The sequence below is a fragment of the Tasmannia lanceolata genome, unplaced genomic scaffold, assembly GCF_043159265.1.
Source record: "Tasmannia lanceolata isolate RefF3 unplaced genomic scaffold, GAP_Taslan_0.1 ptg000019l, whole genome shotgun sequence".
Lineage (NCBI taxonomy): Eukaryota > Viridiplantae > Streptophyta > Magnoliopsida > Canellales > Winteraceae > Tasmannia > Tasmannia lanceolata.
Window position 1 is genome coordinate 20,614,938 of NW_027518696.1, and position 72,089 is coordinate 20,687,026.

Below are 72,089 nucleotides of genomic sequence, written 5' to 3' on the forward strand. Positions count from 1 at the left end.
ACTCCCTCTCTTATTTTCTTTCTCCCCTTCTCTTTTTTTTTTCTCCTTCTCTCCTCCTTATTTTCTTTCTCCCCTTCTCTCCTTTTTTTTCTCCTCTCCTTTTTTTCTTCTCATCACCTCTCTTTATATAGTCAAAAACTTAGTGGAGAGGTGGAAATAAATAATGAGAATGGTGGGTGTGGTGGAGAATAATGGAATATATAATGGTAATGGTGGGAATGGTGGTGGGAATAATGGAATATATAATGGTAATGGTGGGAATGGTGGTGGGGATAATGGAATATATAATGGTAATGGTGGGAATGGTGGTGGGAATAATGGAATATATAATGGTAATGGTGAGAATGGTGGTGGGGATAATGGAATATATAATGGTAATGGTGGGAATGGTGGTGGGGATAATGGAATGTATAATGGTAATGGTGGGAATGGTGGTGGGGATAATGGAATATATAATGGTAATGGTGGGAATGGTGGTGGGAATAATGGAATATATAATGGTAATGGTGGGAATGGTGGTGGGAATAATGGAATATATAATGGTAATGGAGATAATGGTGTTATTTTAAAGGGAAAAATGAAGTTGGTGGAAATGGTAGAGAAAGTTAAGTCATGCTAATGGTGAGTCCCACTTTGTGGGTTCCGCACAAGCGGGTCCCACATCAGCGGGTCCCACACAAACGGGTCCCACACAAACGGGTCCCACATCAGCGGGTCCCACACAAACGGGTCCCACACTAGCGGGTCCCACACAAACGGGTCCCACACCAGCGGGTCCCACATTCTCTTTTGCTCGGATTCTCATGAATAACCCTTCTCAATACTCAACAGAAAAATACGAAACATGGCGGAAACGACCAAAAATATTTAGAAATGTAACAAACGGACGCGGGAAGGAAAGACATTGGAAAACCGATGGAAAAAAAACCCTAATTTCTTAAGGCAGAGCAAAATGGGGTGTCTACATGCCAAGCATAGCGAACTTGGGTCCGGTCAAAATGGGGTGTCTACAATACTTTACCAATGAAATTCCACGGATCAATATATTAGGTTATTGTTGGTTAAAGTGTAGCAAAATGAGGGTGTCTACAGTACCGTACCATTAGGAATTTGAATCTTTGAAATAACTATTATGAATATCTGTTCTGAACTTCGAACCATTGAAACTATCAGTTTGAACTTTGACTACTTAGAGCTATTTGAACATGAACTCTGGACACCTTCTGAACACTTCTGTGGAGGCTTGGGTATTTCCGAAATCCTGCCATATGGGGGTAGTACAATTGGCAAATTCTGAAACCCACCGTGGGGGTAGTACACTGGAACTTCTGGCTCGTCAGTTGGATAAAACGCTGGCCTTGTCGACTTGTATCTGAACTTTGAGGAACTAGTTCCAACACCGTGGACTGTCGGTGTATAAGCAATAATATGTCTTCTGGACCATGCCGATGACTCTGAAGTGTATTTGAATTTTGAACAACTTTGACTTTGACCAGAACTTAGATATTGAATTGTTTTATTGCACCTTTAATTCAAAACCTTGTTTGACATGTACTTGTATCTACTTTGTGCCTATTGATTTAGTTGAGACCTCAGTATTCAGCTTTGATTCTGTTATCTGAACCATATTGAGCCTTGGCGTGCTTAGACTGTACTTAGAGTAGTGCTTTATTATGCACTGAGCTTTTCAGCTGACTGTGGTTATATAACATTTTCAGGTCTTGTCCCTCGTGAGGTTAACGAGGAAAAGGACGCTTAGCGTTAGAACTGGAATTTGGCTTGGAGATTAGATCAGTTATTTTCGATTTATTAGGAAGTGGGTACTTTGAATAAGATGTAAAGACTTTAATATTTTATTTTTTCTTTGACTCATGGGGAGAGATGAGATTTGATTTGACTTTGATGGGTTCGCATTATTGAAAATTTAATATTTTAGTTATGAAATGCCAGGTTTATTTCTGTTATTGCTTGTAGCCTTGTACATTTGTGAGACTTGTCTTGCAAGTGTACGTCGTTGTCATGTCCTACGCCCAGGTGGGGGTTTAGGTCCTAGGTAGAATTCTTTGAATAAAGGACTTTGATTGTGAGAATTAGGAATTTAGATAAGAAGCAATTAGGAAGCGCTCGATGGGTTTGTGTGTTTCGGGGACGCCTGATAACACATAAATCAGTCGCGCAATCAGGGACCAATTATGAATTCAAATGCACCTAGGGACGCTTGCGAGGCATGCGTGTTTGCAATTGCGTAAGGAATCATGAGAATATAAGTGATAGATACTAGCTCCAAAATGGGAATGTTTTGTATTACTATATGAATACAATATATGTATGTAACTATGTTGTAGACAGTATTCTGATTAAGTGTTTTATTGGATTTAGGAATATGTCAACTCGAGGAGGACGTGGTAGTTGTAGAGCTCGAGTAAACCGTACTAGAGCCCTCCATGACATTATTGGAGGAGATCAGAATGTGGCTCAAGAAGAGCCACAGATTCAGGAAAATCATAACCAAGGGGTTCAGGAAGAGCAAGTGGTTCAAGATCCTCCAGTTCAGGGAGGTCAAGCACCGAAGGATAATCCTGAGGTACCTCCGCCTCAAGATGATATTGAACAAGAAAGGATTGAGATGAGAAATCTAATGAGAGCCATGAATGGATTGGCAAATCAACAGCGTCAGCAACCTCCTCAACAACAACCACAAGTTCAAGGACTACCAGTGGCAAGACAGGCACACCAAGTGTTTGGGATTTCAAAATTTATGAGACTTTCACCAAAAGTTTTCAAGGAATCGACTACAGCAGATGATGCCGAGTCCTGATTGGAGAATGCTGAAAAGGACTTTGAGGTAATGAACTGCAATAGAAATGAAGATAGGGTGAAATATGCTACTTATGTGTTGGAAGGGGAGAGCCCTTCATTGGTGGAAGGGAATCCAAAGAAAATATGAGCACCATCAGGGACCTTTCACTTGGGTGATGTTTCGCACCGAGTTTCTTGCGAGATTCTTTCCTCGTAGTACTCTGTACCGCATGCATCATGAATTTACCCAGTTGGTGCAAGAAGATATAACTGTGGAAGATTATGAAGCGGAATTTGATAGGCTATCTCGCTTTGTATCTTCTTTGGTACCTGTCGATGAAGCAAAGAGGAATAAATTTGAATTTGGATTGGCCACGTATCTGAAGAAGGGAATAGCAGGATCTACTGCCCCAGAATTGTATGAAGATTTGGTGGAAAGGGCAAAGAAACTTGAGGCAGTTCATCAGGAAGCAAGAGCCTATGCTCAAGCTAATCAGAAGAAAAGAAATAGAGAAAGTGAAATCAAAGGAGGACAAGCTCCTAGGGGATCAGCCCCGAATCAACAAGCGCCCAAACCTCCTGCTTTTAAAGAGCCTAGGGGAAAGCAAGGAAATCGTGGGGGCTATCAGAATAAGTCAGTATTGAACCCTAAATGTGAACGTTGTGGAAAGAACCACCATACTGAGACTTGTAGATGGAATACTGGGGCTTGTTTTCGATGTGGTGAGGTAGGCCACAGAATTGCAGAGTGTCCTCATCCAGCGAGCGATGCCCAATCAGTTCAGGCGACACCTACTGTTTGAGCTCAGACAGTTCAGACTCAGACTATTCAGAGCATAGCTGCACCAGTTAATTCTCAATGGCTGCAAAGGACCGACATGCCTCATGTTCCGGCACGGGCTTATGCTCTCACTCATCAGGACGCTCAAGTCGCTAGCACAGTAGTATCAACTACTCTGCCTATAGTATCCTCTTATGGTCATGCATTATTTGATTCTGGTGTGACACACTCGTTTGTTTCATCTACTTTTCCTGCACTACACTGTTTGCCTACTTCACCTCTTGATTATGATATGTGTGTTAGCACTCCAGTAGGAAATTTTTTTTTGACTAATTGAATTAGTAAGATGTGCCCTATTAGAATTGGAAATAGAGAAATGTTAGTAGATCTTATTTTGCTTGAGTTGTCTGACTTCAAAGTGATTTTGGGAATGGACTGATTGTTAACCCATTATGCTTTGTAGATTGTAATAAGAAGGTAGTAAATTTTGAGATCCCTGGAGAAGAGAAGTTTTGTTTTGAAGGGAGTGGAGCTCACTCGACTCCTATGGTTTTGTCTGCAATGCAAGCTTGTCGACTTCTCAAACAAGGTTGCGAAGCTTTATTGGTGTCAGTAGTAGAAGTGAATGAGAATGATATGAAGATTGAGAATATCCCTATAGTTAGGGAGTTTGCAGATGTATTTCCTGAAGACCTTCTAGGTCTACCTCCTAACAGAGAAGTTGAATTTACTGTTGATTTAGCTCCTGGAACGACGCTTATCTCTAAGGCCCCGTATCATATGGCACCTTTGGAAATGAAAGAATTGAAAAGTCAGTTGGAGGAACTGTTAGAGAAAGGTTTTGTGCGACCCAGTGTTTCACCTTGGGGAGCACCAGTTCTATTCGTTAAGAAGAAAGATGAAGTATGAGATTATGTATAGCTTACAGAGAATTGAACAAGGTTACTATAAAGAACAAATATCCGCTTCAGTGGATAGATGACTTGTTTGATCAATTGCAAGGGGCATGTGTGTTTTCCAAGATCGACCTTCGATCGGGTTATCATCAGTTGAGAATCAAATCAGAAGATGTTCCAAAGACGGCCTTCGGAACTCGGTATGACCATTATGAGTTTTTTGTTATGCCATTTGGATTAACCAATGCCCCGACATCTTTTATGGACCTGATGAACAGGATATTCAGACCATTATTAGATCAGTTTGTGGTTGTATTCATTGACGACATTCTGGTATACTCTAAAAGTCGGTAAGACCATGAGCATCATCTGAGAGTTGTCTTAGAGACCTTAAGAAAAGAGAAGCTATATGGGAAACTAAAGAAATGTGAATTCTGGATCGACTCAATCTCCTTTTTGGGTCATGTGGTCTCTAAAGATGGGGTATCTGTAAACCCAAAGAAGATTGAGGCAGTAATGTTGTGGAATAGACCGAATAATGTTCTTGAAATTCATAGTTTTTTGAGTTTGGCGGGATACTACCATCGTTTTGTTGAGGACTTTTCACGTATAGCTGCCCCTTTGACACGGAAGGAGACAAAATTTGTTTGGTTTGAGGATTGCGAAAAGAGCTTTCAGGAATTGAAACAAAGGCTGGTTTCTGCTCCCATCCTAACTCTGCCTGTTAGTGGAATGGGATTTACAATTTACAGTGATGCTTCAAAGAAAGGCTTAGGTTGTGTGTTAATGCAGAATGGCAAAGTGATCACGTATGCATCACGCCAGTTGAGACCTTATGAAGAGAACTATCCGACCCATGATTTGGAATTGGCAGCTGTTGTGTTTGCTCTGAAAATTTGGAGGCATTATTTGTATGGAGAACCATGTGAAATCTTTGCTGATCATAAGAGTCTGTAACGACCCGATTCCGTCAAGTCGCTACGAGCAAAAGAACAACGCAAAAATTATGGAAATATTTATTTTATTTTATTTTTATAATCAACAATCACGATAAAAATCTTATTACAAAATAAATAAGTCTACCATAACAAGAGGTTCTTTCAATACTCAAACTCCAATTGAAAAGTAAGGTTTTAGATCACTAAAGTTCAAACTAAAGAAAGTCTTGACAATATAAAAATAGAAAATGACGCAAGACGTCAAAATGCAAAATCCATGAAGCGAACTCTCTGATCACACAGTCCCTTATCCCATGGTTCCTTCACTTGCAAACGCTCCGCCATCTAACGCCTCAACCCCTGTGGTGGAGGAAACAACGTTAGAGCAGGGTCCTCCGGAGACCGAGCAGAGTAAGAGAGACAATATAAAAAGTGCATACAATATAATCCAAATCCTTAGCAATATCTAGAAACAATAATAAAGACTGAAATGAAACTATCCATGGCAATATAAATAAAAAGAGTGACAATGATTCAAATTTATACTATGTATGCAACGATTATGTAAATTGAGACAGCACATTCCCCAGGTACATCCGGCTTTTCCCCAGTTTATTTTTCTGTCAGTTCTTTTCTGACTTTTTCCTTTTTGCCGGTGCCCTTGCCGCACGACTACCCACTACCCCTGTCCAAAGGTAGTGGCGTTATGGACTCGGATTTCGGTCTCGCATTTAATGCCGAGGCGTTTCGGGGATACTATCCCTTTGGATGGTTTGCCAACGAAAGGCTGTATACGCTTCCCGCGTTAGCCTTTGGACCTTAGGTCCCAGGATGATACCACCACACCCTTAACTTTCCCCTTCACTCTCCCCCATGTATGATATGAAATTAGGGATTTTTAAATACATTACCTCTGTCTTCTTTCCTGCATTCTTTCACATAAGGTTTAGAACAATTTATTTTTCAGTTCATTTCATTCTAGGAAATCAAGTATAATTAAGCTAAGTAGGTATTAATAAGACAAAATTTTATAAACAGAACTACATTGCATATAACAAATTATATTGGAAACCATTACAAAGCAAGGTCTAGCTGTCACCTGCCTTTTCAAATTCTGAGTGAAGATAGAAACCGAAACACCAATTAAAATTAGCATATATGACTCGTATGACCATGTTTGCTGAAACGTAAGAAATCAAAGTATCTTGGTCCTCTTTCCTAAACAGATCCAGAGGTAAATTGATTCTAAGAGCCTCGGCACAAAATAAGAAACGGTCTCTCCAACGCATAAATGGTTGGGAGTTCACGTTCTCATCATCCTTGGTAAAATCAAGTCCACCGCGGAGACATTCATAAACCCTTCTGAATCTCGGTTAATTGAATCTCCCGCTCCTGGTAGATATAGATATCCGCCGATCTATTTTAAAAGAATAGGGAGTGATCAACCTGGAAGTAAGGCCACACACATACCATTATTCTGAGTTCCTCATAAGCTTACCATTTTATCTTAAGATTGCTTTGTGAAGCCTTTCATTATTTTCCTTACTTCTATAAAATGATCCTTTTAAGAGTGTTTAGTATACGAATAGACCTTTTGTGGAGAACATGCCTAAATACATTTATTTCTCGAGTGAAGGTCTATTCATGAGGTGAAATATATCAAAACACAATTGTGACTACCTTGCTTGTGAAGGTCTTCACATGAAAATAGGACAAGACGATCTTAATTTGTGCAGTTATCAAAACATGTAGTATTTAAAATCGACCACCTGTTATACAAGAATAGACAAATTGTTGGTGTGCATTTATCAAACTTGGGTGTGTTCAAAACCGGCAGGTTTGTTCGATGGGAATAGGAAAAGACAGGTTGATGATGTGCGGTTATCAAAACATTAAATTGATAAATCTGCTGCATAAAAAATACACGGCTGCTAAACATGGGAACCCCCACATCAGCAGCCTCCTTGTTCTTTTCTTTTTGGGAAAAATATATTACTCCCCCCCATAAGTTACTCGAGGCAGCCCCCTGCAGTAAAATAGATAAACTTGTTATTTCTTTAAAGGGTTGCCCAAGGAGGAAAAATGGCTGGATATATCACTGTCCCTAAGTATATTCCATTATCTTTTTCCCTGAATGCTCATTCTATTTGTCTTCCATCTTAAATATTTCCTTGATTTACAGGTGGGATTGGCATGAAGGTGAGGATAGAAGAGATTTGAATAGGTCTGATTCATGGTGATGTGGGGTTTTGGGTATTTTATTGTATGTACCTTGGGCACAAAATCAGAGGAAGATAAATTTGGGGTTTATTTTCTTATTTGATTTGGGGTGGTGTATGTGTAAAACGAATTTGATTAAGCATAAATCTGGGTATGGCAGAAATCTTGGAAATGGAATGGGTAATGTATAGATCACTTTATTTATGTATTTATTTTTCCTTTTTGCATTTTACTTCCTTGGTTTGCAGAAACCCTATATTCATTTTAACGTAGATGTGGGTTTTGCAGGTTTTGGAACGTGGGATTGGGCACGGGAAAAATCGTGGAAATGAAGTGGGTTTTGAAGAATAAATAAAGAGGGTTTCGATGCATACAAGGTTGGGGATGAAATTCCATGGCTTCCAAAAGGTAGAAATTGCCGTGGAATTGAGGGTAGTTATTGATCAAGGGTTTCAAGTAAAATTCAAAAGAAGCATACCTCTCGGCTGTGGTGAATGGGGAAGACGAAGAAGCAAGATGGGTTTCCCGGCCAAGAACCGTCCGAGCCTCTCTCTTTCTTCCTCTCTCACTGTACTCCTTCCCCTTTTCTTTTCTTGTTTTTGTTTTTGATCTTAACAATACGGTGGTGTAAATGATTTGGTGGGATTTTTAAGATTTTCAAAGCAAGGATGGTGTTCCCCCAAAATAAATACGATCCATAAAGAAATCTTCCGTTTTGCCCATTCTTCTCTGAAATTTTGAGATCGTGATTTCCCTCTTTAAAATTTCCAACCGTTTTTCCTTTTTAACGTTACTAGCTTTCTTAATTTAGCCATCAAATGACCCTAATTACTTCCTTTAATTATGTATATTGAATAGCTTTTTAAACGTTAGATAAATTTTACAGCAAGACCCACCATAACATTGGATTTTAAAAAAAAAAAGAAAAGAAAGATTTTCAATTGAGTTCACACTCCTTAAGGAAAGTGCACGCGTTTTTCCCACAAGAGGGAAAACGATGGACTCTCCACTTGCTACAATAATCTCGACTCTAAATTTTTGATTCAATGGTTTAGAATTTACAGTTTTAAAAATAACTTTATAGATTTAACGAGGGTAGTCGTTACAGAGTCTGAAGTACATTTTTACTTAGAAAGAACTTAACATGAGACAGAGGCGTTAGTTAGAACTGTTGAAGGACTACGACTTAATCATAAGTTATCACCCTGGAAAGGCTAACGTGGTAGTTGATGCTTTCAGTCAGAAGTCGTATGTAAATCTGGCAACTTTGATTACTTCTCAAAAGTACATTTTGGAAGACCTCCGAAGAGCAGAAATAGAAATTCGTGATCCAGACTTTGGGGTACTAATGGCAGCACTCCAAGTTCGGCCCACATTGTAAGAAAGAATCAGGATAGCTCAGGAATCCGACCCAGAACTTTGTAAAGTCAGGAATAAGTTAGAAGAAGGATTTGAATCTGAATTTCGAATTCACAATGATGGTACCTTAATGTTTGGTAACCGCATATGTGTTCCGAATGACTTTGTTTTGAAAATTAAATTTTGAAAGAAGCTCACAGCTCTTGTTACTCTGTGTACCCTGGAGGTACTAAAATGTATAAGGACTTGAAAGGAAATTTCTGGTGAAACAACATGAAGAGGGAAATAGCTCAATATGTATCTCAGTGCCTAACGTGTCAGGTGATTAAGGCAGAACATCAGAGACTACCCGGAACACTGCAACCACTTCCCATCCTAGAATGGAAGTGAGAAGAGATTACGATGGACTTTGTGTTAGCTTTACCTCCTACTCCCTCAGGCAATAATTCTTCGTGGGTAATTGTGGACAGATTGACAAAGACAGCTCATTTTATACCCATTAGGACCGGCCTGACACCCGAAATGTTGGCCAGACTGTATGTTGATCAGATAGTTAAGTATCATGGTGTGCCTAAAGTCATTGTATCTGATAGAGACACCCGATTTATATCTCAATTCTGGAATAGCTTACATTCAGCAATGGGATCTTCCCTTAAGTTCAGTACATCTTTTCATCCTCAAATAGATGGACAATCTGAATGAACCATTCAAATTTTAGAAGATATGCTCAGGGCTTGTGTTACGAATTTAAAAGGATCTTGGGATGATCATCTTCTCTTGATTGAATTTTCTTACAATAACAGTTATCAGGCCAGTATTCAGATGGCACCTTTTGAGGCCCTCTATGGGAAGAGATGTAGATCACCTATATGTTGGGATGAAGTAGGTGAGAGGAGCTCTTAGGCCCGGATTTGGTTCAGCATGCAGTGGACAAAATCCAATTGATTAGAGAGCATCTTCGCGCGGCACAAAGCCGACAGAAGAGCTATGCAGATGTCAGACGAATAGAAATGGAATTTCAGATTGGAGATAAGGTGGTTTTGAAAGTATCACCCACCAAGGGAGTGATGCGGTTTGGGGTTAGAGGAAAACTCAGCCCGAGATTTGTTGGACCTTATGAAATAATAGAAAAGATTGGAAAAGTGGCTTATCGATTGGCCTTACCTCCGTTGTTATCTGGAGTGCACAATGTGTTTCATGTGTCTATGTTATGAAAGTACATATCAGATCCGAACCATATGATTGAATTGTAACCTCTGAATCTGAGAGAAGATCTGTCATTTGAAGAACAACCTGTCCGTATTGTGAATCGTAAGGACCAGGTTCTCAGGCGAAGGACTATTCCATATGTGAAAGTTTAGTGGCGGAATCACTCTGAACATGAAGCCACCTGGGAGCTGGAGGAGAAAATGCAAGAAAAATATTCATTTCTGTTTGAAAATTCAGATACACGATAAGTAAATTTTGAGGACGAAATTTTTGTAAGGAGGGTAGAATGTAAATACCCTTTACAAAATTCTGTTCCCCTTTATTTAAAAGGGGCATTTTTGTCATTTGAATTTGGCTTTGATTATGGCTTCTTAAGAAAGCCGAAAAATATATCACTTTGTGACTAAAACAAACCCTAAAAGTTTTGTTCAGCCTTAGAAAAAGAAATCAGGGAAAGAGAAGGAGAGGAGCAAGGAGATCGCGATTTCGGAGTCGAAGCCGCGAATGAAGGTAAGATCTATGAACCACGAAGAAGTTGGATATTTAGAAACCATAAAATAAGGGTTTAAAAGAAGGAAATTGTATTTAATATGGGTTAGAAATAAGAATCTTTGGGTTGATCTTGAGTTTCTTGGATCCGATATTGTTCTACGATTCCAACGAACTCAAAATCAATTGTTAAGAAATTCGAATTCAGAAATTAGAGATTTTGACCTAGATTTTGATTATTTTATCGGTTTTCTTTCTTGTGAATTTGAAGCATGGAATCGATTTTGATGAATTCCTCTCGTCGATACGACTCCAATGGATCCGACCACGCTTGAATCAGAGCTAAAACGAAAGAGTTATGGTCTGTTGAAGTTTTGGAAAAATCGGGACGAAACTGGAATTTTCGTAAAAACCAATCGATGAATAGTGTTGGGCGTCCGATGAATAGTGTTGGGCGTAAGATGAATAGTAAACCGAGAACTCGAGAGTGTGATTTTTCCTTCGGAAGTCTCAGAGACGCCCGAATGAATAGTGTCGGGCGTCCGATGAATAGTGTCGGACTTCCGAACCGAGTGAAAATTTTGAACTATATTTTTATTTTGAGAGGTTTAAACCATTGTTTTGGCCACCATCCTAGGCCTATTTATTGATATGTATGCCATTGTTTGGGATAGGTATTGTATCCTAGAAATTTTTAAAGGGATATTGAAACCTAATCAGAATTAAGGAAGGAAACAAACATCTTTGAGGTACGTAATAACGTACTACTTTGGGTATTCTATGAACCTTATATACTTTGAATTGATATTGACTTCGGAATCCTATATTGATGCTTTGAACTTCTGAAATAGCCTTGGGCCTAGCATGCCTAATTCTGTTTTTACCTATTCAGTACCGTACAATTAGGAATCTGAACCTTTGAAATAACTGTTATAAATATCTGTTCTGAACTTTGAACCATTGAAACTATCAGTTTGAACTTTGAATACTTAGAACTATTTGAACATGAACTCTTGACACCTTCTGAACACTTATGTGGAGGCTTGGGTATTTCTGAAACCCTGCCATATGGGGTCAAGGTGGCAAACGGGCCCAAGAAATTTTACGGTGCACATGGCCCGCGGGCCAAGCATGGCACGATTTGGCCACGGGCCGTGCCGGCACGAATGTGCCGAAGGTTAGGCACGGCACAGCCCACGGCACAGCCCGCGGCCCGCGTCGTTCCGTGCCACTTTTCTTGCCGTGCCGGGCGTTCCGTGCCGTTTCGTGCCGTGTGCCTAAACCCTCAGCCCGGCACGGTCCTACCTCACTCTAGCAAGAGTGTCGTGCCGTTCCGGGCGTGCTGCGGGCTGGCACAGCCCAATTGCTACCTTGACATATGGGGGTAGTACACTAGAACTTCTGGCCCGTCAGTGGAATAAAACGCTGGCCCTGTCGACTTGTATCTGAACTTTGAGGAACTAGTTCCAACTCCGTGGACTGTCGGTGTATAAGCAATAACATATCTTCTGGACCATGCCGATGACTCTGAAGTGTATTTGAATTCTGAACACCTTTGACTTTGACCAGAACTTAGATATTGAATTGTTTTATTACACATTTAATTCAAAACCTTATTTGACATATACTTGTATCTACTTTGTGCCTATTGATTTAGTTGAGACCTCAGTATTAAGCTTTTATTATGTTATCTGAACCATATTGAGCCTTGGCATGTTTAGACTGTACTTAGAGTAGTGTTTTATTATGTACTGAGCTTTTCAGCTGACTGTGGTTATATAACATTTTCAGGTCTTGACTCTCGTGAGGTTAACGAGGAAAATGACGCTTAGCGTTGGAACTGGAATTTGGTTTAGAGATTAGATTAGTTATTTTCGATTTATTAGGAAGTGAGTACTTTGAATAAGATGTAAAGACTTTAATATTTTATTTTTGCTTTGATGGGTCCGCATTATTGAAACTTTAATATTTTAGTTATGAAATGCCAGGTTTATTTCTGTTATTGCTTGTAGTCTTGTACATTTGTGAGACTTGTCTTGCAAGTGTACGGTGCTTGCATGTCCTACGCCCAGGTTGGGGGTTTGGGGCGTGACATAAATAAAGTGGCCCTACTATAGTACAGTGCGTCCCACCTTTGATTGATATAGAGCGTACGTATCAGACTGTCCAATGTGCCCTATTCAGCAAATTTACGTAGATGATTTTTTCACCACCCACAGGTTTATAATGGGGCGCATGCGTAATTGGGGAATATCATCGCCCCAAATTTATTCTGGTAATACTTTATTCTAGAACAAAGATCGATTTGAACAGTGGACAGCAATGGCAAGTCTATCCATTGATAAAATAATAAACCCCACATTTGTGCAAGAATCACAATGTCCTTGTCAAAGGTTCCCTTTTCAGGGCAATTTTGTTATTTCTGTATTTCGTAATCTCATCTCAAACAAACGACCACCACCACTCTCTCAAGCCCGTACAACTCTCTCCCCCCCTCCCTCTCTCTCTAATGGCTTCCAGGCTCCCCTTCAATTCAACCTGCGATTTTCCTATCTCAATTGAAAGAACCCAAAAGAATGCTCTTAGAAACCCTCCTTTTCCCCTTCCATATTTGAATTTCTCTGCTTTTTGGCCTTCAAACACGATGACCCTTTCAACTGCAAAAAGAGAAGTAGTTGTTCATGCAGTGAAGGAAGAAGAGATTCAATCCTCAACGGTGGATACCCTCATTCCTGAAACCAATCCTTCTTCTTCTAAACTTGTTCTCGTTGTTGGTGGTACAGGCGGCGTTGGTACGCATTACTAGTCTTCCTCTGTTATGTTTCTTTTATTTGTTTCCCAGCTGTCATTCTGTATTTCAAGTTTCACTTTTGGGTATTAAGGCTGATTGATTATACCTTATTATGATAAAATTTGTGAATTTCATGAAAAAATAAGATGCAATGGGTATGGCAATTACGTTCTTAGTTCTGCATAGGAAGGAGACAAGCACCCATTTTGTTTTTAAACTATGACACATTTATTGGGGATGATGTGAATTGTTTATACCTTATTATGATAAATTTATGTATTCTATGAAAAGATAAGATGCAATGTTTATGAGAATTACATTATTGGTTCTGCATAGGAAGGAGAAATGTACCTTTTTTTTTTTAGACTATGACAATTTTTTGGGGATGAAGTGATGGATCATGGATACTATTCAAAAGTTTAATTGTTCAACTCTGGACATCTTCTTGATCCCAAAGACCAAGAACCCAGAGTAGACATTCCATTTCCATCTTTTCACCTTGAGAAACACCATCTATTAGTTTTTTTTTTTTTTTTTTTTTAAACTTTTCGGGTAGGTAAGCTGGGATTGAACATACGAATTCAACAATGAGGTACAAAGTCTCAATGAATGGAGCTACAAGCTCAATCCCATCTATAGGATTCTTGTTAAAAGTGTTGGTAACCAGACTTAGGCCTTTGCTATTGAAAATCATATTGCCATCTCAATCTGCTTTTGTTCCTGGCTCCACCACATTCAAGATAAGATTCCCTTTGCTCAAGAGTTATTCTACAATATGGAGCAAATAATTGCAAGGCATGACTATTTTTGCATTCTGTTTAGAGAAAGCTTTGAATGGGACTTTCTGCATTTAACTTCACTGAAGGTTGGGCTCTGCTCAGCATGGTTGGATAGGATGGGAGGTGTCATGTCTGCCACCTCCTTTGTCAACTTTCATAGAGACCTTCAGCAGGGAGACCCACTATCACCATTTGCATTCATATTAACTGTTGAAGTGCTTCTCAGGAACTTATTGATGTTACATAGCACCAATCAAATATATGGTATTCCAAGAACACATGATGGATCTTTGTGTAAAATATGATGTTTGCAGATGACTGCTTCTTATTCTTCAAGATGGTCAGTTGTGGGCAAGCATATTGTGCCAGGTGTCATGAGAAATCCCTACTTTTAGTGAGGAAAAGGTCTTTCTCTTTCCGCTCTCACGGGCAAGTGGATCAAAGAATCTCTCCTAGCTTTTATGTCAAACAGAATAGATGGTCAGGGAAAGTTGAGTTTTCTAAAAGGATCCCTTTTCTAGAATAGCATAAAGTGTCTTTAGAAATTATGGAGCATTGTGCTGTACAACGTCACAAAGAAAATGAAAACTCAGTATATGGTAGAATGGTTCAATAGAACTATATGACAGAGTGATCATATCGTCATAGAATTATACTGCCCTAGATTGTGCCTAGACAATTGCAATGTTCAAGCCACTTTTGAGAGTTAGTTGCCCAGTTACCTAGAATCTTACTTAACTACGATCACGAGTTTTTACAATGACAGACATAACACCCAAGTTCTATTCTCTGCACTGCCTTGTACTGGTTTATAATTGAAGTATGTAATTGGACTTACCTATGCTATTCAGTTCTTATATGGATATAAGCAATATCTCGACATTCCACAATAATAACATGCTAACAAATTCAAGTATTATCATACGTTCTTAAGTTTTTATTTCTATCAAATGCTAGTTTAACATTCTGAGTTACTATAGTAGATCATTTTCACCATTCCTTTCTCCTTGATAGATGGTTTACAGGTCTAGTTTCTTTTCAGGGCAGTTGGTAGTAGCATCGTTGCTCACTCGAAATATCAAATCACGCCTATTACTAAGGGATCCTGAAAAAGCAACATCTCTGTTTGGTAAACAAGATGAAGCCACTTTAAAGGTGCCGACTTGCCTTTTGCACCACTATTTTCTGTTTCTTGCGTGCTTGTTTTTTCATCCACTCATTCTTCTGCACAACTTCTAATGTTAGACATTTATTCTTGCTGTGAAATATATGATTTTCTCATCTTGAAAATTTTTATGCTTCCTTGAGGCATGGATTGGGAACAGCTAAATATCTTTTGAGTTTTGACTTGATAGGTTTGGAAAGGAGACACGAGGAATCCAGATGACTTGAATCCAGCTATATTTGAGGTTCATACATTTTATTTTTTGAGCTATCCGGAGTGTGATTATAAATGACATTTTAATTTTTTTTTTGGAATTATAGCTATTTATGATTTCTGTATTAAATGAAAATATAGGAATCTTGTTTCATAGGGAGTCACACATGTAATTTGCTGCACTGGAACTACAGCATTTCCTTCAAGGCGCTGGGATGGAGATAACACGCCAGAAAGAGTAGGTAGGAATGCCTTGTAGGGATGGACTTACTGTTAATTTTTGCCCAAGACTTCCATCCATCTGCCAATAAATTTATTTTTGATTGCAAGTGGAGAACCTCTTAAGCATGGGTGCAAATCTAAAACAATTACGGGAAAGCCTTGCCATATTAGCTATGGATAGTCATTTTCTCAAAGTCACACTTTGCACTACTGATTCGTGACCTTGCATCCTAAATCTCCTACCTCTTTCCTTCCATAATCTTATTTCATTGATTCTTTTTGGGAGTTACTCATCATGGCATTTTTTTTCGAGATTATATTTCCTTATTTGTATCAATATGATTTGTATCCAATCAATTCCTTTTCTTTACCATTTAAAATCCTTTTTTTTTCTCTTGGGCTTTCACTATGCAAGCCATAAACACCATTATAGAAATGCCTAATCTTCATAACAAGTGAGCTGAAAGGTTGGGACTTCTAACCATCACTACAATTTGCTGCTAGTGTCTTAACTATTTTTTAATGATTGAAGATTGGGAGGGAGTTCGGAATCTTGTATCTTCTCTACCTCCAACATTGAAGAGATTTGTTCTTGTTTCATCCGTTGGTGTTACAAAATGCAATGAACTACCATGGAGGTATGCAAACCACTTGATTGGAGAGTTACATTTGCACTGTGAGGTATCGGTGAAATTGTAGTTTCGGCTCATACCTCACGATGCCAAAAATGCTAATGAATGGAACCAACATTTTGTATGATAACACTTCCTTTTCTTTAATTACCTTATTTCATGATAAAAGAATGAACATATGCTATTTGAATCTTTTATAAATTATGGCTAGTATGTACCTGTTTGATTTCTGTTCCATGAAATCATACTATCTTATATAATGTCCAATAAATTATGGCTAGCATGTACCCCTTTGATTTCTATTCCATGAAACCATAATATCTTATATAATGTCCCTCACTCTTGGTGAGAGGGGATGAACTTTTGAGGTTGTCCCACATGGATAGTGATCCACAGCCCAGCACATGATTCATTGGGCTTTTGTGAGATCTGTTTTGGTCAAGTTCTACAAAAGGAAAAGAAACAAAACTGCTCCATTCTCCTCCTCTTAGATATAATCTACATTCTTTCTTTTCTTATCTTCCCTTAAATCTCTTTCCTGTCTTCCCATAAATTCCTTGACCATGCATACCCTTCCTTGATCCCGATTTCGAACAAAATATGGCTTCTTCATTTTTCTGTTCACATTTTCTCCCATCGATGCTATATCATATGGTTAAGGTTAAATGTGAGTCATCCAATTTCTTCCTTGAAAATTCAAGTATTTACTTTTGTGAATGTCCAAATGATGATGGGACATCTCAATGGGACTGATCCAGCCCACCCTCACGTCATGGAGTGAAAAGACAAAACATATTGCCAGGAAAAACCATTAAGATGTTTCTAATCCTGCATATCTGATGTGATTCAGCAGTCTTAGTCATTAGACTCGGTTGTTAGTCATTAGACATGGGTTATTTTTTCCTTTTAGTTAGGATTTTCTTTGCATTTAGTGACATTTATCTAGTCTATATGTGCGGGATGTCCATATCCTTTTTACTCAATAGGCTTTTGTGAGATCTTTAGGGTGTTTTGAATTTAAATCCCCTTATTTAGCTCTAGTACTTGAGAGAAAATCTACATTGTTTCATGAACTTGAAATGTGTATATTAACTGTAGTAAGGTTCCCTCATAAATACGCTATCACAAAATGAAAATGACAAATACACCCACCGCTCCTTGTGCAAAATATCATGTCAAAGATACATTTATGCAATATCTAACATGAAAAATAAGATGAGTATGATTGATCTCGTTGATAGTCCAGGCCATGTGGCTTGTTTTAAACTTTATATGGCCCTATTGAGTCAACAAACATATGGATGCTCAAATGTCCACATGAATTTGCATCGAACCACACATTTTACATTCACTATTTGTATTGCTGATCCACTTGAACATGAATCTGTTCAGGATTCATGGTCACTTGGACCATAATCTTTGTTTAGATGAATGGATTATTGTGACAAGCCACCCAAACTTGAGCTGTCCATTGTCCAACTCAAAGGAGACAAGGAAACAAGAACTCACTTTTGTACTACATCATTGAACTACTTTGGTCTTAATCTCAAAGTTGACCACTCAATGTCTCTGTTGTCTCCTTTTTTAAGTCTTCCAAATATATTTTTAAGTCCTTCAAAATATTTGAAAATAAAATACACGGGGAAAATTGCTGTTTGTTTTCCCCCTCTTTAAGTTATAAGTCCTCTGAAGTGAGATGATTACCTGTAGTAAGGTTGTTATACTATATTGTAAGCATATACTTTCAGAAGTAGAAAAATTTCTCCTGTCTACCCAGTAGGGTGACCAACATAAACTGAATAGAGCATCTGACTCGGTGGTAATATATTTTCAACAGCATTATGAATCTCTTTGGTGTTCTGAAGTTTAAGAAGATGGGGGAGGATTTTGTTTGCACTTCTGGTCTTCCATTCACCATAATCAGGTCTTTCCTCTGATTTATATGCTCTCTCATTAATTTTAACACCATGCAGGAGCCAGAATTATTTTCCCATAATTTTATCTGAAAGTGAATAGTTCATTCTGTGTGCCAGGGCTGGAAGATTGACAGATGGACCGTACACTTCATATGATCTTAATACCCTACTTAAAGCTACTGCAGGGCAACGTCGTGCAGTTCTTGTAGGTCAAGGTATACTACACTTATCCTCTCAAATGAGAATAATTAGTGAGGTTTTTCATGATTTCTATCTTTTGTCTCCCTGCTTGGGATAGCCAACGGTGCTATCCAATTCAGTTGCCTGGATTCCTCAACAGAAAAATCAATTCATTGACAACCACATCCAAAATCAATAGATCAAATTGTAACTATTAAAAAGAGGTCATAAATCGATAAACGTGCTTCTCAATAGATAAAAGTCATAAAACAGTAGAGACTATAGTAAACCAGAGAAGTTCATAATAATGACAAAATCCCTAATAGAACGTTAAATACTGATTGAAACTCCTCTAAGACCTAGGGTTGATCATAATCATTGATTCAAACATTTTCCCTACAATGTGACCTGAATAAAAGTAGCAATCATACTCTCCAAACCCACTACAATTCAAAATAGAAAGAAACTCAACCTGATATGCCATATGGTTTCGGCAGAAAAGAGGTTTCGGAAACCCATCCTCATAAATCGAGCCTTTGCGTGGAGTACAGGTTCCATACTTGTTGTCAGTCAAAAACCCTTTACCTTATTACTCTTTCTATGGTATTGAGGCTTTGTTAAAAAACTCTTTGATTCAATCATCAATTCTCCCTTGTGAACTCCCTTTATCCGAGCTCTTGTCCGAGTCTGAGTTTTTTCCTACCAAAAGCAAAACTTCTTAAACTCACCTGATTTAATGAAAAATTGACCGTGTCAAACATTGACTCACCTGGTCGAGTCCCTTTTACCTTGGCCGAGTTCTCATTCGAGTCCGAGTTTTGAAACATTGCATTGAAGCAATCTGGGTGTCTTTATAAATTTCTCTTTTCAACAGCACACGGTCCTTGTATTTGTAGATTATAGTAGCATATTGCATCTAAACGGAACTCCTCATTTTTAGTAGCTTCTATTTTGGATCTTTTTTTAACCAGTAGAAAGAAATACAATTATCTCTTGAGCTAGATGTGGAAATTTTCTTCATCACATATGGTGTGAAGATTTATTAGAAGTGCCATACCTCATGGGAAACAAGGTTGCCGTGTGTCCATGTTGGAATTTACATAATTATATTTGCAAGAAGTGTGAAATGGATAAAACCACTTCCTAAGGGTTGGGAATATGTCCTGTATTTTGAATATGAGAACGTCTGTTTCCCTAGCATCTGAACATGATTAAGGGAATATCCAATTTTTCTTGTCCCAAGCATAATTTCTCTGGATATATTTATCAGTTGCTTTCGATTCCCCAAATCTCTTCAATGTTTCCACATTATCACCTTTTGCACATGGGATAAAAAAGGCAAAACTTTGGAGTGAAAAAACTTGATTCCTTTGAGAATACCTTTGCGATGAAACAATATAATAATCAATTGATGAATTATGCGTAATTAGAATGAGACAAAATATGAAGATATAGCTAAAATAAAAAATTGCAATAGCAATTTACGAACATCTTAATAAATAACAGAAGTCCCTACTGTTAAGCTTTACATGCGTTCCTTCCGCGAACTTTTGCTGTGTAAGTCGGCCTGTTGAGCTTTACATGACAAGAGGTTTTCGATGATGCATTTGGCCACTCATTGACAAACAAAATGTCACCTATGCAGTGTGCCACCACCCAATGAAGTGCCAATTTTTAGGACCGTAAATTGTTTTGTACAAGAAGTTTTTCCATGAAGGATGTGTTCCACTGATCAACAGTTTTCATTATTCTCTGCACTCTTATTTTGTGATACTTTAAAACACCCAGTATGTGGACTACTTAACGCTATTTATTTCTTATAGAAACTTAACCACCCAAAAACATGTTGTTTAGAGAATGTTTACATTTCTAAACCATTGCTGACGGAAAGAATTTTCATTCATTTCTTGTAATTTTCTCTTAGCCTAGTATTTAGTTCCTGTATCCTACCAAATATCCCACCTAACATGATCTTTAGTGCACATTATTAGACAAGTAATATTTGTTGAAGGAGAGAAGATATGGAGAGAAAGTGGGTGAGTTGGAGAGTATCTTCCCCCCCCCGCCCGGTTGTCTCTCTCTCTCTCTCTCTCTCACACACACACACACACACACACACACACACACATATATATATATATATATAAAGATGAGTACAATGACTAAACTACCTTTATGCAAATATATCTTCTAACACCCCCAAGTTGGAATGTATATATCATACATTCCTAGCTTGTTACAATTATCACTTAGCTTTGCTTTATTCAATGACTTGGTGTTGGACTCGGAATTTTATAAAAAAGGGTATAATATTGAAATCTCTTTGTAAAATGAGAAGAGAGAGAAAAGGGGTGGCTACACATTACGTTATTCCCTAAAGTGGAAATGATAAATATAAAGTCAAAGTACATTAATAAAGAGGACAAAAAAAAAAAATGGAGCCTACGACTAAGGGAAGAATAATCCCTATTTTTTAGGGGATAAAGTAACCCTTGCAAAGGAAGAAGTGAGAAAACAGAAGTTACGTAACTCCCTACAAAACGGGAAGTTGAGATCGTGAAGTTGAGAGATAAGGGGTGAGGTGGCAATGACCAGCCACTTCAAGAGAGTTCTATAAATAGAGATCCAATCCTTTAGAAAATTAGATCCAATCATTGAGAGAAAAAATGTTACGCAAAGGAAGGAAGCAGAGAAAGAAAGGAAAGGTAAATATTTCCAGAACTAACAATTCTCTTTCCATTTTTTCGAACTTCATCTAAAAAGGAGAGGAGTACTTTTGAGTCTCTTCGGGGAGACTCAAAAGGAAGAAGACCTTTCTCTAACCGAGGTTCGGGAAGAAAGACGATAAAGGAACTCTTTTAAATCTCTTCCAGGAGGCTAAAAAGGTATATAAGACCTTTCTCTACTGGGGCCCGGGGAGAAAGATAATAGAGAAAATCTTGTAAGTCTCTTCCAGGAGACTAAAAAGGTAAAGAAGACCTTTTCTACTGGGATCTGGGAGAAAGATGATAAAGAAACTCTTTTAAGTCTCTTCCAGAAGGCTAAAAAGGCAAAGAAGGCCTTTCTCTACCCTGATCCGGGAGAAAGATGATAAAGAAAATCTTTTAAGACTCTTCCAGAAGGCTAAAAAGGAAAAGAAGACCTTTCTCCGCCACAAAAGATGAAATGACTCAAGAGAGTTCTTCTGGAGAACTTTCTTAACAAAGAGTCAAAAAAATATTTGAGATGGATCAAAGGTTTCTCTCTTCCGGGAGAATCCTTTACAAAAGAGTCGAAAATAACTCAGAAACAAAAATCATCATCGAATCAAATTCACTCTCTCTCCAGGAATAAAAGAAACTCGCATTCATCAAGAGTTTCCACAAAGCTTCTCTTTTGGGATGATAATCAAAACTTGTTCTTAGATAGGGAACCTCTTGATGGATAAGCAGAGGCATTTTCTCCTTCAGGAAATGTAATTAACAGCCGATAGAGCCGGAAGTGTACGATTCCTACCAAAATTAATAAAACCTCTTCTCACAAGGGGGAAATTTGATCTCAATGTATTTTATATGTGTAATTCTCTTTTTCATGCTTGTAAAATTTGTTGAGAACACTTGGTAAACACATCGGCTAGTTGGTCCACTGATCGAGTTAATGTTGTGCATATCTTGTCCTTCTGGATCCTTTGACGGATGAAATGACAGTCCACCTCGATGTGCTTGGTTCTCTCATGAAAAATTGGATTAGTAGCAATGTGGATAACAGCCTTATTGTTACAATAAAGCTGAGCTGGGGATGATGATGAGAAACCAATCTCAGAGAGGAGAGAGCGCAACCTGATAAGCTCTCCACCTGTATGTGAAATGGCTCGGTATTCGGCTTCCTCACTTTATTTGGCTACTATGTCTTGCTTCTTACTTCACCACGACACTAAGTTACCCCAAACAAAGGTACAATATCCAATTGTGGATCTCCTACATGCTGGTGACCCTGCGAGTCTGCATCACAAAATCCTTCCAATGACCATCTCTCTTGGACACCAGACCTTTCTCTGAGCGCTTTTTAGGTAGCGAAGAATCTGAATAACGGCTGCTTAGTGGTTGGTATGTGGTGCCCTCATGAACTGGCTAACTAGCCTTGCTGCATATAAAATATCTGGGCGATTGACTGTGAGGTATATAAGTTTCTCAACTAGCCGTCCATACCTGCCAAGGTCATCGAACAAGTCTCCCTCTTCTGGAAGCAGCTTTGTATTTGAGTCCATGGGAACAACAGCTGGTTTAGACCCAGAGAACCTGTCTCATTCAATAGATCTAGAACATATTTTCTCTGTGATAGGGAGATACTGCTATGAGAATAAGCTAGCTCAATCCCCAGAAAATATCTTAGACGCCTTTTGGTGGAAAACGCTTTCTGCAAGAAGGCCTTCAACTTCTGTATTCCCACTGAGTCACTCCTAGTAATGATAATATCATCCACGTATACTATAAGAAGGAATTATCCGGCATCAGACTGATGGCTAAAGACTGAGTGATCAACTGCACATTGTTCAAGCCAAACCGCATAACCACATCACTGAATCTCCCAAACCATGCTCTACGAGATTGTTTGAGGCCATAAAGAGATTTCTGCAAGAGACACACTGAGGAGGACATCTCCCCCCGAGCAACATAGCCAGGAGGTTGCTCCATGTACACTTCCTCAGTGAGGTCACCATGAAGAAAGACATTCTTCACATCTAACTGATATAGGGGCCAGCCACGGTTAACAGCCAAAGAAAGCAACACACGAATTGACGGAATTTTGGCAACTGGGGAGAGAGTCTTATTATAGTCAACCCCAAATGTATGTGTGTACCCTTTCGCAACTAAGCGCGCCTCTGCGCACTCAACTGTCCCATGTGGCAAGTATTTGATAGAGAAAACCCAACGACAGCCCACAGGAATACCCTGAGGAAGAGAGACAAAATCCCATGTCTGATTGGCCTGAAGGGCACCCATCTCAAGGTTTATAGCATCACACATCCTGGATGAGCAAGGGCCTCAGCTACTGACTGCGGCAAAGAAACAGAAGACAAAAAAGAGACAAAGCTACGTAATACAGGGGTGAGATTATCATAGGACACAAAATTAGAAATAGGATGGGCATTAGAATGGGAAGTGGCGGGATAGTAGGAGATGGAAGAAGAGGTATATGAGAAGTAGAATGATGCATGTCTGGCTGAGAAGACGACTCCTTAGGTGTAGTGTGTGGGACCTCTAGTCGCTGACGATGCTGATATACCTTCAGACGAGTAGGAGGAAGAGCTGACAAAGTCACTAGCAAAGGAGAAGAACTGGACTGTAGAGGAGGATCCGACTGCACCTACAAGGGATGTTCTAGACTCAAGAGGGACAGGGAGAATGGGAAGAGGAAGGGGAACCCGAGAGTCTGGGACAACCCCCTTAGTGGGAAGGGTAAAGAAAGACACAGACTCGAAGAAGGTGACATCGGTGGAAACAAATAAGCGGTGCAACCGAGGGATGTAACATCGATAACCCTTCTGGGTATGAGAGTACCCCAGGAGACACATTTCTCCGTCTGAGGATCCAATTTATCGAGGCCAACGGAGAGGTTGGGGACAAAGCAAACGCAACCAAGGATTCGTGGAGCGAGGGGAAATGGATCACGGTGAGGATGTAAGATTGAAAAGGGAGATTTACCTCCAAGGACAGAGGAGGGAAGCCGGTTAGCCAAGAAACAGGAGGTAAGGATTGCATCGCTCCAATAGGCTCTTGGACCCGCATTTGAAAGGGAAGAGTGCGGGCCATATCAATCAAATAACGTAGTTTCCTCTCGGCGACACCATTTTGTTGTGAGGTGTAGGCACAAGAGGACTGATAGACAATGCCATGAGTGGATAAGAAATCCTGAAATCCATTAGAGGAAGAAAAGTATTCCCTAGTAGTATTCCCTAGCATTATCGGCACGGAAAGTACAAAAAACAGTAAACACCTGAGAGCGGTCCTTAAGAAGAAAGAGCCAGGTCATATGGGAGAAATCATCAACAAAAATGATGAAATATCTATAACCAAGAAGTGACATAGTACGGGAGGGACCCCAGATATCAAAATGGACTAGCTCAAATGGACTCAAGACTCAACTAAGAACCCTAGAGGGGAAGGACACACGATGGTGCTTCCCTAGCTCACAGGACTCGCACTGAAATGACTGAAGAGGACTAGAAAGAATAGAGGACTACTGAAGTCTCTGAATGAAGGGATGGCCGAGATGGCAACACCATTGATATGCATCGACGGAGCTATGCAAAACGGCATGAGGAGGGCCAGAGTCAAGGCGATTAAGACCATCCACCTCGTGACCCGTACCAATCGTCTTCCTAGTTGATAGTTCCTGAAAAACACAATAAGAACGAAAGAAAGAAACAGAACAGTTAAGACTCTTTGTAATTTGGCTAACAGAAAATAAATTAAAGGGGGACTTAGGAGAACAAAACACCGAGGACAAGGTAAGACTAGATTGAGAGGAAATAGTACCAATACCAGAAATGGGTGCAGTGGTTCCATTGGCCAGAGTAACAATATGAGAGGCTGAATGAAGAGGCTTGAACGAACTAAGGGAAGCAGAATTACCCGTCATATGGTTAATGGACCCTGAATCAATAACCCAAGAGCTGGAGGTAGTAAGCAGAGAAGCAGGCGAACTACCTTGCTAGGCAAAAGTCGCAGCAGGTGGTCGGCTATGTTGACGCAGACACAAAAGCGCATCATTCTCGGCCCTAGGACCAGTAAAGAATCATGCCGTACAACTGGGCTGTAGGAGGATGATGTAGCAACTGCGGGGAGTACCAGAGGTGAGACATAGCAAGTGTCGGCAGTATGCCCTGCTGCCTGACAACGAATGCAACAAGGGCGCCCACGTCTACCGGTGCACAGCTATAAGGATTAGCACCAACATACGCGATGAGAACAAAACTATGCAAAGAAGGGTCACGGGACCCAACACGCCGCATATACTGCTGCGCACGAGAGACGACCTCAGTGAGAGAGGGGATGGAGCCGGAGCCAACAATTTGCTGTCGAAGGGGAAGAAAGTCAAGGCCCAAGGCATCAAGGAAGTGAACAACACAGAGGTCTTTCTGATGCTGAGCAAGGACAGCCGGATAGACTGTGAACGGCTTATACAAGTCTAGCTGCTGACAGAGGGTAACATACTGACTACAGAAGGCAGGGAGAGACTGGGCCCACGCTAGAGGCGCATCCATGCAGAGAAGGTATCACAAATATGGGTGAGGTGATCAACCCTAGGGGTCGTAATGACCGCATGATTCATGATGACAGGAGGATCCAGAAGGATAGAGATAATGAAAGAACTCTCAACGACAATGATAGCCAAGGAACAATAGAGAAGGGAGAAATCACAAGGCGGAGCCAAACACTATGCTGTGGCTTCGAAGAGGACACGTAGTAGAAGCAAACACAGGGCGACGAGCCATAGTGAGAATAGAAGCTAATTGAGGAGATCGGAGCCGTGGAGAGGAAATAAGTAATGACAGAGATGATTTAGTGCATGACGGAGAGGATGGAAAGGAAGGAACCCTCGTGTTGCTCGAAAAGGATGTGAGAGAGGGACACTAGGGTTGCTTTAAAGGGATTAGATAGTAAGAGGAGATTTGAGGGAAATAAAGAAGAAAAGGGAACCCTAGATCATAGGGAACACTAGAGGAGATTTAGGGTTTGACGAGGGTGGAGGTGGGGTGAGGGGTGGAGGCGTCGGGTGGTGGAAAGGGGTTCACGACAAGGGTGGGGGCTGTCGGAAATCAACGAGGAAGAGAGGAGGTGGGGGCTGCTGGAAATTGGGAGGGGGGGAGGGGTGAGGAAGAGGGAAGGTGGGGGCTGCCAGAAATGTAGGTGAGGGGCGAGAGTGGCGCGGATGAAAGGTTAGAGTTTGGGTTTAGCGTGGAGGAGGGGGAAGAAGAAGAAGAAGATTCTTCAATGATGGTCCCTAGGGTACCACAACCCTCGGGCTCTAATACCATGTTGAAGGAGAGGAGATGGAGAGAAAATGAGTAAGTTGGAGAGTGTCTCCCCTCCCCATCTCTCTCTCTCTCTCTCTCTCTCTTTCTCAAACACACACACACACACACACACATATATATATATTTAAAGATGAGTACAATGACTAAACTACCCTTAGGTACATATATCTTCTAACATTATTAATAACAAACTTGTTCTACAAAGGACTAGAGGCCGTGTTGTTTATGAGCTGGAAATGCCTTCAGCGCTACTCAGATAATGTTATTGCAATCCTGGCCATTAATTCACTGCCCTCAAGCACCAAGCAAGGCTGGCCACATCATTATATAGGATGTGAATGCGAATTCATTTGTGATTTATTGTTATTGCCTGGAATTTACTTTTTTTTTCACAATTCCTTTTCTTCTGGGTCATGTACTCTCTTCTGTTTCATCCAATAGTTATTTTCATTATTTCGTAGGAGACAAACTTGTGGGCGAGGTTAGCAGACTTGTAGTGGCTGAAGCTTGCATACAGGCATTGGACATAGAATTTACTGAGGGCCAAATATATGAAATCAACTCAGTTAAGGTACTTATCTTCATCAAACTTGAAGTGCAGAAAATTCATTTAATACTTTTGAAATTGGTTGTATATTCTTCAGGATACATTATAACTTTGTAAAGGAAATAGCACTCACTGATGACCAATTCACCAGCTTTTACATCCGAAGATTTTTGTTATGTAGGTTGATGGTCTTAACTAATGCATCACATCTTTTAATTTTGATACTGTTTTCATTTATAACAAAAGCTCTATGTACTAAATCTAGTTCATATTGGAGATTGATGGGGTTCTAAATTATTTTCTAATACAATATACTTGTGGGTAGAAATGTTTAACAAAAAAGTACCGAACCTAAACTGGATTCTAGATTCGAATTAAATATATCCACTATTATATAAAAATCTTAACAGGGTAGGTATGCATATGGTCACACCTCAATTCATATTTCACTTGCCAGAGAAAAGGGTTATACTATTACTTGATTTCATAGTTTTTAGATTGTTTTCTTCTAAAAGTTTGTAGCTGGTGAGATGAATAATATCTTGAAGCATCTCATATCTTCTGTGAATGTTTTTTTTTTTTTTTTTGAGTCAGTCGGGAAAGATGTTTGTTCTGTGCTTTTTTGTCCTTATTTTGATAACTATTTTGTTATATGCTTTAACTTATATATTATTCTATTGTGGAGATTGCCATCTTAAGAAAATCTTGAAGTAAGCATTTACCTTTTGGCTTCACATACTTGGTCCCTCACAAAGTGATTGAGGAATGCTGGAATATTTGATGTACCCATGGTCTCTTAATTGGAATACCCTGTTAGAAGTGATCGTATTTTTTTCCTAGGTTATTTTGGTCATTTTGACTAGCCCCATATAAATATGTGATGTGATCCTACCATGATTACATGCCATTTTGGAGACTTTATATTTGTTTACTTGCTATTTTTGTATCTAGGACCTTCTACTTTAGTATATTGTTATTTTGGAGCCTAGATGTGGGGGTTTTCCGCAACATCTAGGGCCCACACCACCTTACACACTACATCACATGCTTTACCCCATAGTTGGACAATTTTGCCCTTAAGTTAGTAGTTTTCTCTTTGTTTTTAAGTGAGAGCATTTAGGTTATTGTGTAATGACTTAAGTGAGGATAAAACCTAGTCACAAGAGGGAGCTTTCTCCCTAGTCGCAAGGGGGAGAAAACCCCAAGGGTTTATTTAGTTGTGCGGCACTGACTCAGAGAGTAATGGAATAAGTAGTCAATAGGGAGGAGACAAGCATTGGATTTGCCTGGAATTACCTTGTAGAATAGTGGTAAGTAGTGTTTGGTTGCACGTCATAGACACAGAGAGTAAGGGAATAAGTAGGGGGTGTCATTACCAATATAGAGAGAGAAGAGAGAGGGAAGAGAGAATGAGAAAGAGAGAAAAAGCACCATTCCCAAGAAATTTCAAGCAAAATTCCACCTTTTTTTTGGATTTTGGCTTGGATGTTTTCAGGAGGGGACAAGAATGCCACATCATCATCAGACATATAATAATTACTCATGAGACATTTCCATGGAATTCAATGCTATATTGGCAACCAAATGAGGAATTGTGATGACGTGATACCCAAATGCCAAGCAAAATCCCTAAGCCTCCCTGGCTTTTGTGCAACCAAACACACCATATGGATCTCTCTATAGTTCAATGCTATATTGGCAACCATACGAGGAATTTTGTTGACGTGATACCCAAATGCCAAGCAAAATCCCTAAGCCTCACTGGCTTTTGTGCAACCAAACACACCCTACTCTCTCTCTCTCTCTCATATTCTCCCTTCCCTTTCTCTTCAACTCCTCTCTTTCTTATTCTGTTCTCCCTCTCCTCTTCTTATTCTTTTCCCTCTCCTCCCTTTCTTTTTTCTACCCATTCCCATGGTTTCCTTCTACTCCAACCGTGCGCATGTTGCTGCCCGCTATTGAACAACCCACGATCTCATTTTTTCCCTTCATCTTTTCTCCCTTTACCCGTCCCTACTCTCCTCTCCCTTTCTCCCCTCTTGTTTCTTTCCTCTTGATTGTTCATATAGTCCATAAAACTGTTTTTTGTGTGAGTAGGGGCTGTTCGGCTTAAAACACTCCCCTCCTAACGCCTTACATTTCTTCTTGTTGATGCGTCCTATCTTGCTGATTTTCCCTTCACCGTGGGAATCTTTTCATCACCCTGCTAGCCTTGATAGTACTTTTTGGCGATCCTACTGTTTGGGGGTGGCTCGTGCCGATCGTCTTATTATTCTCCTCTCCGGACATGACGCGGTGTTGATTGTTGCTGCCTTGGGCTGTCGGACCTTCCGGGCTTCTCCAACTTCAATAGTTCTAGTCAGATTGGAAATTTCTAAGCAACGCATTACTCAAATCCTATATGAAGTTTCCTTCCAAGGCTCACCTAGAAAGAGATAGGTTGCATTTAAATATTTAAAGGATGGTCATCACCTCTAAGTACCAAGAAAATAAGTCCTGTAAGTCAAAGATATGTGCTGATGGTAACCTAATAAAATATGGCCAACTATCAAAATAATCTTGTCACAATCACAAAGGGATGGTGGTTCTATCGGGGAAAAGATCTTGTCATCAGAAGATGTATACACACATGGTTGGTTATGATTGTATACTCATTACTCATATATAAAGTCACATGCATAAAACAGTACTATGGATTACTTCCCGTGTGTTTCATTCCATCATATGCTTTTATGAATCATTTGAAATTTTCTGCGAGTGTTTCTTGAACTTTTTTTTTGGGGGGAAATTTTAGTGTTATACATTTTACCTTGGGTAGCAGATGATTTCATTATCTCTATTTCAAAATACTCTACAAGCCCTTTCTATAAATCAAAGATATGTGCTGCTGTCCTAAATGAAAAAATGGCAAACTCTCAAACTAATCATCACAAGCACAAATGGGATGGTGGTTAAAACTGTTTTTGACATCTGGTCCCAGCTTAGCTACGACGGAAGATCTAGTCATCGGCAGATGTACATAGGGTTGGTTATGTTTCTTTAATTATGATCTAGAAAAGTTATAATTAATATATGAAATCATGAATAAAGTAGAAAAAAAGGATTAAACATCATTTAAACTTTCCTGAAAGTGTTTTAAACTTCTTTTTTTCTTTTGAAAATTTAGTGTTATAACTTTTACCTTGGATAAGACATGATTTTATTATCTCTAATTCCCAATTCATGATTATTTTTAATATGAATTGTGCAGGGGGAAGGACCAGGAAATGACCCTGAAAAATGGAAGGAGATTTTCAGAACTGCCCAAATCCAATAGTTGTTTCTGTTTGCTCAAGATTTTCTTCTGTGCCCCGTTAAGGAGGCTGACTTGATTCACTTGTACCATTAGATATGTCAAGTTTGTTCCTACCATTTACTACCGTAATATGGCTCATACTGATACTTATGTAAGTGAACTTCGTCTGCAAACTCCTAGCTCTTGTGGTCTCTGTCCTTATAGGTGTTTGTCTTTCCTTTGGTTTATTAAAAGTTTATATGTGCTTCATATTCCATAAATTATTTGACTTGATAATAGATTTGTAAATTGTTCTTAATGGGTGTGTTGGCCTTCCTTTGGTTGACTGAATCGTACTTGCCATGTTTTTAGTACTACTTATGAAAAGTCACAAAGACTAATATCATGTAAGAAGGATACAGAAGATAGGTAAGGATATCTGATGGACAAGAATAATCTTGCTTACACTACATATAAGCCATATGATACAATTTAACAGTAATCACCTTTAATCACACCAGGAACACTAGCCTTGTTTTCAACCAATGATATCAATTTGGATCGCTTGGAATAGTTTCACAATTAGCAATCTCTATATAAATTTGAGAGCTTCGTGGAAGTCCCTTCTGCCTACCGGTGTTTAAAATCCGGAGAAGAACTCACCCAAGGTAAGCCCAAGTTGACTCGGGCGGGTCAATGATTGATGTGGTGGGTCTTCTATATAGTCCAATTCTAGTGATTTCTTAGCTGAATACTCTCCATATCATATGTTTTTGTGATGTCTTGAAGAAGAACTTTGTGCTGCCATATGAACTCAGATCTGCGGCTTGGATCATACAGGTGGGCCCATTCTGAAACAGTGGGCATGTTTCATTGTATTTTACAATGATTTCACTCCTTACTGGAGCATTCCTGTCATATCGTTTCAACTTGATGCACAAGTTAACAATCCATGTTCTGAATTCTGATCCATTGCAACTATAGGACTTATTTCATCCAACTGGAAAACTTAAAGCCTCTGCAACTCCATGTTCTGAATTCTGATCCATTGCGACTATAGGACTTATTTCATCCAACTGGAAAACTTAAAGCCTCTAACTCCATGACAGTTAATAGGAGTGGCTCACACAAAATTAGAAAGGCATACAAATTAAAATCAAATACCTGATTCATTGATTGTTCCAATCCAAATTTCACTGCCAATATACAGATGAAACACAAATATATATGAGCATATAAGGACAATCATTCAAGAGTATACAACTACATTGAGTTACCAAAACTAACTCTGAAAGTTGATTCTATAGCAGAGCTATAAGGGAACTCTCTCTCTCTCTCTCTCTCCCCCTCATACATATGCAGTATATATGTCACATCTTTCAAATACTAGCAAGGAAGCTAGAGCTCTCCTATTTAGTGATGATGAAACTGTCCTGTACCTTCGTTGTATTTGAGTTCACAAACTGAAATGCAACAAAAGAGATAAAAACACAATCACAATGTTAGCTAAAACTTCTTAATAGAGAGGGAGGAATCATATTAAGGGAATGTCAACAAGTTCATAAAATTTTGTATACTAACCTCTACTGTTATCTGTTCCCTTGTTGCATGAACTCTTACATATCCAAATTCAGAAACCCTTGATAAACTCCAACTGTCAGCCTGTAGCCAGGTATAGAGCAACTATTTTCATTGATAGACAGCTCTATAGTATTTTCATTGATGTGATTCAAGATGGATTTTGAGCCATAGGCAATCTTCTTGTCTAATTTATTTAGGAGATTGAGCTCAAAGTTACCGTTAGAAGTGGTGTCGCTGGATCCACTCACATGACTTCAATATGTTCTAGACCATTCATTAGGTGCTTGAAAAATATTTCGATTAGGAAATTACTCATCTGAGTTGAAGGGCTTGAATGTGGGTGGTTAATCAATTTTTCTTAATCGTCTAGTTTTTGGTCACTAGTTGAAGATCTAGGATTGTTCGATTAGAGCAGTTTTTGTCTATGGTTTATGTTGTCTATGGTTTATGTTGTATTAGTACGGTTACCTATTTTTTTGTCTATCGGACACATGTGGGATTCCAATACTTTAGGATTCACAAGCACACTTCTAGATCTCTTTTATCTACATTTTTTTTTCTAAATCATACTATAACAAATTTACAGTTATCACATGTTTTTGAATTTTATATATTATAGTAGTATCTTTTTTAATGAGGAAATACAATATTACATTTACTTAAACCTAATAAAATTCCAATATATTACCTATAATAACCATATTATCATGTAAAGGAAATAAAATTCGAATTGATTCAAATATATTGGGGAATCCATGAATCCTTTTTTCCAAGGTTTGCCTAATCCGACATTCGTACCCGAGTCTAAGGTTAGCCAAATCCGACACTCGATACTTGTGTTGGATTCCGACACTCGTACTCTTCAGGTACAAATGTCGAATTCGGCAAACTTGAAAAAGAAAGATTCATGGATTCGCCAATTTATTTTAATCAATTCTCAAATTTTAATTTTTTAACATAATAATATAGTTATATTTTAATTTTCAACAAAATAATATTGGAAAAGTGAGTATGAGTAGCCCCTCATATAAGCTTATATAAGGTGGCGGCTAGAAACATGGTGGGCCCACATTTGGGATCCAAACCATTCATTTGATAGTCCCTGACATAGATAGGGTGTGCCCAAAAAATCAGCTCCACAGGATCATCCCAATCCTTCGAATTGTGGAGGAGAAAAATGGGCAAATTAGGACAAATTTATCCCTGCCCATTTTCACCTCCACAGTTCGAAGGGTTGGGATAATCCTATGGAGTTGATTTTTTGGGCACACGCTATCTATGTCAGGGCCTATCAAATGAATGGTTTGAATCACCCCAAAAATGTGGGCCCACCGCATTTCTAGCCGTCACCTCATATAAGCTTATACTGGGGGCCGCTCATACTCAATTCTCCCTAATAATATAGTATCGACAAGTAATATATTGGAAATTTTAATACTGCATATAATATTTTTTTTTTTATATAAAAAACTTACTGTTATGATGGACAAAACTCAAAATATGTAGTAATAGTAAAATTGTGGCAGTAGTATTAAAAAAAGGGTAATTAAAAAAAAAAAGTATTAAAAAAAGGGTGGCCCAGCGCACGAGGCTCCCACTATTGCGGGGTCTATAGAGGGCTAGATGTACGCAGCCTTACCCCTGCTTTGCAGTGAGGCTATTTCCCGTGACCCACCAGGTCACAATAGAGCAACTTACCGTTGCGCCAAGGCTCGCCCTCTGACAGTAGTATTAAAAATCCAGATAAAAAATATCCTAACAAATCCTTTAAGTATTAGAATTGGACACGGATGCGTCACCCATTCAAACGAACCCGTGTAACATGGTCTATGGTATGCCCAAGGATTGTCCCATGTGATGAACGGTTCAGATTGCGCTATCGTCATCTACGTGGACCAACTGCAGAGCTTCTCACTCTCACTGTATCAAAGCTAATGGATTTCTCATGCTATATCACTACTCTATACTAGAAATGGAACAAAAGTGAAAAGATTATACTAATTTTACTTACATTGTCAGGGAACTTGTCTAGTGTGAAGCCTGCTGTTCCTATGACAGCATGAACAGGTGCACTGTAGTTGCTGTTGTTGTATGTGTCGATCCCATCTTTGTTTTTTACAGGCATTGCTTTGCATTCACTTTGATACACTGCACATGTTCTCTCATAGTTATGAACATGACCAAAGAGAACCAGGTCTACCTGAAGAACACGATAAAACTTTTTAATTTCCCTTTGAAGTAGAGCTGGGCTTTGGAGATTATAAGATTGTCAAAGGAAAATCCCAAGTTGTTGATCATTTGATCTGGTTGGTCACCACATACCATAGTCACAAACACATTTTGATAAAACCTTAAAAACCTGAAAAGATTTTGAGGCTTTAAAAAATATTACGATATTTCCATTTTTATCTTTTAATATGAAAATATCATGATAACTTCATGATAGTTTGTGCAATTATCAAACCATGATAGTGCGAATAGTAGTAGACTTTATTTTTACTGCAAAAATATTACCAAAATATCATGAAAAATTCACATTATAATTTGTTGTCTTAATTTTGTTCTTAAATTTTATATTTTTAAGCGAAAATGACCTACAAAATGGACTTTATCACTGAAATGAGCAAAATGAGAGGGTGTTTTCTAAACGATAAAAAAAGGTTGATGTTGACTACTTTTTTCCACTGGGGATAGAAATGCCCCTCAAAGTCATTTCAACCACTATTTTCCTTTTGTTGTACATTTTACATAGGGAAGTGATATATTTGCCCTCTTTTTTACTTGGGACAGCCCCTCTAGTGTATTTACGAATTCACTTTTACAATATAGGGGGTTGTCCCAAGTGAAAATCGGGGGTGGATATATCACTTCACTTTTACTTTATGTTTTACACACATAAGTGATATATTTGCCACCTTTTTACTCGGGACAACCCCCTCTAGGATATTTATGAATTCTCTTATACACTATAAGGTGCTATCCCAAGTAAAAATAGGGGGTGAATATATCATCTCTCTCTCTCTCTCTCTCATTTCTCTCTCTCTCTCTCTCTCTCTCTCTCTCTCTCTCATTTATGAATTCGGATAGTGTATACTGTAATCGAATTCGGATATAGCCATATCCGATTCGAATTCGATCCGTTTACACCCCTACCCAATAGTTACTAAGCAAGTGAACATGTATAATAATCAAAATCTAGGTCTTATTAGTATTGTCTTAGGCACTAATATCCATACCTTGTTGATCATTAGCAGGGGCTCAACGGCACTAACGAAATTTGGATCGACACTCGGATGTATTAATTGAAGTATTCCTTCTCCCGATGAATACATCGGTCGATGTCTGCAAACCATCAAACATTTTAACTGTGAACCTTTCAATTGTATAACAAAATGAAGCTCATATCAAACATAAAAAAGAAAAGAAAAGGAAAACACTTCCAAAACAGAACTCCGTTTCTTTAAATAAAGACGAGTGCAAAAATGACCCATGATTGCCATTTTCAGTGTTTTTTGGCATGTGGTACACATTTGAACTCCCTTTTCTTGTGTATGTATTGTACCTCCTTCAGCTTTCGCTGAGTGATTTCACATGTGGAAGCCACCACATCTGGTGGCACCTTGGGAAATTAGAGAGATGTGAAAGTGCCTAACTCTTCTCTAATTAAAAATTGTTTCTATATCGGATTCTCCTTTTTAAGGAATGCTAAAGTGAAGAATGCCATTGCAAACTGCAAGTTGTAAGGGTGTACCATTGGATGCATGTTACAAACAATTATTTTCAGGAAAAGACAAAATGAGGTAGTAAACAGCCATATATAAAACTAGAGATGTGGAGATGCTGGAAAAAGGGGTTGAAATATCATTTCCTTCATTATTATTTTATTAATTTTATTGTTATTAGAGTAAAATCTCAAGTTTAATCATATTACCCTGTGAAAATCACCCACGGCGTTCGGGCTCGATCGACTGATCCCAAATCCTTGTTAATCCATTGATACTGTACAAATTATTATTCATTGATCAGTCAAAATAAAAATAAAAGCTTAATTATCAAAATGTGATTAGAAAATAACCCACATTACCTGCTCAGAATCATTAGTCCAAGGATCTTCTGTTGAAATTACTGTGAAGTGAACGCTTCCTTGCTCGATTGAATACTATGGTTTATCCTTATTAGATGTTGGCATGGGAAAATATGTCTCGTAAGCAACCCCGCATTCTCCCCCGGAGTCTGGAGTTCCATATACAGATCCCGAGTCTGCAAAATCTCTGTTCATTTGCGGAAAAAAAAAAAAAAAACACTCTCGTCATTATAATTTACTCTCTTCATATATAGCTTTTACACTTTAAGTGCATGATTGGCAACCATGAATTTTTTTTCTTTGGAAAATAATTTTTTCATAGTTTTCTAAATCATTTTAGGTAAAAGCTATTTCAAAATGCAATACCAAACCTTCCAAATTAAAATAATTTTCCAATTAATTTTTTTTTTCCGGTAAAAGATTTTCATGGTTGCAAAACATGGTCTACTCGTTTGGGGTATATTTTGTTTATGATAATTATAAGATCCTGCAATGGAGATAATTAAGAAGGCATATACATCTTATTTTTTGTACGAGGAAATGGTTTGTGTGCTGCACAGATAAGCTATTTGTGCATGGCTGCACAAACTATGGTGGGGGCCACATTTTTTAGGGGATCCAAAGCATTCATTTGGAACGCCCTTCCATGGATAGGGTGTGTACCAAAAATCAGCCCTATAGGATCATCCTAACCAAATCAAAGTTGGAGGAGGCAATGGACAGACACTGTTTTTGCCCATTTTTTCCCTAAAAAAATGGCAGGGTTAGGATGATCCAAAAGGGCTGATTTTTGGTACACACCCTAGCCATGGAAGGGCCTTCCAAATGAATGCTTTGGACCCCCCAAAAAAATACCCCCCCATGGTTTGTGCAGCCATCACATATAGCTTATCTGTGCAGCTGCATACAAACCATTTCCTCTTTTTGTATATGTTAATTAATCTTCTAGAATTGGCCTATAATTTTTATTGTGCAAAAGAGATGAAGAAGAGTGAAGGGATTACCTCTCATGGTTTCCTATACCAGTCATGTAAGAAATTTGGGAAGCGATTGAGGTGATGAGATGAAGGAAGTAATCTCATTCAACCAAGAAGCCAGTAGCGTAGCTTATGTCTCCAATGTGGAAAATTGAGTCCACATTGCCTGATGCAACTTCTTTAGACATGGCTTCTATTACTGACAGTGATCCTGGCTACATGTCCCACAAACCAAATATTTAACCCCAATACCTCTTCTTATATATATATATATATATATATATATATATATATATATATATATATATATATATATATATATATATAGAAAAAGGTTCCTACACATATGTGTAGATAAGTTATCTACACACTAGCGTAAAATACAGTGGGGGCCACATTATTTGGGTGATCCAAACCATTCATTTTTAAGGCTCTCACATAGATAGGGTGTCCATAAAAAATCAGATCCATAGGATTATCCTAACCATTCGAACTGTGGAGGCAAAAAATGGATTAATTTGTGAAGGTTTAAAGACATCCATTTTACCTCCACAAATCGTAGGGTTGGGATGATCCTATGGATCTGATTTTTTGTAGACACCCTATCTATGTGAGGGCCTTTAAAATGGATGGCTTGGATCACCCAAATAATGTGGGCTCCCACTGTATTTTAAGCTAGTGTGTAGAGAACTCTCTACACATATGTGTAGGAACCGTTTTCTCATATATATATATATATATGAGAATAGAGTTCCTAAGGTATCACCTTATATAGCTTATATGAGGTGGCGCTTAAAAACATAAGGGGCCCACTTTGTTTGGATGATCCAAAGCATTCATTTGATACGCCCTCACATAGATAGAGTGTGCCCAAAAAATCAACTTCATAGGATCATCCTAACCCTTCCATTTGTGGACGTTGAAATGGATAGGTATAAACCTCCATAAATCTGCCCATTTTTAACCTCCATAAATGAAAGGGTTAGGATGATCCTATGGACCTGATTTTTTGTAGGCACCATATCCATCTAAGGGCCTTTCAAATGAGTGGTTTGGATTACCCCAAAAATGTGGGCCCTTTATGTTTTGTGAGCGCCACCTCATATAAGCTATATGAGGTGACACCTTAGGAACTCTATTCTTTCTCTCTCTCTCTCTCTCTCTCTATATATATATATATATAGAGAGAGAGAGAGAGAGAGAGAGAGAGAGAGAGAGTTCTGAGCTAGAGCTCAGGTAAGTCTGAGCTCTAGCTCAAAAACACATGTGGCCCCACATTTTTGGAGTTCATCTAAATCATTCATTTGGGAGGCCCTTCCATGGATAGGGTGTGTACAAAAAATCAGCCCTATAGGATCATCCTAACCCTGCCATTTGTGGAGGGAAAAAATAGGCAGAAACATGGACATCCTAACCCAATCAAAGGTGGAGGAGAAAATGGACAGACACTGTGTGTCTATGTTTCTGCCCATTTTTCCTTCTACAAATGGCAGGGTTAGGATGATCATATATGGCTGATTTTTTGTACACACCCTACCCATGGAAGAGCCTTCCAAATGAATGCTTTGGATCACCCCAAAAATATGGGGCCACGTGTGTTTTTGAGCTCTAGCTCAGATAAGCTTATCTGAGCTAGAGCTCCAAAACACTTTCCACACACACACACATAGGGAAAGGTGAGTATGAGCGGCCCCTCATATAAGCTTATATGAGGTGACAGCTAGAAACACGGTGGACCCACATTTTTGGAGTGATCCAAACCATTCATTTGATAGGCCCTAGCATAGATAGGGTGTCCTCAAAAAATCACCTCCATAGGATCATCCCAACCCATTGAACTGTGGAGGTGAAAAATGGGGAAATTTATACCCGCCCATTTTCACCTCCACTGTTCGAAGGGTTGGGATGATCCTATGGAACTGATTTTTTGGGCACACCCTATCTATGTTAAGGCCTATCAAATGAATGGTTTGGATCACTCCAAAAAAAGTAAGCCCACCGTGTTTCTAGCTGTCACCTCATATAAGCTTATATGAGGTGACCGCTAAAAACATGGCGGGCTCACATTTTTGGGGTGATCCGAGCCGGTCATTTCATAGGCCCTGACGTAGATAAGGGGTGCCCAAAAAATCAGCTCCATAGAATCATCCCAACCCTTCTTACTGTGGAGGTGAAAGAGGGGAAAAATGGACGGGTAAGTGGGCAAATTTATAGCCACCCATTTCCCCCTCTTTCACCTCCACAATTTGAAGGGTTGGGATGATCCTATGTAGCTGATTTTTTGGGCACCTCCTATCTAAGTCAGGGCCTATCAAATGACCGGTTCGGATCACCCCAAAAATGTGGGCCCACCATGTTTTTTAGCGGTCACCTCATATTAGCTTATATGAGGGGCCGCTCACAATCACTTTCCCCTATATATATATATATATATATATATATATATATGAGAGAACGGTTCCTACACATATGTGTAGATAAGTTATCTACACACTAGCTTAAAATACAGTGGAGGCCACATTATTTGGGTGATCCAAACCATTCATTTTTAAGGCCCTCACATAGATAGGGTGTCCACAAAAAATCAGATCCATAGGATCATCCTAACCATTCGAACTGTGGAGGGAAAAAATGGACTAATTTGTGAAGGTTTAAAGACATCCATTTTACCTCCACAAATCATAGGGTTCGGATGATCCTATGGATCTGATTTTTTGTAGACACCCCTATCTATGTGAGGCCCTTTAAAATGGATGGCTTGGATCACCCAAACAATGTGGGCCCCCACTGTATTTTAAGCTAGTGTGTAGAGAACTCTCTACACATATGTGTAGGAACCGTTCTCTCTCTCTCTCTCTCTCTCTCTCTCTCTCTATATATATATATATATATATATATATATATATATATATATATATATATATATATATATATATATATATATATAGAGAGAGAGAGAGAGAGAGAGAGAACGGTTCCTACACATATGTGTAGAGAGTTCTCTACACACTAGCTTAAAATACAGTGGGGGCCCACATTGTTTGGGTGATCCAAGCCATCCATTTTAAAGGCCCTCACATAGATAGGGTGTCTACAAAAAAATCAGATCCATAGGATCATCCCAACCCTACGATTTGTGGAGGTAAAATGGATGTCTTTAAACCTTCACAAATTAGTCCATTTTTTGCCTCCACAGTTCGAATGGTTAGGATGATCCTATGGATCTGATTTTTTGTGGACACCCTATCTATGTGAGGGCCTTAAAAATGAATGGTTTGGATCACCCAAATAATGTGGCCCCCACTGTATTTTAAGCTAGTGTGTAGATAACTTATCTACACATATGTGTAGGAACCGTTTTCTCATATATATATATATATATATATGAGAGAACGGTTCCTACACATATGTGTAGAGAGTTCTCTACACACTAGCTTAAAATACAGTGAGGGCCCACATTGTTTGGGTGATCCAAGCCATCCATTTTAAAGGCCTTCACATAGATAGGGTGTCTACAAAAAATCAGATCCATAGGATCATTCCAACCCTACGATTTGTGGAGGTAAAATGGATGTCTTTAAACCTTCACAAATTAGTCCATTTTTTGCCTCAACAGTTCGAATGGTTAGGATGATCCTATGGATCTGATTTTTTGTGGACACCCTATCTATGTGAGGGCCTTAAATATGAATGGTTTGGATCACCCAAATAATGTGGCCCCCAATGTATTTTAAGCTAGTGTGTAGATAACTTATCTACACATATGTGTAGGAACCGTTTTCTCTATATATATATATATATATATATATATATATATATATATTCTTATTCGTGCATTGATTTGTTTTCTTCCTAATTTAATTTGACTTTGTTCTTGCATTAATTATGAACTTAATTTTAAGTGAACAAAAGTTTTAAAAAATCCATGCACCTGGATGTAGTGCTCAACAGATGAGTCACGTGGGGCCTTTCCCATGTCGCCAAATGCTAGGAACCTTAGCTCATTTGATCCACCTCCAGGTGGTGTCCGGAATTTTATTTCTTCACTCCAACCAACTGAATTGCTGCATGAAGAAAACTTTCATCTCTTAGAGAGAGAGAAATGTAAATAAACTTTTCTAAATGTCGTTGCAAGGTGATAAAGCGACGAAGAAGAAATAGAAATTGATCGAGAGATTTTCAAACAAGAGAAAACGGTTCCTACACATATGTGTAGATAAGTTATCTACACACTAGCTTAAAATACAGTGGGGGCCACATTATTTGGGTGATCCAAACCATTCATTTTTAAGGCCCTTACATAGATGGGGTGTCCACAAAAAATCATATCCATAGGATCATCCTAACCATTCAAACTATGGAGGCAAAAAATGGACTAATTTGTGAAGGTTTAAAGACATCCATTTTACCTCCACAAATCGTAGGGTTCGGATGATCCTATGGATCTGATTTTTTGTAGACACCCTATCTATGTGAGGGCCTTTAAAATGGATGGCTTGGATCACCCAAACAATGTGGGCCCCGACTGTATTTTAGGCTAGTGTGTAGAGAACTCTCTACACATATGTGTAGGAACCATTTTCTCTTCAAACAAATGACTTTTATTTCCTTTCAGTTTCTTTCTTTCTAAACTAACATTTACTTTTCATTCAATAAGCCTCAGAAGCATTTTAAGTAAATCTCCTAACACCCATGCATCACCCAGTCTTTAGGTTATATGTATGCAAATCAATGCACTGAACATTATTTATCTAAAGTATAACATGACATAAATGTCATGCATAAAGACTTCAATCTCTATCCTTTGCTGTAAGACTTGAGTCAACATCTTTTATTTTTTTGTCAATTATACGAGAGCTTTCTAATAACAAGTTAATTGAGTATGATCAAACATCTCTCCTACCAGGCCTCGAACTGGGGAGATTTCAATAATCAAGCCTATCATAGAGTGGAATTGCTAGGCACTTTCACATAAAGCCGTTTGGTGGCTCACTTTTGCAAGAGAGAACAGCCACCTCAGATGAAGTAAATGAATAAGACAAAATGCGCTAAAAAATCAACCTGTAATGTATGGCTGTTCTTTTGTGCAAAAGTGAGCTGCAAAATGGCTTTCTACAAAATTGCCTAGAAAATCCCATGGTAGAGACATGGATTATGAAGTTATATTCCTAAGGGTTTAGGTAATGAACTGGCAACTATTTCTTTAGAAATGATTTACTAGCTGGCATATCAATTGCCTATGATATGTATATGAGAAATTATATGGTGGCCGACCATGAAGTCCTGTAAAGGTGGTACGTTAGAGGTACCACCCTTTGATATTTGATCCAACAGTAGGCTCTTAAAAAGTGCGCTGCTGTTGGATCATATATCAAGGGTGGTACCCCTTTCATGGTACTTGATGGTCGGGCACCATATAAAAACTCTCTCATATATATATATATATATATATATATATATATATATATATATATATATATATATATATATATATATATAGAGAGAGAGAGAGAGAGAGAGAGAGAGAGAGAGAGAGAGAGTTCATGTTAAAAAATATACAGACTTTCCATATCTATATGAGTAGGTAGTAGAAGGTTGGAGCCCTTTCATCACAGCTGAATGAATGTAGCCTGGATCATGCCACCCAAAATCCTTTGCTGGACTTGGTAAAACAGAATCTGATAATTTTCAGAATGGAACGGATTATTAAAACCTAAATAATAAAATAAAAATTGATAAAAACACTTTTCTGCACACCTTTTTTGGAAATTTGTTTGGACTTCGAAACCATAGGTACTCAAGAATTCTCATAGGAACTATACGACACTCTAAAGAATTAAAAATTATATCTCAACACTCCCTCTTAATTTACAATTCTTTTGAGCTGTATAAATTACTTAATTTCCAAAAGTGTTCGACTTTGTAAAAATATCCGCCCGCAAGTTTTTCATTGGGAGAACGTCGAAAATTTCTACTCTGTTTTCTCTCTTGTAGTTCTTCTAGTTTCTCTACTTCAACCTGTAGTTTTTAGAAAAACCATTAAAGTTCCATCAAGAAAATCCATATTTCCCATCCAAAGGTGCTGATATGATCAGCGTATACAATTGAATAAAAGTTAGGGATAATTACATTTACACCCCTCTAGTTTCTGACACATCCACTTCCACCCCTATAGTTTAAAACGTGACAAATACACCCCTGTAGTTTCAATTTGTTTAAGGTTTGCCCCCTCAACTGAAGGTTCGTCCATAGATTGAAGGGTTAGGATGATCCGATGGAGCTGATTTTTTGGGCACACCCTATCTATGTCAGGACCCATCAAATGAACGCTTTGGATCATCCAAATAATGTGGGCCCATACCCGAATCCAAACACTACAAAAAAATCATCCAAATAATGTGGGCCCACATTGTTTGGATGATCCAAAGCGTTCATTTGATGGGTCCTGACATAGATAGGGTGTGCCCAAAAAATCAGCTCCATCGGATCATCCTAACCCTTCAATCTATGGACGAACCTTCAGCTGAGGGGGCCTACCTTAAACAAATTGAAACTATAGGGGTGTATTTGTCACTTTTTAAACTATAGGGGTGGAAGTGGATGTGTCAGAAACTAGAGGGGGTGTAAATGTAATTTTCCCTAAAAGTTATTCAATCTGCCTTCCCGCAACTTGAAGGAATCCATCAGTTCAACTTGTGAGTCCACGGCGATGAGATCGATCGTGGCCGTTCGAAGAACAGATCAAGCAGAGGCTATTATTGCCGATAACCACAAAAGTAATAATTCTAACTTTTGTTTTGTTTAAATAGCATCAGATTATCTAGACCTTAGGATCATAGGTTTAAGGGTGAAATCGACGAGAAATTTTTTATTCTATGCAATTTGTAGTTCCGCTGCGCATAACAATTTCGCCCGGGGGTTACAACCCTTCCAACAGAAACCATAAGGTACTGTAGAATTCTCATAGAGACTATATGACACTCTAAAGAATTAAAAATTATATTTCAACACTCCCTCTTAATTAATTTACAATTCTTTTGAGCTTTATAAATTACTTAATTTTTAAAAGTAACAGCCTTAGTAAAAATATCTGCAAGTTTTTCAATTGGTTTGACCAGGTTTATCTTAAATTTTCCTTTCTCAACTAACTCTCTATAAAGTCATGCTGAATCTTTATAATTTATATTCGAGCAACTGGTGCTAGGCATTCATTTTAAGTCTATACTTGGTTGTTCTGAGTAGTCTTTTATAAAAATAAAAAAATACTAGATCTTGCTATTTTAGTGTAGGCTAAAATATATGTGAGAAGTGGCTATTAAAAAAATAGAATAGGTGAAAGAAAATGTGGCTCTGATACTAAATTTGTTGGAGAAAATGAAATATTAAAGGAGCTATTCGAAAATAGGGCAATTGAAAGAAAATGTGGCTCTAATACCAAAGTTATTGGAGCACAATAAAGATTGATGGGCCAAATGAAAGATAATCTGTTACAAGAGAAAGTTAATTTTACAATAGAATGTAGGAGTTAGAAGCCATTTGTTGTGGGTTTTTTAATACTACCAGCCCTATTATAAGTGGCTAGATAATAAGATGGCTTGTTGGTCTTGTTGGTAGGACATAGATTTTGATTTTGATTTTGAGAAGTAATCTAAGGTTTAAACATGCACACATGCTTGCGTGTTTGAGTTGCATTTGCTGACCTTGGGTGTGCCCCATTCTTTCTTGGACAAAGTGGTGGATGTAGATCCATGTCTTTTTAAGGAGCACATGGGTGTGCTTTGTTGACATTTTAGGGTATTCACAATCAATCAAACAGTGAGGATCATTGATTGATTCGGTTGTTTGAGATTGTACCATTAACTTTGTGTACCTAAGTCGGTTCCTAACTTTCTTGGAAATGAATTGGCTAATTGTTTGAGGATGAGATATCCGAGAATAGCGGGTTTCTTGGGATCTTGCCTATCCTCTGTTTGCGTGCGGTTGAACAAATGGAATGACCATTCCATTCCTACACTGTGCATGCTATTCTTGTTCTGTATCTAAGGCAAAGGGATTATTTGATTGCAGGATAATTTTGTAAGGGCAAAACTTATTCCAGAACAAGTGGTTATTCAACATTTTTTGAACAGTTTTCCTTGATAGAGATAATCCCAACTTATGAGTTTAACCTAGAAAATGAGGGCAGCTGAAATTCTAGATGATAGATGGAATTTCACTTACCCTAGACAAAATATGAAACACCAATATTTCATAAGAAATTACCAAAATATCCGGCTCATAAAAAATTCCCTATTTCATAGAAAATGACCAAGACACGGCTATTTTGAAAAAATAACCAAAATAGCCGTATCTCATGAAAAATGACCAAAGTACCCATATCTCATAAAAATTACTAAAATGTCCTTATACAAAGTTTATGTATCTGTTGTACATTTGAGAAAAAATAGAGAAAAATAAAAAATTAGAATTTTTTTTAAATTTTAGAAAAGAAAAAATCCTAGAATATTCTTATTTCATAGAAAATGACAAAAAACTCATATCTAATATATCATTACCAAAGTACCCTTATCTGATGGCAAATGACCAAAATAGCCATACCTCATAGGGATTAAAGGGTATTTTGATCATTTTTATGAGATAAGGTTACTTCGGTAATCTTCTCTGTCTTGATCACTTTTCATAAAACATGTATTTCTGTAATTTTCAATTAGATAGAGGCATTTGGATTCTTTTATTTGAGGTAGGGGTATTTTGGTCAATTTTTGATGAGATGGGGTAGCTCCAATTGCAGTGAGTGACTCGGAATTTCGGCACCCTTGCCGTTGGGCTCTTTCAAGGACGCCCATCACTCTATCATACGTCATAGATAATTTATCCATTGATAGTACATCATGGAACAAATAGAGGATAAAAATATTTCCAGGAAAGAAAACAAAGTTGACAAACAAAAAATAAAACTAATATATACGACAAGCTATCCATGACAACATGCAATTCGGGACAAGATCTTATTCAAGATTAGATTATCCAGCAATCAAACCATGCCCTAAGTATTTGAAATTTGCATTCAGTCCCTTTTCGAGGATAAGCGAGATCCATATTCCCATTATTCTAGTCGCAAACCAAGCAACCCCTGTTCCGTTTGGTTGCCGGAATTTTTTTGATTCTTGGGACTTTTGCGGAATTTCCGCAGGAAACCTACGTTTGGTTGGTGGGCCCAAAATAATCCCAGGAACCAAAATAACTCGGCACGAAACCCTAGGAAGGGGGAAAAAAAAAAAAAACTCCCAGGAACCAAAATAATCCCAGGAACAAAAAATAAGCTTGCAAGCAAATTTTTTTCTTCCCAATAGTTCAAGCAACCAAACAAACCATAGTCCGGTCAACCAAACATGGGATTTTTATTTTACCGGGATACTTCGAGGGAGTTTTTTTTTCCCACCAATCTCCCAGGAAGTTTTTTGTTCCACAAAAATTCCAAGAACAAAAAAATTCCAGCAACCAAACGAGCAAGGAATACGTCCATCCAACCTCAATGGTAATAATACAATGAGGAGGGCCACTATTACATAGTGATTCCAAACTTATGATCAATCCAAATCATTCACCGAGCTGGCCCCACCTTCGGTCTTTAACAAATTTAAGAGGATGCCGATCAGATGATCCTAATCGTCCAATCAATAGTTAGACTTAGGATTATCCGATTGGCGTGTTTTTTGGGTTCTTGGATCCCATACTTGTTGCCCATTTATGGATCCACCAAAGGTGGAGCCCACTAATGTATTACAACTCTAGCATCCTTAATCTACAGTTAAAACATAAAAAACCAAAGTGATAAAATATAGATTAAGTGTAGAAATTAAGGAGAACATACCGCACATATCTTTTTGTGTAAATGTAGAAACCTGGGAAGTCTCAAATTTTCCATCCCCATATTGAATTTGCTGAGGTGTTGCATCTCCACTAACCCAAGTTAATCTCATCTGCAATAATCCTATTAAATTGTGAAAAACTTTTAAAATGAAGAAACTACAAGCTATATATTCCATGTCATTTTTAGCTATGTGGCAGATAAGAACCCAAGAATGAAACTAACTCATAGATTCCACATTCATATGCTGTTTGGTTGCGACAGGAAACTGGGATTGCGGATTTTGCTTACCCCTTTCTTGTTAGAAGTGTTTCAAAGTTGGGAGGAGGTTGCATTTGGGTTGCCAGAGTCAGACCTCGAAATCAATATCCTATTCCAATTAGGGTGCAACAGTTCAATTTTTGAAAATTCGAGTTGAGCTTTTACTGTAAAATCTGATCAGGTTAAGCTCAACCCGACCCGATCCAAGTTGCACCCCTAATTTTTCCAACATTGCCTATTTGGATTCTTGATTCCAGCAATCCAAAGCGTACCATATGGGCGTGTCTGAATTGTTGGAATCAGGCACAAGAATTGGGATCTGACTCAAATTGCGCCCAATTCCAGTGTTTGGTTACAAAATGAAATCAATTGGGTGGAGTTGATATGGGGCGGAATTATAGGGTTAAATGTCAAATTCTGTTTCTCTCCCCAAGATGTGGTATTCTGGTTCTTACCCAGTTGGAATGGAAATTTAATTATAATTTTTTGAATTAAAATTTTTATTTTTATATTTTCTCATTCCCTAAATGGCATTTCGGCGTCCCTCTAAGAAGTGATTCAAGGTTAATAGATTAATTGATTGACATGCACATTGTTTCAAACATTATTCACTCCTCGCCATTTGTTGTGAGTTAATTTGATTCCAATCCCTCTATGCATTACCGTTTTTTCAGGGTAAATGGGATTTGAGGATGAGTGGGTTTTAGAGATGAATTTCACTCCCAAATTTTTTATCCGCATACCAAACACCCTTGTTGAGATGGGGAATGACATCAGCGCTGAACGCAGCTTGTCTTTTCCTTTTTAATTGGTTTGGAAGAGCTTTTTGAGAACTGTAATAAGCCTGGACGGCTCTTTAAATAACAAACGACAATATGGATTTGTGCAATTATAAAAAGGAACAATTACCAATGGGGACAACAATTAGGCGGAATTATCAACATGACCCATGCTTTTAAGAAATTACCAACAAGGGACAAAAGATGTCTTGTCAGTAAAAGCTGGACAAAAATGCCATTTTCTTAAGCAACACGTTTTGTTTTTCCACTTTTCCCTCTTCTCTCTTCTTTCCCTCTTTTTTTTTTTTTTTTTACTTTTCTATTTTCAACTTTGTTTTTTTTACCCTACCAGTCATCTTCCTCATCGTTCAGCCACCATTATCATTGGAAAGTCTTGAAAACTTGAAATGTGAGTTCATTCCTATCTATCTTTCTGTATGTAGGTTTTGTTTTCATTTGTTTTAGGGTTTTGCATTTCTCCTTCTCCCTTTCAATGACGGATGAGGAAGATGAATCGCAGGGTAGAAAGAAAAAAAAACGGTGAAAATGAACGAGTGAAAAAAAGGAATTAAAAACGTGTTCATAAGGAACTTAATAAGTCCATTCGGAAATTGGTAACCCCATTTTGATATTGGATAACCCTAGTCCCAGAGACTTAAAAACCCCATTTCAAAACTCCAGTATCCTTGGCCAATTTTCAGGGACTTGATAAGCCCATTCGGAAATTGGTAACCCCATTTTGATACTAGATAACCCTAATCCGAGATACTTGAAAACCCCCTTCCAAAACTCCAGTTCCCTCGGCCAATTTTCAAGGACTTGATAAGCCCATTTGGAAATTGGTAACCCCAATCCCAGATACTTGAAAACCCCCTTCCAAAACTCCAGTACCCTCGGCCAATTTTCAGGGACTTGATAAGCCCATTTAGAAATTAGTAGCCCCGTTTTTATACTAGATAATCCCAATCCCAAATACTTGAGAACCCCTTCCAAAACTCAAGTACCTCGGCCAATTTTCAGGGACTTGATAAGCCCATTCGGAAATTAATAACCCCGATTTTGATACTTACTAACCCCCTTCCAGAGAGTTGATTAACCCCTTCTGCTACAAAACCCCTGCCTATAGCAACTCTTCTAATGGCATTACAATTTTGCTTATCATAGAAATAACAAAAGAAATGGATGTTGTATTCATTAAATGTGCTTCATGTATTACATCCCAATTCGTGTATTACAAAAGAATTTTTTTTAAAGTATATCACAAAATGTGTAGCCATCTATTCATGTATTACATCGAATTTTTCTTATACAACCACTTGTCCCCCAAAAAGTGAGTGAAGCCATCCATGCATTATCTCCAGAACACATCCTAAAATATAGACCCCTTAAACCCTAACAAGATAAATAAAAAACAGAGGAATGAAAAATAGTGTGAAACCCTAAAAAAAGAAAAAACTAAACCTAGATACTGAGAGATAGATGGTAAGAGCTTAACTGTCAAGTTTTCAAGACTTGCCAGTAACAATGGTGGCTGAACAAGGAGGAAGATGACTAGTAGGGTAAAAAATAAAAAAAGGTGAAAAAGAAAAAGTAAAAGAAGAGGGAAGAAGGAAAAAATAAGGTGAAAACGTGTTGTAAATGCCAAATGGCATTTTCATCCAGCTTTTTCTAACAATACCTCTTTTGTCCCTCGTTGGTAATTTCAGAAAACCATGCATGGGTCCTGTTGATAATTCCGCCTAATTTCTGTCCCCCATCGGTAATTGTTCCTTATAAAAACATGGTTGCTCTGATATCCTTTTTCCAGATGGTTCACACATGTTCGTACGAACGGATGTGCATATGAATGTTCCGCATGCACAAACATTCGTACATGTATTTATGTTTGGTATAGGGTGTAACTCGGGTTGATTTTTTTGGAATCCGGGTTGAGATTTTACCATAAAATTAGGTCAGGTTCGTGTTGATTCTCATTCATATTTTAGCCAGACCTCGACCCAACCCGACCCAAATTGCACCCTTTAATTGTTTGTTTGCTTGCTTAGATTTAAAATTTTAAGTAGACTGATCAAAATTACCGATTCTCCGCTGGAATCTACACTGGAGAGATGACCATACAATGGCATTTGAGGGTTCGCAAAAGTAATCGGGTCTGATGATTTCAGTAGACATGGCTTATCGAACCCGCCCGCAAAGAGCACGAACTTTATGTCTGTTCTGATGTTGATAACATGGAATGTTAAAGAGGCACTGCAAGTTCTCACAAGACATACGCCTTTTGCATATTTCTTACATTCCTGCTTCTTGCAACCTAGATAATCAGGGTCTGTACTAAGAAATTGAGCCTGTATTCCATAAGAGAAACTTCAAACTTCATTACACAGAATAATATGTTCATGATTCTAGGTAATCTCATTGCAATCAATATTTCTGCTCATTTTTTCTGTCTTGTTATTTTTTGGTTATTCCATAAGAGAACTTCATACGCCATTACGCAGAATAATATGGTAATAATTCTAGGTAATCTCATTGCAATTGATATTTCTGCTCATTTTTCTGTCTAGTTTCTATTTGTTATTTTTGGGGTTTTTGTAACTTCTGTTCATAAATACACGCATAATGCCCATCATAAAGAAAATTTATGAAGAAGAAAAATGAGTTCTAATATAGAAAATTTATGAAAAACGAGTTCTGATTCAACTAAAATCAATTTTTTCTTAATATAAACTGAAACTTTTGCTCATTTTCCTTCTTTCTGTTGGTTTTTTTCTATTTTAGGTTTGGGAAATGATAACCCACTACAGTATTTTGATGATCCCACTCATCACATTATTAAAAGGTACAGTATGGCCCTCACCATAGGATGATCCAAACCGTCCATTAGATGGGCCACAACCTAAATAGGTTGTGCCCCAAAAATCATTTCCATAGGTTGATCATAACCCTCCGATCTATAGAGGGACTGGATATTAGAGGGTTGATCCTAACCCTCTATAGATCGGAGAGTTTGGATCAACCTATGGAAATGATTTTTGGGGCACAACCTATTTAGGCTGTGGCCCATCTAATGGACGGTTTGGATCATCCTATGGTGTGGGCCATACCGTACTTTTTAATAAAGTGAGGAGTGCCATCATCAAATTACGGTAGTGGTGGAATCATTTCCCTTGCGTTTTACATAGGAGGAAAAATCGCAAATGGGGGAAACCAAAATACAAGAATTGCCAACAGCGGACACTCTTTTCAAAAATTATAAATGGGGTCTAAAACAGAATTTGCGGGAAAACCTGACCAAAATGCTCCTAGGGGTTATCAAGTTCAAAAAGGGGTTATAAGTCTAAAAATGGGTTACCAACTAGTTAACATGTCTAAATATGATTTAACAACTCTAACATAAACAGGGTTTATCAAATCTCGCCCGGGAACAAAGTTCTCAACAGGGTTACTGAGTCTCTCACAAGGGGTTAAGTCTAAACGGGGGTTATCAAGTTCCTGTCTTTATGAACTTGATAATCCCTATTTATGTACTTGATAAACCCTTTTTAGACTTGATAACCCCTAGGGGCATTTTGATCAGGTTTTTCACTGTTTACGATAACCCCATTTTGGACTTGATAACCCCGTTTTGGACCCCTTTATAATATTTCAAAAGAGTCCCCAGTTAGCAATTCTTGTATTTTGGTGTTCCCCATTGGCAATTTTTCCTAATTAGTAAAGAAAACCTATGGAGAAGAAAAATGATCCAATTCAACTAAAATCAGTACTTTATTGTTCCTTAGGCCCCTTTCTTAAATGGGCACATTTTTACACGGCTCAAATTCTCTGGACCTAAAATGGACGTAAATTTGTTCTATGTTTGGAAAGAAAACGAGATGAGCATAAAATTTGTTTTACGTCCATTTTAGGTCAAAAAGAAAAGGAACCTTGACATTCATCTTTTTTTTTTCCGTTCTTTTTGTGTGATTTGCATTCAAATCCATTACCTTGACAGGATAATGGCAGAGAAGAGGAAGGTCGCTCAAAATCCCCCGTCTCCTTATAAAGAAAAGTATTTAAAGGACAACCAGATACACTGTCAATGCAAAAATATAAGGAGAAAAAAAATAAATCAATATAATATCATCTTATATCTTAAAAGATTATAAATCACTGTTTTCAAAATGGGTTTTTTTCGTCTTTCATTTCTTTTGTGACTTACTCGGAATGAGAAGGTGAGATCATGGCAACCCAAACCGATTCAGCAGGAACAAGAATACCACTGACTGTAATTTTGACATTTTCTTCGTCCGAAAGTGCAGAATTAGAACTGATATTAATTTCAAGATAAGGATTTAGATCAGGACATTGAATCAAAGATCTTCTGTTTATGATCCGAAACTGTGAAATTGCTGTATACCCATCGAATTCAGTTGTGGAGTTGAGAATTCGAAACGAAGAACACGAAGAAAGGAAAAGAACCCAACAAAGGAAAAATGATTTTGAGAGAAAATTTGAAGTCATGACATGAAATTAACTGTGGAGAAGCCTGTTCTAAGGATCTTAATAAGAATTTTGATTTTTTTTTTGTTTTTCTTCTTTGGGTTTTGTTTCGACGGGGATCCGTTTTTATGCGAGGAAGCCATTATTACTTTGGATCTCGTGTGCTGTTAGTGGAGATATTAGAGAGCTGATATTTATTATGTGTATGACAAGGTGGATTTGGTAGATTCTAATAGGATTTTGGAGGATTATTTTGGCATACTTACCAAAACAAGAAGCTCGTAATTTATTAGCTTATTTTAGGAAGTTTTATTTCAACCAGGCTTTTACTGTCACCACCTTTTCTAGGACGGGTGCAACTCGGGTCGGGCAGGTAGGGTTTTCCAAAACCCTACCCTACTCGAGAATTATCTCGCATCGGGTCGGATTTGGTCTAATTTTTTACGGGAAAACCCGAGATTCGTAAACCCAACCCTACCCAAGATAGTTGCTCGGGTTGGGTCGGGCCTGGCCGGGTTTTCATTTTTTAGCGTACGTAGGATGGTGACTAATTTTAAAGATTGTAGGGAAAAAAAAACAAGTCTTCACACCAAAAATCTCTAAATTTATGTCATCAAGTGAGGTTTGGTTTGAAAAGGAGAGAGGATTAACAGGTTTAGATATGAATGAAAGGTGACCTAAGAAGTTGAGAAGTGAAGGAACATGGGTCTTGGAGATGGGCTCATATTCACTAGAATCTGAATGAGATGAAGCAGACAAACTACTGTATGGTATTGCTGAATTTCCCTACAAAGTGTTTACACCCATGTTCAGTTATTTGAAGTGGAATAAGAAATGGCTATTCGCATCTCTTGTTTTGGTATCTGCATTCCTATATTTTAAACTTCGATCATTGACTCCTTGAATCCCCCACAAGATGTCAACAGACAATGAGAGAATTTTATATGAGGGGGGCAAATATCAGCTCCCCAAACAATAAATGATACCAGGCCGTATTATTCCAAGCTGCTGATCTGCTATGCCCTAACTGTGGATAGGTCATGCCCCTTAAACTAGAAGCCCACAAATGGACAGTTAAAAGAAATGAATGCCAATGAATCTCCACTAAATAGAGGTTTAAGATAACCCCACCGAAGTATTTTGGTTCTGGCAATACAAATGAAAAATATTCATTTACTGTTGTGATCTGATATCATTAATAGAAAATGGCAAGAAGACTCCCAGTAGGCACAAGATTATAAATATGAAAGGTGAAACAGAGACCAAGGTTTCGTGTGTCAGCTTCGGTACGCGTTTTGGTAGTGATGGAGATGAAAACATGTCAGTTTTAGATGGAAATTTCGGTACAAATCCTGTAAAATTATGAAAATATATGAAACATATGCAAATTATGGATATTTAAGATGGAACTTCGGGAAGTGCTAGAATAAGCACAAATACACACGCAAAACCATCGTACAACAAAAAACCACACATATAATGGTTTAACAACATCGAAAAGCTACTGGCATGTACTCTCACGCATGCATGATGAATCACATTTTACATGAAATTTATATAAATATTTATGCAATTCACCATCCCTTTCTACGTGTGTTTCGATGGTGATAGAAATGGAAACATTTTAGTCATTTTGTGTCGGTTTCGACGGAAATTTAAAACCATGCAAGAGACAAGGAAGAGAAAGAACTCTACCTATCTTTTTTAGACGGGACAGATAACTTGGGAGAAAAAAGCAAGACCGACCAAAGGGATGATGAATGTGCTGAGTTTTTTTTTTTTGTAAAGAAAACAAATGTAGAAACTGCCAATTTTCAAGACAGCCTTGAATTGAATCAGTTTAGGTTCCAATTTGGCTTACCAAATCTTTAACCATACGTTCGATCTTCCTATTATATGGAAGAGAAAGAACAAAAAAAATGCAAGATAGATAAAAGGTCACTCCAGTAACAGCATAGGCTTGAAGAAGTGACTTCTAGTCATGTATAGCTGCACATTCTAGATACTTCGAAATGGGTGGCATACCCAAATTTTGATGCTCTGTTTATGATCATGATACCCACCTTGCCATAACAAGATGAAAAGACTCATGCAGTTAAAGTGGCTTCTTTACGTGCTGCATGTCCTAAAATGACAATAAGTCTTAATTCTTATTAGCTCCACAGAAGTTTTATGTAACATCATAATAGGAATTATCTTTTGATTATACCAAACCCATTTTTACCAAGAATTTATAAAAACAAAGTGCAAACGTCAACTGTTCATACATGAAATTATAAATATAAATGTAGATTAAATAAGGATTGAGAAATATAAACTGGGTTACGGGATCCAAATGTTAGGACGACTACTATAGCTACACCTACAATAGTTTCATCCTACGCCCTTTTCTTCCCTTTTCTGTCAATGTTGCCAATTCCCAGAAGACTGATTTATGTACGCTCGTGGATACAGTTGCCCAACTGCTGATTTATGTACCCTTATGGATACAGTTCCCCAACTACTTCTTGGAATAGGCCTTGTTCATTCGCAAGACAATTCTTCGCTCCAGCTTAGAGAAGCTGTCCACTCAGCCATCTCTCCCAATTGAAAAAGGAAATAGAGAAACCGGTTCAACTTGACATGGCAAACACCTATGATCGTTTGAACCATATGTTCTTTTTTTTTTGGTAGGTAAGCTGGGATTGAACCCCTGACCTGTAGGAGAACAAAGCCTAGACCATTGAGCTAAAGGCTCGATCCTGAACCATGTGTTCATATTCATAACTCTCCTCAAATTTGTCCTCTCCCGACAAATGGCAAACTCGATCAAAGCATGTATATTGGATTGCCCTATCAATGGCACTTATCAACTCTAAGACAGATTCCTTCAAGGCGAGTTGTGGACTGAGGCAAGGATGCCCCCTTTACACAGATTCTATCCGCAAGTAATGAACCAGGAAAATTTTCTTACTGATCTATTAACAACAAGTAGATGTACACCAGGGAATTGGTAATGTGCAATGAGAAGTTGGTAGAAAAAGTAGTGGATACACTTCTTGATAATGGGATCCACGAGCAACCAATGTTGGGCGGTCATAATCAAGTTTACAAGTTATTTTCAGATGTAATTGAAGGCACAAAGGAAAGATTTAGTGAGACTCTACTTGGTAAACGGGTAGATTATTCGGGGCGTTGGGTCATTGCTGTGGGCCCTTTGCTTTCATTACATCGATGTGGATTACCTAGATAAATAGCAAGAGCACTCTTCCAGACATTTCTCATGGCACAAGCAAGTGACAGAGTGCTCAATTTTTGAAGAGAGACAATAATGATTGGTGTGTGGTTTACTCGTACAGGCTATTCTACAAATACGAATAATAATTATTTCAAGAGGAAGATACATATATACACATACATATATCGTATAGCCGTATAATTCATGTTGTTCAACCAAAAGCTACTTAGAGAGACTTGGAAGGTGAAACTTCTCCCCTACGCTTCTTGCCGGCAGCCCCCTACGAGAGAGACTTGGAAGGTGAAACTTCTCCCCTACGCTTCTTCGAACTTCTCCCCTACGCTTCTCGCCAGCAGCCCCCTACCTTGGAAGGTGAAACTAAACCCAAAATCAGTTTTTGGGATTTGCTCGTTTTTCTTTTACTAAACCCTAAATCATTTTGAATGTTTCATTTCTATTAGGGTCTCTTTGGATTTCTTGGGTTTGATTCTTCACTAAACCCTAAATTTTGTACCAAAGGTTGATTTCTTCTTAGGTTTCTTGATTTGTTGGAGAATTTGTTTAGGAGAGAAAAGATAGGCACTGTATTGAGTAGCTACCATTTGCCCAATTTTATTGTGTAGACACCCCATTTTGACCGTGTCCTGCACCTCCATGTTTTGTGCTTAACTTTTTCAAATCAGTGTGTTAGGACCCTAAATTACACCTTAGGCTAGTTTAGGATCCCACCAAGGTCCCTGTAAAATTTCGTCAAGATCCGAGCTCGTTTGCCTATTAAACGAGACGAGGTAAGTGTCGTGTTGTAGGTTTATAAGGGTAGCGATTTAGCCAGAAAAGGGGGTGTGCAGGAACCTAGAAAACCAGTTCAAATTTTCCGTAATGGCTGTCCAGGGAGATATAGGGGTATGCGGATTAGTGTGTAACATAATTAGGGGGTGAATTATCCTGAACCAGGGCAATTTCATAATTTGCGAAGATGCTTTTCTTCCCCTCCAAGTCACCATTAAGCCCTAAGCTAGGTTAGTGAGAGCCTTAGGACTAGAATTAGCTAGAGGAGAATCCTAGGTAGTTAGGCTTCCTTTGATCCCAGCCCTTAAACAAAAGCTGATTTGAAGGGCTAGGATCAAGAGGAGGGAGATATTTTCCATAAAATTTTCCCCCTCTGCTATTGCCCGAGTTCCCCCCTTTATTCATCAAAGAGTAGTTATAAAACGCTCTTGAGGGCTGTCCATGGAAAGGAAGGGGGGGTCTGCATATATCATTCCCCATTTTCTTTAAAAACCCAAGCGAATTAGGGTTTTGGAGGTGAGAAGGCATTCGCCCCATTTTCGAGAGAAAAGGAAAAAAACCAAAATTGGCAGAGGGTGAGGAGAGATTTGCAGAGAAAAGGGGAAGAAAACCACAGCCACCATCTTCTTCTTTTTCTTCTTCTTCTTCTTCTTTTCTCTTCTCAAAGCCCATTCCACCCAAAATTTTCCACCGCCATCAAACCCTTCTTCTCCGGTCGGATTCTCGCCTGAATCCGGCCACAACCTCCATCAAATACGCTCAACCCCCATTCCCACCACCAATCTCACCACCATCTTCAACCCTCGATCGGGTTTAACCCCATTTCCCCACCTCCTCTACCTCCACCTCCAATCGGAGATCCGACCATACCAGCACCCCCATTCACCATAACCACCTTCTTCTTCTCCGGTCGGATTCTCGACGGAATCCGACCATCCACCATTAACTCGGCCGCCAACCTCCATTAAACCCCCTCTCTCATCCACCTCCTTTATCCACCCTTATCTGTGGACCCCGATCCGAGGACGGTGCCGAGAGAACGCGTGATCCCTCCTGCGATCCTCTAAGATCTCCACAACTGAAGAGAGCTCTGCCAAGGAACTCTCGAAACGGATGCCACCCTCACAGCATAGCATGAGTGGCGATACAAAAAGAAAGAGATACATCCTGATCAGGAGCCAGGGCTCGAAACCAAGATATATCTGAAAAATAACTCAGAGTCGCCATCCATGGACACGCCATGGAACCAAAACAAATGCTCTGTTTGCAATGGATAACCAGAGATATGAAAGGTCCGTGCCTGATGACGAATGGAGAAGGTCCGAAGAGCGCCCCCAATTCGCCCGAGTGCGAACACTTGGTCTCTTATGCCATTTATTATTAACCTTGAAGAGTTTTAGGCAAAAATCATATGAAATGGGAACACACATCTCCGAGAAAACGTCTATCTAATCATGCATGTCTCGGAGATGAAAATAAGCACACACAAAAGAACCGAAATAAATGTCACCTAATGACAACTAGGTTATGAATGACATGCCTAACAGGTGTCTAAGTTCTGGTGGACGAACGCATGCATGCTACAGCTAAAGGTATAGGTCTGCACAAGAAAGTAAGAAAACACAACAAAACACACAACATAACAAAACAACAAATCCTAAGACTCTAAACGATCTAGCCCGAGTCCTCGGATGGTCTGGTATTCATCCAAAGAAGCCTACGTATCCCCGCCTCCACGAGAATCAAGGCAACGTAGTTCTTCGCGCCTATTCTAAGCTAGGATGCCTAAGACACCTAGACCTCTTTCTTAGACTCGATCTAAAAGACAGGACTAGTTATTAAAGCTTCTTGAACGATTATTTAAATTTCAGTGAATTGTAGATTTTAGGACACCCTATATGCCCTAACTAAATGCAAGTTAGCCCTAAGCTAATGCAGGTGGTTCCTACAACCTATGTGTAACTAGGCTGTGTGCCCTAAGGAAAACAATAGGATTGCTAACGCATCTTAGACCTAGTCATCAGTCGGCGATGTGAATCGCCAACTGACCGGACGGAGGCGCAACAAACTCCTAACTCTAACACAGACACAAAAAACAAACAAAACACACAACAATCAAACAACACACCAAGAACGAAACTCTTAACCCTAAAACAAACGTAAACAAGCACATAACAAAACAAAGACTAAAACCAAACACAAACCCCTAACTCTAAAACGCTCCTTCTAGGACAAAGTCCTAACTCTAGAGGAAGATTTTTCGAAAACAGGTTTATGAAATCTTTTTGTACTTTTTTAAAGAGTTTGACTGATTTATTTACAAAGGTTTGGCTGGACTTGGGATAAAGATCCCAAGCTGCACTACGTACCTCGTGAGAGAGGATCAAGCCAACGTAGTTCGAAACGAACTCTCAAACTACGCTTCTTAAAGAAACACTCAACACTTTAGATGTTTTTTAAGGTTTTTGATATTTTCAAATGTTTTTGATATGCTTTTATATTTTTTATGATTAAAAATGCGCTAACACCCTTTCAGCTAAAGGGGATCCGATAGAAGAGCCTCCTTACCCACCATATCACGGTAGAGTAATTCAGAGGGAAACGGGATCCCTAAAGCCTAAGGGAAAAGAAAATAAATGAGGGAAGTAAAGTTCCGATATGAGAAAGCAATCTCAAAGAGACGAAAACGAAACTGACCTTCGAGGGAAGACCCTAAACAAACGAGAGATGAAAAGCTTCTAACCCTAAGGGTGGACTTCTAAACAAAAGGGGACAGATAAAAACTCTATAAGAAGAATTACTAAACAATCAGCCACTGAGGAAGAGTCCTAACTAGCTGAACACTCTAAGAGGAGAGAATCCCTTAACCTGCGAAAATTCTAAGGCAGGAAGGGAAGAGGCTGGCTCAAGATACGTTCCATCGTTGCCAAAGCCCGACAAAGTGTTCCCAAAATCGATGGTGATCCTGAAACTCGAAAAGGATCCCGAGGAACGTGCAAAGAATAATCCCAAAAGAAAGGAAACCCCTCAAACCCTGTGAAGATCCTAAGATAGGAAAAATGATAGGAAGGGCAAGGGGTTGGCTCAAGAAACATTCCGTCATTGCCAAAATCGATGAAATCTCGAAACTTGAAAAGGATCCCGAGGAATGTGCAAAAAATAACTCAGAAAGAGAAGAGAGGAATAAAACCCAAACCCTGTAGAAAGTGATAATCCTAGAGAAGAAAGGACCCCTAACCCTATAAACAACCCTAATATGCCGAAGAGGAAGATCTTGAAGACACTCTGGAGGTAATCTCGAAGCCTACGATGAATCTTGAGGGACAGAGAAGATCCTAAAAGTCCTATAGGAATCATGCACGAAGACTAAAATCATAGAAACCATACAAACACCCCAAACTTCAGAGTAAAATGTGAGGGTGAAATCAAGGATCTACTGAGACAATGGGTGGGTCTATAAAGCAAGTGAATGTTGCTAAAACTACAACGGAATGGAGGATCAAACCAAGGGGGGAACAAAGACCTCATCTGTGCCATTCATCAGATTGGAGTACCAAGAGAATAATCAAATAGAGAGTAAATCAAGGCATTAATACCCATTAAAAAAAAACACATTGAGAACCCACATAAAATTCACCAAAATGAAATTTAGGGGGCAAATCGAAGAGTATATACATCAAGAACGAGAGAAAAGATAAGATGGATACCTTATGTCAGTTTACTCTCCTCGCTCTCTTCCTAGCAAACACCTGTTTTACAGCAAGACCTGCTGGATCCGTATCTTCAATCTCCTCCACATGTGCAGTCCCTGAACCCTTCTCAACCACAGTTGTGGCATCGGAACATTTCCCCTTCGACTCCTTCTTCGCCTTTTCCGGCTTGCCGCTGACCGGAGCCGACGACACCTTCAACGTATATGTGCGCGAGATCGGAGCGCTCTTTCATTTCCCTTTAATCTCAACCGTCCATTTATAGCTCTTTTCCACTCCCTCATTCCCACACCCTTTTTTTTTTCTTTTTCCGCCTTTGATCTCAGTCGTCCATTTGTACTTCCGATCAATCTCGCCCTTCTCAGCTCCTTTAATCTCGGCCTGCAGAGAATACCTCTGATCTTGGCCGTTGATTTTCAGGATCAACACCCGATCAAACCCTAATTCGAGAGCTGAAACCCCATCAGAGAGATTTCGAAGGTAAAATCTGTTTCCGCACGATCCTGGATCTTCTTGATCTGGATCAGATCTATGGCGCTCTCTAATACTTCGAAATGAGGAGGAGGAGGAGGAAAGACGCATTGTAGAGATAGATCGAAAGGGGTTAGCATTTAAGAGATCGAGAGCAAACCCAAGCTCATTCTCTAGTTCTGAAAATGGAGAAAATGGGGAAAACGAAGGGGTTTTGGGTTTGGGTTTGAAGAAGCAATAGGGTTTAATAGGGGAGGGTTTGGATGGGGTTTGGATGGGGGAAGAAGAAATGGGTTTAGGTGATGGGGGAAGATGGTGGACGGTCGGAATTTGCAGAGAGGAGGTATAATAGAGAAGAGGATGGGGATGGTTACGGTGGTGGTGAAAATGGAGGTTGAGCGAAGGAAATAGAGGTTGTGGCACGGATAATGGGGAAGATGGTTGGATTTCCAGGGTTTGATGGTGGCTTGGTGGAGGAGGTAGCTGCTAGCAGCTCTCGTTCTCTCCCTCTCTGCTTTGCTACTTTGCTACTCTGTTCTCCCCTTTTTTCTGAAAATGGGTTTGGGTTTCCACCGAGGTGGTGGTGGGTTTGGATGTTGCAGGTGAGATACGATGGTGGTGATTCCGGTGGAATCATCGGAGGAGGAGAGGGATTAACGGCCGGAGCATGGTGGTGGGGATTGGGGGAGATAAGAATGAAAATGGGTTTGGGGAGGTGGAGGTGAAGGCGTAGGTGGAGGTGGAGGTGGAGCTGAACAGAGGAGGAGATGGATTAATGGCCGGAGCATGGTGGTGGGAATTGGGATCTGCCGACGGGAATGGGCTGGCCGGAGAAGATGAGGTGGAGCGATTGGGGTTTTGGGTTTTCTTTTAAAAAAAAAATGAAAAGGTGATGGCCGATGGAAGATGAGATGAAGTGGGTTTGGTGGGGAAAACGGATGGAGCTCCGGTGGCTTTGCCGGATTCAATGGAGCTGGCCGAGGTAGGGGCCCTGGCCGAAGTTCGGTGTGGTGGCGGTGGGTGGAGCTTGAGCCTCCTCTGCAAATCCTCTCTTCCTCTCCTTTTCTTCTCTCCCTTTAATCTCCTCTCCCCTGCAACTCCCTCTCTTCTGCAACTCCCTCTCTTCCTATGCTCCCCCTGTCGGGAGCCGAAAATGGGGCTCCCCTCTTGGGGGAAGAAAAAATGAAGCCCACCATTTGGAAACCCTAGTTCATGGGTTTTATTCAAAGGAAAATGATATATTTAGTCTCCTTTTCTCCCATGGGCAGCCCCTACCAGTGTATTTATCACTACTCTCTTATCATATGGAGGGTGGCTAGGCAAAGGGGAGGGGAGGGGCAAATATATCATTTCTCTTTTAGGACAAGGGATTGGTATTGGCACACATCCCTTGTCCAAAATAAACCCCCTTCTAGCCTTGTTTAACTAAGAAAATGATATGAGAGCAACCATTTTTTTGGTAAACGCACTCCCCCAGCTCACCCTTTCTCTTTTGGGTTAACAGTAGATGGGAACTGACATGGGAACATCTCCGCTTCGATAAACCGCGCTCCTTCAACATTGAATGAAGAAAAATGATATTAGTACCTGCTTCCGGGTTTTCAAAAATATTTTTTTTATGTAAACGGGGGAACTTTTGATTTTTCAGGCTCTCTCGCACTCAGAACTAGATTTTTTTTATTTTTTATTTTTAGAAATTTTGAGATCGATTTTGAGAATTTGGAATTGACTCTGAATTCGGTTTCGAAACTCGGGTTTTGGGAACTTTAACCAATTTCGGGCAGTTTAGGGTTCGGTCAAAATGGGGTGTTTACATTATCAAACCCTCATCCAACCCCAATTCCATCATCTTCAATTTCAGCCATCACTTTCACCCTCCTGTCACCTTCGCAGTCACCATCTACTGCCCAAACCCACTTCATTTCACTTTCCTCTACAACCAGACCTAACCCATACCCTCATCGACCTCCCCTGTTTTATCCATCCTTCGATCCCAATTTGTTGGTCCCATCTCTGCAAACCCATCTTATCAAACCTACCCCATCTTTCACATCCAACCTTTCCACCATTTTCTCCGGCAGAATTCATTGGATTCCGATCATTTTCCGCAAGAACACGAGCTCCGGCTGGAATTTCTACTTCAAGATCTGATTATTCCAGCCCTTATAAACCTGAGATTCAGCTCCTTCTCTCTTAGATCTAAATATCCATCTTAAATTTGATCATTTTTTGCTTTCATCCTACCATTGCCTTCTTAAATTCAAGCTTCAAGTTCAGAAATATCATTTTCAAAGGCAAAATCAAGTTTCTAGGATGCTAGATCGATCATGAGCGGAATCAAACGAGTGCAAGGTTTCTTCGAGAGGTAAGAAAGAAAGTAAGACATTTCTCATTAAATTGTTAAAACAACAATACTTGCATGCTACTCTGCTTAAATCCATAGCTGGTAGTAGTCATTTGACATGGATTTGAGTTTTATTTGTGGCTCGATGAGCATCTTATCATGGATATGAGTTATGTTATGAAATTTTGGTCATCCTATCATACATAGTTGAGTTTTATCATTGATTTGATGATGTTTTGCTATACTCTGATCATGATCGTTGAGTTGAACCTTGTAAATCAGCTTCTGGTTTGGTCATGATTAATCTCTTATTTATTACAAATGGTATTTGTGTAGAAATGTTTATTCTATATAACAGAGTTTACAAAAATCACCTTAAGTTTTAAGGTCTGATGAAAATGACTGAAATCAGCACAAACGTGCTTGGTGATTACACAAGCCCACCTTGTCTTTTGGTTCCTTAATTGATTTAGAGAAGCTTTGATTTATAATTCATAGCAGGTAACATTTCTACCATCTTATATTGTTGAAACAAATTTGTTTGCTTTAATTCTCTCAAAATATGGCATTGATTCATGGGTTTGGATGCTAATTTGATCTTTGAATGCAAGATGAAAATACAAGTTTCTGTGGTGAATGGAGGGTGAAGTGATGTGTGCCTAATTGATGTAGGAAATCAGATGGTACAAGTATCATCTGATTTCACAGGAGACCCATGTCGAGGGTTCAGCTGAATTGTTTTGTGGTTCGATCTTTTGATGATCCTAGAGTATGTTTGGTCTATTAAAGTTATATGTTGTTGCATTTCTCGTGGTGATTCCCTTGATGAGATTACCATTCATTAGCATTTTGGAGATTTGATTCTGAGACAGGTTCTGAATTATGCAATCTGGCTGTACTTTTCCTCCTTTAGATATTTGATTCCCCCTTTAGGAGACGTGTTTCGTCTCGAAAGGCAGTTCTCTTTCAGAGACAAGCCTTGTTGTTTAGAGTCTATCCCATAGGAGGGTTACCTTAGTTTGGTAGGGAGTTTTCTCGTATGAGGCATGCCTTGCCTCATTTATAGAACCCCTATTTGGAGACAAGCCTTGTCTCGCGTAGAGAGTTTCCCATTTAGGAGGCTTACCTAGCCTCATATTAGAGTGGCCTCCTCTTTTAGAGCGAGTCTTTTTCTTGGTAGTGTTATTAGAGAGTCTCTGACTCATTTGTACTCCCTCTTTAGTGTTATTAGTTAGGAGTTTCTCCTTTAGAGTTGTCATTACTCCACTTTGATTAGAGACTAACTTAGTCTTATTAGATTTGCTTGTTTGAGATCTTAGATTCGTTTTCTCTGTTTTTGGGACACTTCTTTACTTGTTGTGGATCGTCTCTTTGAGACACTAGTTGCTTGCTCGGGGTTTCCCCTTTAGATTTAGGGCTTTGCCCTAGTTTGTGGTATTACTTGCGTGTTCCCTTTAAGAGTGAAAATATTTTTAAGGTCCAAAAGTATTGGAATATTTGAAAACTCAAAAACATTAGAAATTTGAAACTCAAAAACATTTGAAAACTTTAAAAATATCAAAAATATTAAAAGCTTTAAAAAATCTAAAGTGTTGAGTTTTATAGCGTATTAGGAGAGTTCGTTTTCGAACTACGTTGGCTTGACCTCTTCCACGAGGTACGTAGTGCAGCTTGGGATCTTCATCCCAAGTCCAGCCAAACTTTGTAAATAAATGCTTTAACCCTTTTTTCTTCAAAACCTTGTCTTCAACAAGATCTTCCTCTAGAGTTAGGAGTTTGTCCTAGATAGAGAGTTTTAGAGTTCGGAGTTTGTCCTTGATTTGTTGTGTGCTTGTTTGTGTTTGTTTTAGAGTTAGGGGTTTGTCCTAGAGTTATAGGAGCGCCTCCGTCCGGTCAGTTGGCGATTCATATCGCTGACTGATGACTAGGTCTAGGATGCGTTAGTAATCCCATTGTTTTCCTTAGGACAAACAGCCTAGTTACACATATGTTGTAGGAACCACCTGCATTAGCTTAGGGCTAACGTGCATTTAGTTAGGGCATATAGGGTGTCCTAAAATCCACAATCCACTGGAATTTAAATAATCATACAAGAAGCTTTAACAACTAGTCCGGTCTTTTAGGTCGAGTCTAGGATAGATGTCTAGATGTCTTAAGCATCATAGCTTAGAATATGTGCGAAGAACTACGTTGCCTTGATTCTCGTGGAGGCGGGGATACGTAGGCTTCTTTGGATGAATATCAGATCATCTAAAGGCTCGGGCTGAAGCATTAGAGTCTTAGGTTTTGTTGATAGCACTTGAGGGTTTATGTTTGCATATTGATGATGATTTTCGCATAGGATCATGATAGTGTGTGTTCATTTCTTAGCTTTCTCACATGCTTATTCTTTTATCTGCCTGCATTGCTGCTTATTCTTTACTTCGTTCACAAGCTTCTTCTTTTATCTGCCTGCGTTTCTGTTTATTCTTTACTTCGTTTATTGTATCTTAATTCATTTCATGATTAACTGCTAGTTCTAGAATTTTTTTATCCTGTGCAGACTTTATACCTTTAGCTGTAGCTTGCATGTGTATGTCCACCAGAACTTAGACACCAGTTAGGCATGTCACTCACAACCTAGCTATTCTTAGGTGACATTTATTTTGGTTCTTTTGTGTGTGCTTATTTTCATCTCTGAGACATGCATGATTAGATAGACGTTTTCTCGGAGATGCGTGTTCCTATTTCACTTGATTTTGTGCAAAAATTCTTCGAAGTTAATAAGTAAATGGCATAAGAGACCAAGTGTTCGCACTCGGGCGAATTGGGGGTGCTCTTCGGACCTTCTCCATTCGTCATCAGGCACGGACCTTTTGTATCTCTGGTTATCCATTGCAAACAGAGCATTTGTTTTGGTTCCATGGCGTATTCATGGATGGCGACTCTGAGTTTATTTTAGGTATGTCTTGGTTTCGAGCCTTGGCTCCGGATCAAGACATATCTCATTCGTTTTGTATCGCCACTCGTGCTATGCTATGAGGGTGGCAACCGTTTCGAGAGTTCCTTGGTAGAGCTCTCCATTCACGTGGTGGAGATCTAAAGGATGTAGGGACACGTTCCCTCACCGTCCTCGGATCGGGGTCCATATATTGTTCTTGTTTTCTTTTTCTCCGAGTACTTGATTTAGGCCACAAAGAAAGCATGTAACAAAGGAAGCATTATTGTTGTTCTCTCCATGTTTGAATGCGATTTAGCTTTTACAAGTTTAAGATTTAGTCGATGAGATATGTTTATGTTTGGATTCTTCTTGGTTCCAAACTTTTTTATTTTTTATTTTTGAATGACTCTTGGTTCCAAAATGTTAGGCATATTTGGCCTACTAGATCTGGTTTTTAGAATTGCTGCCTCCTCTAGCTGTATGTGTGTTCTTTCCAGTTCCTTAAAGTATTGTTGAAACAAGTTAACATAATATTCTTCAAAATGGCAGTGTGCACATATATTTTTTATATGATATCTGTGTTTGTATTTATGTATATCCGCACAAGATAATTCTGTACCTCTATTGGCTTCCAATGCTTAGGTCTGTACCCTTTCAACATTGCTTACAATTGCATGAGTTGACTCAGCATATAAAGTAGCATGTTATTCATACGTGTGTGTAATGAAAATCCAAACCATTGTAACATATTTTAGTAATTTCATTGTCCTTTGCCCATATAGTTCATTGAAAACTATGGTAAAATACCCATGTCTTGTTGCTTTTGGTATGTAATTATAGCATCTTTTTATTCTCATGAATGGATTTTGGATTTCCAAACTGATCTATTCCATTGTTAGTGGGATTACTGGTTTAATAAGGATGGTTTGGAACTTTGAATAATGAGAGGTGATGGTCTTGCTCCCTAGGTTAGGGTGCATCACTTGGATGCATATGATTGGGTTGATGAATTTTAGCAGATTTTGAAGTTTAGAAAGTTGGGTCCATTTTCTGACTATATACCACCTAGCTTCATAGGAATAGGTGATAGGCTGATAGCCTCAATCTTTCTATCTATCATCTCATTAATTTTGTCCATCATCTCATTATTTTTGCTATGCATCTGTGTTACAGCTTTGAAGAAGAACCTTCTCATCATAGATTGTACAGATCCTTCCTCTAAGTTATGTTACAATGTACTCATATTTTTTTTACAAATTTCAGTTTTGATCTTTGGCTATTTGGTGTATTTGGGTGTGAAGTGTGAACCTTCTTAGCCGCACCCGCAATGACAGTGTTAGCACTGGCAGGTATAGCTTCATAGTTCCTTTATTTTTTTTAATTTCTTGCATTATTATTGTGATTTCATATATATATATATATATAGAGGAAACTGTCGGTGAGCTTAAGCGCACCAAACTTATAGTGCGCTTAAGCTCCCCAATCACATGGGGGCCCACTTTTCTGTGGTGATCCAAACTGAAATCCAAGTAGTGACTTGGTTTGGCAACCTAGAGGGGGGGGTGAATAGGATGTTTATAAAATCTTTACCTTTTAAAAACTTTTCCTAAGATTTCACCCAAGACTTATCCCTTGTTTAATTAAGTTTGAAATAGTTGAACTTAAACAATATTACAAATTAATATACGTTTAAAACCCTTGTTGATTAGCAAACTTAATTAGGTAATTTTAATAGCCTAGATAGCAAGGTTAAGATATTTAGGTTGATTATCAATGCTAACTACTCACTCAATTCTAAACACAAATAATCAAATAAGAGAGTGAGAGGGAGTGAGAGAAATACCAATCACACAAGTGACACAAAGATTTATAGTGGTTCGGCAAACGGCCTACTCCACTCTTCTCAAGGTCGCACTTGAGGATTTCCACTATTGAGACCTCCACAACGCCTGGCTCCGAGGCTTTTACACTCCAAGGGAATTAAATAAGGATGCCCTTCTACCTTTACAATGACTCTCCTTCTCCGCCGAGTTCTAAGCGGTTCACCCAAGGGAATTAAAAACAACGGATGCCCTTGCCACCGATCGAATAAAGAAGAAGATAAAAGCTTTGCCTCTATGTAGGCTACAATGCAAGTTGAAGCTCCAAGGATGCTCTCAAGAATAAACAAGTTTAAGCCTAAACCAATCTCAAATGATTTTAACTAATCAAGACACAAAGAGTTTAGTTGGTGAGAGAATTTAACCCAAAAATAGTTCACAAGTGATTTTCTAGGGTTTGTAGAAGTTGGACAATGTTCATCTAGTGTTTTGGACCCTTGAATGGGTATATATAAAGTCCCAACTCCATATGACCGTTTGGGGGGTAAAACAGTCAAAACTGGGTCAAAAAATCAACTAGCTGTTGCACCCCAACGGCTATATTTTTTTTGAAGAAAAACATTTCTCGAAGTTCCGAGCGAAATTCTCGGAGTTCCGAGCAAATTCTCGGAGTTCCGAGAATTCAAACAGAGCCTTTAAGTTTAGAATCTGGTGCATTTCTCGGAGCTCCGAGAATGTTCTCGGAGTTCCGAGCTCGGAGCTCCGAGAATGTTCTCGGAGTTCCGAGCTCGGAGCTCCGAGAATAATTCTCGGAGTTCCGAGACTGGTTTCCAGCAAACAGTGTCGAACTTGTAAAATTCATATCTCCCTCATTTCTCGTCGAATTTTGACGTTTCTATACTCTACGGATATGAGAAAAATGAGAGCTATCTGTTAAAAATATTTTCAAAAATATTTGAAATTTTTTTAAATAAGTTTTGATAGGATTTAGTTGCTGGTCCAGGTTGTTGCTTCGGAACTCTGTTTTGTTCATTCTTGTGTTGAATGCCATATGGGTCCCAACATGTTGGTACACCACCATGGCCATTCACTTATCCATTTAAGTCCTTAAAGGGTGTGTTAGTCTCTTTGAAAAACATATTTTTAAGGGTTTTAAGATGTGCCTTGATCAAGAGAAAACACAAGAGAGAAAGGTGATACATACTACCCTTTTGAACACTCTCTTGAATGAACTCTTGAGCCAATCTTCATTTGATCTTCAATGTGGTTCTTGGATTGCTTGTGGGATCTTCACTTGAGCTCCTTGCTTTAACATCTTCCAAGGATGATGCCACTAATGTGTTCAAGCTCCTTTGCATGTTGATCCTCAAGCATGTGTTGTGTTGCATTGTGTAATGGTGATATGACATGTCAAGCATGTCAAGTTCCTGTCTAAGACACAACACTCAAGGCAACTGATCAGTCCATAAACGACTAATCAATTTGTGTTTGTTAATCATCAAAACAAGGTGATTGAATGAACCCATGGGGAACCCTTGGGGAACCCTTGGGCTTACAATCTCCCCCTTTTTGATGATGACAAACCAAATTGATTAGATAGGTGGGAGGAACCTCTTATGAGGATTAGATGGACAATTTAATCATGACTACTCCCCCTCAACATATGCATGAGATATATTCAACAAGGTATAATACAAGAATGCATATGATAATGGATCTAATCAATTATACAAATTCTCCCCCTTTTGGCATAAGCAAAAAGGAAGAATTAAGCACTTAAGCACAATACATAAAGCATCAAGATATACAATGAGAATATGATGCTCCTCCTAGTTTCTTGTCATGATTTACCAATTAAATTAATGTATATATGGCATGATAAGAGATAATCAATCATAGGAAAGGAATGACACAAAACAAATCAAGCCTATGTTGGAAAAACAAAGAGACATTCCAAATTTAGCACAACTTTTTAGGGTATATCTTAGTATATATATAATTCCAATATAAATCTACCCTATGACCCATAATATAGTAATAGATTAGCAAGTTAAAGCTTATATTTTACTTATCATGAAAGAAATTAAGCAAGTTTTAGACTTAGCATGATAAGCCCCCTTTTGTTTTTAAAATTCCTATTAGAATCTTATCATGAGGTGATGTGTAAGTATAGACTCATCATGATAAGCAAGAATATATATATTTCAAGTTAAAAATATATTCTTAAATTGTCATGCATAGAAATGGACATTTGATCCTAATATGGCTAACTATTAGGATATATGGCATGACAGTGAAACTTATCATGAAAATACAAATTTTCAAGTGAAAGTACACATGATAAGCAATCAAATTCATAGAGATTAAGATTACAAAGTATAATTTTCTCCTATGAATGGGAAACAAGAAAGATATTCAAGATTGAGCACAAAATTCAAAAAGATGAACATTTAAGCCTTTTTTTTGTTTTTTTTTGTTAAAGTATGAACATATAAGCACATATAGGTGGGGAATGAAAAAATGAACTATATAAGCAAGTCATTATAGTCATTTTAAACATGAATATAGCAAAGGTAATCTCTCCCCTTTGTATTTGTCATTTGCCTTATATAAAAACAAGGTATGACATTACACAATAGGCCAAAGATATGACAATTGAATGCTTGGCCATCAAAACTTATTCTTGCAATAGATGATACCAATCTAGATCATCCAAGATAAGTCTAAAAGCCTAAAAGATATGACTTTAAGTCCTAGGCTATGGGCTTTTTGTCTTAAAACAGTCACATGCTAGATGATACCAATTTAGGAGCATAAGACAAGCCCGAACTAACCACATATGGAGCAATCATGGCTCCTAATGGGTGTACTTATCATAATCCAAATGATATATACATTGAGTATCATATGATAAGCCACTAAGGACAAATCTTGACCTTTAAGCTCCCCCTTTGAAAGAGAGTCATGCAATGCATGAATCCAAAGGGTAGTCCTAACATAGACTCTAAGGGATCTTCAAATGAATGATTTTAGATCAACCCTTGGGCTACGAAGACACTTTACTCTCCAAGTGTCGGTTTATCATGATAAAATGATAGTCATAGTCTAGCTCATCATGATAAACAAGCATAGCACAAAAGATGTTCAATCTTTGGCTCATGCTCCCCCTAAATGTGATATCATATTTTCAAATTCACGCGTTACTTCCTTAAGTATGTAACGTACATTACTAGCTAGGGAGATCACATATATATGTATACCTATTCATGTTTGAGATGTTGGCACAAGGCCAATTTGTTAGATATTTTAATTAATGTGAATGTACCATCTCCCTCTTAGAATCTAAGAAGGCTAAGGGCACCAATTGAGTGACTTTTAAGATTAAAGTTTAACATCTCATACGTGTAGATATTATCAAACAAGGGGTGATACCTATAGAATATATATAAACCAATTTGAGTTCAATTCTATAGGACTAAGACATAATGAGAATGGTCAATAAAGTACCATGTCTTAGAGAGACATCCATGAATCATGAAGGTGAGAGTATACCTTACAAGAAGGATATGATCCATATCAAGGCCTTCATGGATCGTCTACTATGTTTGGACAAAGTGAACATGACAAATGAAGTACAAGGTCCAAACATTACATCTACATCCACAACCACATGTAAAATGACAAGGCATTGGGCATAAAAGTGCATAAGCCCATTGAAAACCAAAAATGTGTGGGAGGCACATGTTCCCATCACAATCTAATGTATACAACCACCTTAGTAAATTTTAATTTTACTCAAGTGAGTAAATGCCCAAATATGATTCTAGATTTCTATGATATTTTCATTTGAAGTCATACATTGAATCTAGATTCATGATTTAACTTTCCTATATAATATATATCCTTTTATGAACTTAAGGAAAGATCCAAGGATTTTATAATATATATGTATCAAATGATGCAAACTACCTTGGACACATGTATTCCATTTATGAACTTTCATGACTACTTGAACAAAATACATATAACATATCTATACATATTAAGGTTCATCTTAATCATGAGATTATCCAATTAAAGCTCTTTGGAAATACACTAATTTTTAACCCATCTATGATTCTTATTAGATTTGATGAAAATCATTAAGCATGTAATAGAATGGATTTTGATAGGACAACTAGGTGCATGTTCGTTCACCTAGGGCACAAAAAGTTGTCTAAGAAGGGATTTGAAGTGAATTCTTAGACATAGCATCTAATACCTTAGTTTTGCTAGAAATGATATATTAAAACAATTAAATACTCAATTGTCTAGCAAGTTTCATGTTTGTCCAAAATAAAGTTCAAAGAATAGTAC

At 38.5% G+C, this 72,089-nt stretch overlaps 1 protein-coding gene and 1 pseudogene across 1 annotated transcript; one reads left to right on the forward strand and one right to left on the reverse strand.

The window, feature by feature from the left end:
- Positions 1-13,105: 13,105 nt before the first annotated feature.
- On the forward strand, positions 13,106-30,749 carry LOC143853037 (NAD(P)-binding Rossmann-fold superfamily protein). Its single transcript, XM_077362739.1, has 9 exons — positions 13,106-13,483; positions 15,304-15,416; positions 15,617-15,670; positions 15,797-15,881; positions 16,394-16,499; positions 18,331-18,417; positions 18,527-18,624; positions 27,071-27,180; positions 30,407-30,749. The coding sequence occupies exons 1-9, from the start codon at positions 13,201-13,203 to the stop codon at positions 30,470-30,472; spliced, it is 1,002 nt and encodes a 333-aa protein (XP_077218854.1). The 5' UTR covers positions 13,106-13,200; the 3' UTR covers positions 30,473-30,749.
- An 891-nt stretch (positions 30,750-31,640) lies between these two features.
- On the reverse strand, positions 31,641-52,483 carry LOC143852401 (putative inactive purple acid phosphatase 27; annotated as a pseudogene).
- Between the last annotated feature and the right edge of the window lie 19,606 nt (positions 52,484-72,089).

Bases quoted from the DNA above. Each gene is read 5' to 3' on its own strand.
- LOC143853037 (XM_077362739.1), top strand. From the start codon at position 13,201: ATGGCTTCCAGGCTCCCCTTCAATTCAACCTGCGATTTTCCTATCTCA. The intron at 18,418-18,526 runs GTCTTTCCTCTG...TCTGTGTGCCAG, and splicing joins CTTCCATTCACCATAATCAG to GGCTGGAAGATTGACAGATG. The intron at 18,625-27,070 runs GTATACTACACT...ATTATTTCGTAG, and splicing joins TGCAGTTCTTGTAGGTCAAG to GAGACAAACTTGTGGGCGAG.